The 72089-nt window shown below is 46.0% G+C and overlaps 2 protein-coding genes and 1 long non-coding RNA gene across 4 annotated transcripts in view; 1 reads left to right on the top strand and 2 right to left on the bottom strand.

Moving 5' to 3' along the window:
- Positions 1–1517, top strand: part of LOC149346447 (uncharacterized) — a 16152-nt gene extending 14635 nt beyond the window's left edge. Inside the window, exon 5 of the mRNA XM_089541335.1 lies at positions 1369–1517. Within this exon, the coding sequence (XP_089397461.1) occupies positions 1369–1517 (149 nt within the window). The remainder of the gene's footprint in view (positions 1–1368) is intronic.
- Positions 1518–34874: 33357 nt separating this feature from the next.
- On the bottom strand, positions 34875–45047 carry LOC149346446 (uncharacterized). 2 transcript variants are annotated; one of them, XR_016292078.1, is made up of 3 exons: positions 44727–45047; positions 43358–43465; positions 34875–34892 (listed from the first exon to the last, which is right to left on the bottom strand). It is a non-coding gene; the product is annotated as an uncharacterized LOC149346446 (long non-coding RNA). The 2 variants fall into 2 exon arrangements; XR_016292079.1 differs by lacking the exon at positions 34875–34892 and adding an exon at positions 39968–40043.
- A 25262-nt stretch (positions 45048–70309) lies between these two features.
- The window catches only part of LOC149346445 (uncharacterized), a 7312-nt gene continuing 5532 nt past the window's right edge, over positions 70310–72089 (bottom strand). Inside the window, exons 7-8 of the mRNA XM_089541334.1 lie at positions 71785–72007; positions 70310–70449 (exon numbers count right to left, since the gene is read on the bottom strand). Of these exons, the coding sequence (XP_089397460.1) occupies positions 70340–70449; positions 71785–72007 (333 nt within the window). The 3' untranslated portion in view covers positions 70310–70339. The remainder of the gene's footprint in view (positions 70450–71784; positions 72008–72089) is intronic.

Here is a 72089-nt window from a genome sequence, read left to right as displayed (position 1 = left end):
AACTATCGAATGTGAACCTTTCTTACTGGAACAGGGTAACCAAGAATCGATTTTTACATATATTCTTTTTTTAGTAGCAGATTCGTTTCTGCGTCAAGATTACAGGAGGCATTCACTTGTAAGCATGCATCAGCACCTAAATTAGGTCACTCGGGAAATAAAATAAATTGGATTGATTATTTGATGCGGCTCGGTTTAACAAGCTGAACAGAGGTTACTAGACAAAAAAGACCCAGATCATGAGTGGTTGCAGCGAAAATACAATATTATATGTCTGCTTTTTTTTTTCCTGCGGCATACGTTAGCCTGTTAAAGAAGACGCTTTGTTTCTTTGCTGTCCTCATACAATAACTCCATAGCTGCGGCCTTTCAGGCCGCAGTGAAAACATGTCGAGGAGCTCAGCACAATAAAAAGGGCATGAAACTGAGGTACACAATCTATTGACGGATTTTTTTTGGGGAGCCGGCAAGCCACCATACAAGAAAAAAAAAACAGAATACACAAGCCTGTTGCTACTCCAGGCATGAAACACATCCTCTTATTTTTTTTTAGTGTTGGGATGCCCTCGACAATTACAAAACTTACGTCTCACTAAGATAGTGTACACTAAGGCTGGTTTGCATAAATCAAACAAATTTCCATAAATTCATAAAGAGTAAGAGATCCACCATGAAACAAAAGGATGATGTGTTTCTTTGCAATCAGTCCGTAAATTGTCAGCACTAATCGAATAATCAAAGCAGTGCGATCATTAAAAAAGGGAAGGATATTGCCGAGCTCCAAATTGCCTAACTCAGTTCGAGCTCCTTGTTTGGCTGGACGTGCTCACCTTCGTTTTTATTGCATTGTCCAATCAGGAGCAGACAGCAGCCTTTGTACCACAAAACACATCTGCTCATCAAACTGAGATAGTTGAAGGGGGGACGCTGCACCGCTACATTCTTTAGATGGCGTCCGTTGGTAAAGAATTTTCAATGTTTTCGTTATCAGCGTAGTAGTAAAGCAACAATGTTAGCATGTTCCAGCTCTTATTTCACGTCTAGAAGTACTGACGTGGGAATATATGATGGTAATGACCTACTAAACTGACTGGCATTCGTTACTTTGCGCGTGATACCTTCAAGAGCTATTTTCATGCTCTCCTTGGCAGGTGGGCAGACGTGCCCACAAGAAGACAGCTGCATTTTCAAGTACTGTGAACTATTAAAAGAAGTAAGAAGGGCTTATCGTTCCGTTTACTTTTCTGTTCGGAACAGCTATATACCTTTTATTTACTAATACTATGAATAAGGTGGGTTATTCTCAGTGTCTGTTTTCTTTTTTTCGAGGATAACACTCAATATTAACGATTTCTATTTTATTTTTAGAGTACTTTGGCTGGTACGAGATCCGAGTGCGGAATTCTTCTTTAGAACAAGGGCCAAGCGAGGACTGTGTGGAGCATTTCACCAATCGTACCCAACGAAGAAATCAAACAGTTTTTACAGGGTGCGCTCAAATGCTTTTCCCCTGCTAAGAATTTCTTTTACCTGACCATGGAATCTGACATGCAACAACAATACCACATTGTTTGGGATCGCCTTGTAGCTGGAGTCTTCTAAATAAGTGAAATAAAATATTTAAATTCTCTGATAATGCTACAGTTTGACCGCGATTTAAAATCTCAAGCCGAACATATGTACGATTTTTAGCTAGAACTCAGTATTGGCTGCTTATCGCTGGCGGTTCTTCTGGAAACATGTAGTGTTATTCACCTGACCAGCACGACAATTTGCAGCCTGGCTATCAAGTGAGCAAGCTGGGTAAGATGGGATTGGGGCTGAAAGCAACAGGCGCTGTTAATATCTGATTAGGTGAATATGTGACTGGGCAGGAGAGAAAGCAGTTGAGTGGGCTGACGGGACAATAGAACATCAGGATGGGAGAGCGTCGCAAAAGAGTCAGGGGCGGTGAAGCTGCTTATGCTTAGCAACCAGCCTTTGAGGATAATTACCGACATGCTAGCTAATCGACCACTACATTATTAAAACGCTGTGCCAAGTTAGGGAACGCGTGATGCAAAGCATGTTGCGGCGTTTTGCATAGAGCGCACAAGAACAATTGGCTGCCATGTGGCGATAATCACCATGACCAGATTAACGAATGTAGTCATTTTCACGCGATAAAACAAAACGACTTACAGGTTTCTGCTGCACTCAAGCTTTCAGACAGCCATGGAGAGGCCCAGGAATCCTTTTTTTGAATCAGTGCTCATAATAAGCAGGCCTCATTACCTTTTTATGTTATGTCATTGTGATCAATACCACAGTTAACTGCTCGTATTCGCAAAGAAGGAGCACCAATGAGACATCATTCTATTTCTCGGGTCATGTATTCCTTCAATGCAGTTTCTTCACATCCTCTTGAAAACCAAGGAATATCTGATGCTTATACTGCTCTCGGTGTATCGGATACTTGAATTACAAGTATAGGTTTCGCACAATGATAAGCGTTGGAATAACTTGTCGAGTTTCGACGAAACTACATTTTCACGGTGGCTATGCCAGCGCCAAAAGGCGACAGACAGGAAGACATTTTAAGGGCCAGACGCTAATCCCATTAGGCGTTTCTTATGGTGCTGCCCCAATTGCGCTGCTGTAAAGGGAATTTCGGATGCATGCTAGGATGCAACGAATTTTTCTTAAAGCACGAACACGAAATAAAATTTTGCGTCCAGTAAATGACTTCAGAGCCTGCATTTCAAAAATAAACACAAAGATAAGAAGCAGAGATATACTTGTAAAACGACTATATTACCTATATCATGCCTTGTCAAAAATATGTTATGAAGTATATACTAATATACTTTGAGTTTAATATATGATGTACAGGTGCGTCTCGAAGCGCAGGTCGGAGGCCGTTGATCAAAGACGCGTCATGGCAGGCACACTCCCAGGAGTCAATCAGGAACCAGCACAGCCATTCGTCCACCTCGTCGTCCCACCGCGTGAGCGGGTGCCGGTCGTTCCCATTGCAGTTACCTCCCCGCCGAAAAGCAGCCATCCTGGCGACTTACGGGGACGAAAGAATGGTCGGGTCATAGTAGGGCTTAAGACACTCTACGTGTACAGTTTCACGCCGCTGGCAACGATGATCCGGAGAGGGATCAAGGGGCTCAGCTATGTAATTCACGGGATAAGTTTGTTGCAGAACGCGGTAAAGGCCGCGAATAGCGGGAAAGCAGTTTCGTGGCGAGGCCGGGAGTGGAGGAAGGCACCTAGAGCCAAACGTGTGCCCCGGAGGGATATGACGCGGGGGTGTCCGAGGAGTCCCGACGGTGCTTCTGTTGCCGCTGGAGCTGTGTGGCGAAAGAGCTCTGAAGTTGTCGACATTCTTCTGCATAAATGTGAGCTTCGGAAAGGGATGCGGTCTCGGAAGGCTCAGGGCGAGAGGGAAGGATGGTGTCCATGGTGGATGTAGACTCTCGGCCAGATAAGAGGAAGAAAGGTGAGAATCACGTCGTTGTCTGCGTAGCCGTATTATACGCGTAGGTACTTTGTCCTAGTTAGAGTGAGCGGTATCAACGTACATAGCGAGAATGTTACATAGTGTGCGGTTGAACCGCTCAGCCATGCCGTTGGTTTGGGGGTGATAGGCGCTGGTACAGAGCTGAACGATTTCGGATTCATTTAGCAGCGCCGCGACGTCTTCCGATAGAAAAACACTGCCAGGGTCACTGAGCAGTTGTTTTGGAGCTCCGTGACGAAGAAAAAGACGTTGCAGGATGAAAGAAGCAACATCCTGTGCGGTAGCAGATTGGAGAGTGGGTTAGATGGTCAACCGCCACGTTGACCCAGCGGTTGTTAGCCGAACTGGTTGAAAGTCGACCGCAAAGATCAATGCCGACACGGTCAAAGCGATGGGCAGGGCAGGGTAACGGCTGCAATGGAGCGGGGTCGTAGCGGGGAGGGTTCTTGCGACGTTGGCAGGCTGTACATGACCGAATGTACTGACGTATGAAGCGGTACATACCGCGCAAATAATATCGCAGACGCAGGCGAGCATACCTTTTCAATACACCGGCATGGCCACATTGTGCGTCTGCATGGAAACAGGCGCAAATCGCAGTACGGAGGTGGCTAGGAATCACCAACAGCCACTTCCGCCCGTCGGAGAGGTAGTTACGCCGGTTAAGAGGCCATCACGAACGTTAAAATGGTGGGCTCGGCGACGAAGGGTCCGGGATGAAGGAGGTGGCGAGGAATTAGAGAGGAAGGTGAGGAGCGAGTTTATGCAAGGATCCTGCAGATGATGGGAGAGCATATCAGGGACACCCAACGACGAGATATCATAGGCACACACGAGGGCAGGGGTGGAATCGCAAGAGAGTGGGGAACGGGAAAGTGCGTCGGCGTCACAGTGCTTGCACCCAGTGCGATAAATGACGTGAATACGCTCTGTCCCACGGGCCTGGGAGAAATTACTACCAGACGTTTGTCGTCGTTAAAAGCAAAGATGCGGCGAGAGCTTGTGACAGCAGCAGCAACGGCGGAAGCAGAGATGCACAGGAAGCACGGCGGAAGTAGCGGTATACGTTGGCCCAGTCGGTCTTCGGGTCACCGGACGGCGTCATGCTACGCAAGGTCACGCTGAGCTGAGGCTGCTAATTGAAAGACGGCGGTGTCCTCGACAGAGATCTCGTGCTTCGGCCATCCGGCGGGGGAGTTCGAGGACTGCGGCGTGACTGCGGGATACTGCTTTCTCGCGGAGGCAACGCACAGAAAACTTGCGGCAGTGGTCAAGGTGACGCATCTGTGTTTGATGATTCTGTCTTCCCTTCTCATCTCCGGAGCTGTGAGAGAGCGAGAGAGCATCAGCACCGCCCCTGCCGTGGGTGGTACCGCCAGCGTCAATTGCCCATCCGACTGGACAACGTTCTTCAAACTAAATTCCCCAGTCAGGGATCTGGGGAATACGAACCGCATTTAACGGGATGTTGTTTTGTGATCGGAGCACTCACTTCTCGACTGTAAATATGTAAAATAAACCCTTCTGTATAGTTTCCTCGATAACGCAGTGCGACACTGTCATTCGGAGCCGGGACCTACGGGGCTGAACGAGTCAGTCATCTCCAGCACCCGTCCGTCTCCAACACCAACTAGTTTACCAATACGTACGTCTCTACTACCGTTAGCCCTTTTACTTGTCACCCACATAAACTAGAACCACAACACCTGTGCCAGTGCATCGTCTTCCTCACTTGCCGGGCTCGTCTGCTCTCATGCTGCCTTCGGAAAACTTCCTGGCTGACGGATTGAGAGAAATCTTCGGGATAATCTCGCCCACACAAGGCAATGGAAAAAAAGCAGCACCGACGTCGTCTGTTTGTTTCATCAACGTCCTTGTTCACTTTCTGTTGCTCAATTATAAAAAATGCGGTCATCTGAAACATTATGCTCCGACTCAGTTCTCCCTCAAAGCACATTTGTTTATTTCGAGAAAATCAACTAGCTCATAAAATGGAAACTTTGCGTTTATTATTCCCTGTAGGGGCTTTGTATTACCTCTTGGAAAGGAAGCCTCCCTAGTTTCCTCAGCTTTTCTGAAAATATTAAAGAGAGATGTTGGTTTAGCGATCGTTAAAAGTCACATATAGCTTCTGCCGAAACCTAGAAGTTGGGTACACTAAACAGCTCTCAGCCAGTTATTAAAACAGAGGAACCGAAAAGAAAATTATTAAAAAAACCTACCTGCTACTTCTCATGGATTCTAAGGCATTGTGAATCCGCTGAAAGGAAAAAAGAAATTTGAATTGTAATTATATTTTCACGAAAATGAACATTACCTTAAGAAAATTATAAATTTTTATGAAAAAGGGACACATTTAGGTACAAATATGTACAACAAAATAGCGGTAGTATTGCTCTGGTTAAACCTGGAGGATTGCGAAATCAACGAGGAGAGAGAGCCGATGGAGAGCGGGCGGCGGCCCTGGCACGCTAGCTATGCGGCGCTACTGGGCATGCGCAACTAAAGACTTTATGCGCAACTGGCGAGTGTGGCGGCGCTACCTCTGAGTCACCTTCGCAGCGATGGCGGATGCGCGCCAGCTGTGCGCCTGTGCCGTCACTGCTTCTCGCGCATGCGCAGTATGGCCTTTCCTCAGCTCCGCGAAATGGCTCGGAGACTCGCGTAGTGTTGCTTTCTAAACTAAAATTCAGAACCTAAACCGCAGAAGAAATGCTTTTCGTTTTGGTACTGTTCGCACTAGGCATTCAATAGAAGGGCCGGCTGAGCAGCTCCCTGTGAGGCCGGCAATGTCATTCTGTCAACGTCACAGAGCCCGTTGAGACAAGAAAGAAATTACAATATGGCTTTTGCACACCACACTTTCGTTGGTTGGCGCCTGCATGGCAGACACTGATAACATGTAATTCACTTTAAGCTACAAGAGGATTTTTGTTTAACTTTTGCCTCCTTAGCTATGTCTACTACTTTCGCTTACAGAATTACGCATATTGAAAGCTTGGAAAGCCTCTGTTTTCAAATCGAAGAGAGCATACTTTTCTGCCGGTGCACAACTCTGTGCGCGGTGTCGCGGAATATTGTGGGCGGCTGTTCCCGACACCAGCAGCGCAACGTCTGCGAACGACGCTAACGAAATACATTAGGAATATTAAAATCATCCTCGGAAATGAGCCTTATGCTTTTTTACATGCTTATTGCAGTTGCGAACTAGCCAGAAGTCCCAGAACAGGAAGTACACAGAATGGGGGAAGCAAAATAACTATGCTTATACATGCATTAAGTATATGGCGATGATGGGAATTATATTCAGTGGGTTGTGCCCCCGTGCCGTCCCAGTATGTATTAGAAAGCTATCACAAAGGGGTAATCTGGAGTAAAAGCACAACGCTCTTAATAAAATAAAAATCAGTGTCCTTCCGATTGGATGATACAATTGATGACACAATCGAGAGACACCAATCGAGTCCTTGAGATCACGACTTTCTCGCTTCTGCTCGTAAGATTAAACCCACTGCTTTCTTTTCAAGGCGAAAGCCTTTAATGCCTCATACTGTCGTTAGCAGTCGTGTCGGCAGATATGTCGGCATATGTGTCCGCTTTTCGGTTACGTGTCTTATATGGGCACGTGCCAATCATTACTTAATCGATAATTAATCGATGGCATTCGAATGATATCGGAACACGATTTAAGGCATTCTATGGTAATTGCATAATAATTAATGACTAATTGAGTAATAATAGTTAAGCAAATAGCCTAATTAATTTTTCTGGTCAGACCAGATATATAAATAAAGCCGAGTTGGAAATTGGTCGAGTTGGGGAATCGAACCAGGGTCTCCACAGTTCGAGACGAGCATGCTAACCACTCCGCCATGCCAGCTCGATGGTTTTGAATGAACAAAGGCGCGCCTAGTGAATACGGTGTCTTCGTTCACTGCCATCTTCTTCCCTTCCCTTACGACAAGGTTCAGGTGTCCACAGAGATATGCGAGGCAGATACATTTCCCTTCCTCAAAAACGAATTTACCGACGAGCAAGGCGTAGAGCCGAACGGGCGATGGCGTTCTGTGGACTCCCTGCCAGCGCTGCAAGACGCTGTCGCGTTCCACTCTTAAAGGCGAAGCTTAACATCTTAACTACACATCAGTGACACAACCAGCAACACCCCGTTAAAGGCTCTCGCCTCACCGCACTGTAGGTCAACAAAGTGCCCCCTGAATTTTTATTGCAGATAAGCTCTACTTAATTCAGTATAAGCTGTATATTCACTTAGTAATTTGTAGTTCTTTAATTAGTACTGCCAGGTTAAACCAGTTAATGGGGTTATTTCTTTTGTTAAAAAAAGTTGACCCGCCGCTGTGGCTTGGCCTTGCGCTACTGAACCTGAGACATAGGGTGCAAGTCCGGCCGCCGCTGCACTTCTGCAAAAAATTAAAAATACACGAATGCTGTGAATTTTCAGCACGAGTAAAATATCGCTAGTGGACAAATAAGACCAGAAACCTCCATTACGATGTCCCTCAGAGCGCATGTGTAGATTTGGCACTTCAAGCTCCTGAACTTACAATGCGTGGGCCTGGGCCTTTGTTACATGAAAAAAGCCTTCTAAAAGTGGCATTATTACTTTTATAGGTCCGACTTTTAAAGCGGGACCCGCAAATCTTCCACTTTTGAAGTGCGCTGCCACCAGTCAACCTAGATAAATGCTCTAAAGCATTATCCTCCCCCTTTCCTTAATACTAGACTCTCTTCTTGGTCCCGCCGGTGTTACATGGCCTTTCTTCTGAAAATGTTTGCGTCTGCCGTTGTATTCAAGAGCTCGTGTCCTTAAATTTGCTCTCCTAGTGGCCCGCCAGTCGATAAACTCAAGATAGAGCGAGTCCGATAGCGGGCGGCAGGGTTTGTAACTGCGAACTACAATTATAATGTCAGAAGCCTTGAGCTACGAGAAGCACTTCGAAAGAAACTGGCATGGCACAGGAGAAACGTTGTCAGAATAGTAATCGTGCATGACATTGGCAATCATGGTTTTGTTTGGTTTATTAGGGTTTAACGTCCCAAAGCAACTCATGCTTTGAGAGACGCTGTAGTGAAGGGCTCCGGAAGTTTCGACCATCTAGGGTTCTTTTACGCGCACTAACATCACACAGTACACAGACCCCTAGAATTTCGCCTTCACCGAAATTCATCCGCCGCGGACCGGATCGAACCCGCGTCTTTCGGGCCAGCAGCCGAGCGCCATAACCACTGAGCCACCGCGGCGGGGCACATTGCCAATAATGCTAGGAATTATTACAAACGTCTAGTTAAAGAATCATCTGTACATTTCAAGTGGAAGGAAGAATGACAAGTAACTTATAGTGTACTACATTCGCATAATTATACTCAAATACTCAATTTTCCCTATGATATATGATCGCAATCTCTTGCCTAATGAAATATTCGATATTAGGATTTTCGCGTTTACTTTAAATATGTAGTGATTTCATATTTAAAATTGCCGATGTTGGTGCAATTTCTTCTGTGTATAAAAAGGTGCAGTATTTATTAAAGGGTTATTAACACCTCTCTTCATGCTTATTACGTTCTTACGTTCATTGCTTTATGTTAGCACGCTGATAGCTGCACCTCATCTACATATGCCACTAGTGCTGTTAAAACCTCATATCTTTATTGTGTTTTGCTTTGCTGTGTTGACTGATTTCTGGTGTTATAATTACATGAGCAGTAATGCCCTTCGTGGCCCTGTCGCTAGCTTAAGTAAATAAGTAAATAGATTATAAGTTTCCTCGCATAATTCCGCGTTGCATTCTGTCCTCTTGTTTTCACTTCGACAAGGACAATATTGCTTTCTTTGTTTCGCGAGCGTGCTCTTACGTAATGTGTTTGTTTGTATCGCTCACTGTGTGTATGAATGATTTATTCCTGATCAGTGCTTGGTAATACTTCATTATTGTTCTTTCATGCTTTAATTACGTGATGCTTACATATTCGCAAACATCTGAACTGAATCAAATGTCATTCTCCTTTTATGTCAAATTTAAAAAAAATTACGCAACACAAGATCGTGAGAAATTTTAACATGCCCTTGAATGACGTCACCTGCACACAGACAAACATTTCAAACTGGTGACGAGAGAACCGTGATTGTTCCATCGAAAGTTTTAGGATTATAAGCTAGTGACTTCTATCCCAGATCACCCTGTTCATCCCAAAATATAATACGAAGTAAAAGGACCTTAGTGCTTAAGTTGAGAACCAATGACCAGACATCTTTTAGAAGCATCTAGTGGGGTACTGCTTCAGTAGTCCAGCTGTTTAAGCATTTGCCTTATACCTAAAAGCTGCGCTGTTATATCAAGAGTGCAACTGTATAGATACATGTATTTCAACATCATATTTTTCAACGGGCCTCGTGCCCTGCTTCATTAGCGTGTAATGCTTAAATGTATTGGCCGTTGGCCTCCTGTCGTTGTTAGAAAAAAACTCGTTTGCTATGGGACTCTTTGGTAAAGTGACATCCTGCCAGTAAAATAAATTCGATACCAGCATCTCCAATCCTGAACGTTTTTTTGACTGTTAGCATTTGTATGCAGGCGCACACAGGTACTTTACTATTATAACACCAAATCTTACATTGCGTGAGATTCGTGAAGCCTCAAATTACAATGGCTCTTCATTTACCGATTTCCTACTTGTTTTATGCACATGAATACCTCGGGTCGAAAGTTTTGAAACCACACGAACTGGAGTGGGAAGGTTACATCACCCTTGATGCTTTAAACTGTGCCCGGTAAGAACACCTTTTTTCTCATTTTGTAGCTTTCGATATTCAGAATCATAAACGTTTCATGCATGTGAGAAACAAACCAGAAGAGCCGAAGACTTTAACTCTTCCTCTACAACAAACTGATCGGCGATTCGGTGCTGTGTGATTCGGCATATAGCAGGAGGGGTCTTTAAATTCAGCCGAGAGGTTCGTACACACTGTCAATGTTTCTGAGCATTGCCTTCTCCTGTGAATCTTCGTAACTGGTCCCGTTAAAATGGGAGTGCGGAATAAGTCGAGGGAATCCCGACGTTATCTGGCCTCAGAACAACAAATGCATTCTCTAAGCAACTGGAAGTTCGCAGATAATACGAAGGGGTGGGGAGTTGAAAAGGAAGAAAAGCGAATGACTGCCTCCGGAAACCGCCGGCCCTCGCACAGCCCGCTGTGGATCATTTTAATTTGTGAATCACTGAGATCTTTGCATCGACCGCGCTGACTGGGAATTTTGTTGTATTAACGTTTATCAAACTGTGAAGTGATGCCTGCCGGCGTTGTGGAAGGTAGGTATACCCAGCCATCTCCTCTGACGTCTGCTGCAGCAGGGCAAGAAAATTTCAGGCAAATGAAAAAAAATTATGTAGTGAGCTCGCAAGATTCAGAGTTTTCAAACATTGGGGGAAGCCTACGGCTATGAAATAAGAAATATTGAGAAAAGGCCTGCAATGTCCCACACCCTGTCTCTATACGAGTTCCACCGTATCTAGTGACGGAGCCGTCTGGAAGCAGATTGCAGGTGGAAATACCTTTATTATTCTGCAGCCACGCGGTGGGATGACTGTAAGCTCACGTCCACATTTTGAACATGTTGAATAATTATAGCAAATGCGTGGACTATGTCGCAACTTCTAGATGATTTTGCAGATTATAGTTGTAGACGACCTGCCAGATGTATGCCACAGAAGAAGGAGGCCGGTCAATTATTGATTGCTGGTGAGACATTGCTCGGGAAGAGCACCGTCAGTTTCATAAGACGCCCAGATGGTAGCAGCTGACACCGTCGGAGAGTCGCGCATCGCTTAATTACTGCATCACTGCGCCAGGTGTGGTGTGAGGACTTACATTTAACTGTGTATGTGGACAAATAACCTTTTACGGCAATGTTGCGAAAGCAACGCTACGCTAGTCGCTGAGCCATTTCGCGGAGCTCTGGAAAGGCTAAGCGGCGCATGCGCGAGGAGCGGGTGACGTCACACGGCGCACCGCTGGCGCTCTGGGGCCGCCGCCGGAGCCGCCACCGCCCCCATGCGGTCTTCATCGCCTCGCCGACAGACCCTGTCTCCCTCTCTCCCTCCCTCTTCCTTTCCTCAAATACAATTTTCATTTTCTTCATTACGGCCCTCTTTCCCTTTCTTCTTTCACTCCCACTACTTCCCTTCCTGTACGATGCAGTTCGGGTGCCCACCGAGATGACAGAAAATTACGGCGCCATTTCCTTTCCTCAAAAAGCGTCGGGTTCAAAGGGCAAGGCATCGCGCCCGGGTGGTGGTGTTCGTGGACTCCCTGGACGCACTGCAACACGCTGTCGCGTTCGCTACTAAAGGCGAAGCTTAAGCGTCATTTATTAGCAGTTAATTATTAGTTAGTCATTAATCAGTAATTTGTCATTACTCAGTAATTCATAATTAATTTTGTGTGACGTCATCAAGTGCTGGCGTCACGAGTGCCACAGAAGCAGTAAAGTGATGCGGAATACGCTTTCGCCTCTGCGCGCTTTAGATAGTCTAAGTGCAACTGAATTTTTTTACAATTACACGCGCCGTGCAGCGAGGCGGGCCGCTCACCTTCGCGATGCGCTATTACCTCAGTTTGCTGTAAGCCCGCTACCACACGCTACTAAGGCAGTCCTCGCGTGCAGCGAGCCAGGCGCTCGTACATGGCAGGCCAGTTTCTGATCCGTCCGTGATAGGACAGGTGCGAGCAGGCAGACCGGACGAGGCGTGGCAGGTTCGCGTCAAAGAGGTGATTCTGCCTGACGGTTCCAGGAGCAGCACTTCGACTGTCATCTCTGACGCCTTTACGCGTCACTTTTCGTAACTGTTTGTTTCTGGCGCCGGACGGCGGGGCTCAGCCTCCTTCGCTGACGCCATCCGTAATTTTTTCGGACAGCTGCCACAGGTGCCGAGTGACCACGGCACACAGCTTAGCGCCCCTCTTACCTCCGAGGAGCTTTTCGAGACAGTCAGAGGAATGAAGACCGCCTGAGCTCCAGGCCCTGACGGCATTCCCACCGGCTTCTATGCCAGGTTCTACACCGTCCTGGAGGAACACCTCCTCCGGATGGTGAAGCCTTTGTCAGGGTCGGCGAGAGGTTGGAGCCTTTTAGAGACAGTCGTGTAGTGCTCATCTTGAAGCCAGGCAGGTGTCCATCTTACCCGTAGGCGTGGCGCCCGATCACTCTGCTTAATGCAGATTACAAGATCACGGCGTCGCTGCTGGCCAAAAGGTTGAGGAAGGTTTTAGCGGTGCTCGTAAGCCTTGCGCAGACCTGCTGCGTGCCCGGACGCTCTGTTTTATCGTCTCTCGCACTAACGCGTGACTTGTCCACGTTCACTACGAGAACGGGAATACCGGGTTGTTTCGTCTCACTCGATCAGCCTAAAGCCTTTTATCGTGTTGAGCACCCTTACCTTTCCGGCGTCCTCGGGACTTTCGGCTTTCCGCCGGCGTTCGTGGAGCGTCTATAACATCTGCACTCTGGCCTTACAGCTCGTTTGTTGTTTAACGGCTCGTTGAACGACCCCTTTAGCATAGAACTCGGCAGTAGACAGGCCTGTCCCCGGTCGCCAATGTCATTCGTTTTATGTTTAGACCCGCTCCTGCGTCGCATAGCAGCTAGTCCATCGGTGCTCGGTTTCCCTTTGCCGGGCCAAGGACAGTTACGCAGCGTTCTTAAGGCTTTTTTCGAATTACAGCCAGCTGTCCGGTGCCCTACTTAACAGGGGCAAGAGCCAAGCCCTGCGCTTCAGGGCTTTTTCGTCAGGCCTGGTTGGCGATGTAGAGTGGGTCTCGGCGGTTCATGTCCTAGGAGTAGTGTTCCTCTCCTCAGGGGAGGTAGCCCGCGAAACGTGGACAGAGTTGAGATCGACCGCAGAGCAGCGTCTGGCAGTTGCAGCGCGTTTTCGCCTGTCGCTGTCGGAACGGGCATTTATCATCAGATGTTCCGTATGCGCGAAGCTCTATGACATCGCTCGCATCGCATGCCCACCGCGCACTTTAACGCGTCGCTTGGCCACACTTTGTGGCAGTTTTTTCTGGGCGGGAAAGACGAAGACCGTCGTTTGCGCGCTCCTCGGGACGTAGCTTCGCCTCTTTTTTGATCACCTTGTAGGCCCTTCAGCCGAACAGCAGCCGGGGTTCTTCCGGTATGTCTGCCGGACGGCCGAGTCTCTCACCGCTACCATGCCCGAAGTCGACGTCTCTCAGACGCATGCTTTCCGCGTTTGCGAGCTCCATGCCATCCAGGAGGCTACACCTGAACAGCTAGAGCGGAGCAGGCGGATGCGGTGGCGAGACTTGATGTGTCCCACGCTTCCACCAGACGTCCGCGACTTTGGCTGGCAGCGAGGCTGGAGGGACTCCGCGTCGCAGCGTGGGGCATCGCACCCTCTTCGCGATGTCGCGACTTACGTCGCGTATGTTTTTTGTTTCTCTCGACGCTCGCACCAGGGCGCGCGATACGCTTGTGCGGCTATTAGTGTGTGTAGGCGCCTTTGTTTTGAGGCGCCAGAGAGGCGCCGCTTCCTTACAGGGCCGACCCCAGCGGGTCATGTTCCCGATGTTGCAGCGAGTGCGAGCACGCCTATTCCAGAAGGCGTGCTTAGAAAGGGTCACGCTGCCGGAAGAAGAGTTCCTGCGACGGTGGAGCACTCGCTTTATCGTCGCAAGCAGGGACCGTGTGACGGTGCGGCTCCTGCCATATTGAGTCTCGCGCGTCAATGTAGCGCGCGATGTTTGTGCGCGGAATTGGTGCGTGGTCTTCCTCCCGCGTGCTTCCCCCACGCGTATGGGCGCTCTTGAACTGTTGTACTTTGGACACTTTAGTTTTGGACACTTACGTTACTTGTGATTGTATGTGTGCGCATCGGGCGACTACTGTAGCCATAATGTGTTTTTCTGTTTTGTAGAGAGCCGGCTGTCCCTTTTATGCTCCTGGGTACAAATAAACTTCTCTTCAGTTGACTCATCATGACCAACATGACTCTCATGGCTCATGGTTTGAAAACCAGGGCTAACCATGCTGGCGCACGATATTTCATGATTACCCCAAGCTGAACTGTCCGTGAATTTTTTTTTTGCATGTCGAAGAAAAGTGATCGCATGGCATAAGGCTAGAAAGTCAGAATTAGCCCCAGAATAGCAATTGGAGTGCAGCGTTTATCACGCGGCTCCGAATATTAACTTTCAGCATAGGGTGGCAGGATATTATTGGCGAATTAAATATAGCATTCGAAAAAAATTGTGAGATGAAAAATTTCTTGCTCCGGTGATAAGATTCCGGTGATGTTGATTGCCTGAGGGCACAAAACGGTACTTGAATATAGATGACAAGTATGCCTAAATAAATGAGAACAGGTAAGCTGATGTAATGAAATCGAGGAGTGTCATAACTTAGAAGTGTCAATGAACTTACCTGCAGTGCATCTTGCAAAATACCAGCGAATGAAAGGAATTAGCTGACAACTCCGGTCCCATATTTTGGCACATGTCGTACTTCTGGCATGTCTTGGATGTGGGGTTGTAGAAATATCTTGACCTTGCTTGATCCCTGTTTTCGTTTGGTCTACAAGGTCCAGGGTGATCTGATAGGCAAACGCCTCCCTCTCCATCTAAGACCGCAAAAAAATATGCTTCATTACAGTCATAGGCATAACCTCTTTACCACTTCAACCATTTGACACCTAGAGTATATTTCTCTGCTTCGTTAACATTACGCGGTATAATGGCCCCAGTTTTTTTTTTATTTTTCTCGTGAACATCACGGAAATTATTAGAGCTAGGGATGTTTTGTACGCTAATTTTACTCATGTATTTATATATGGCGCTACATGAATTATGCTGCTAATGAACTCTCTCGCATGCAGGAGTACTTGACGGGACAAGTAGCTTGTGACCTTATCAAATCATTATCAGTTATTATGGCAAGGCTGATGTCCGTCATTATCATATAATGACCATAAGAAGAAGCTGAGTTAAGTGTGAAGGAGTGTTTGTTTCTGAATTCCGTCATTAGATACGCTTTATGGATGAAGAGGCTACCGAAATTCCATATCATTTACCCTCCACCTGCATTTCAGCCGCTGCAAAAGCACAGACGCCTCTTCCTCATCGACCACCCGTTGCAACTGGCGTGCACTGCGTTTGTACGATGTTCTTCTGGGGTGTGATTGCTCAGAGTTTCAACTGCCGGTTGTAGTGTTATACAAGCATTATACAGATGTAAAGGGTGTCAAGCAGGGAGACATTATTTCGCCAAGTCTATTCACCGCCTGTTTGCAGGACGTGTTCCAAGGCCTATTTTGGAACAGTTGGGGATAAGGTACAGTCTTTGTCAAAAGTAACCAGGCTGCATGGTTTGTTCCTCATTCGTATAGTAAAGCCCTCACGGCTTCCCTAAAGATCAAAGAGTTTTTTGAAGGTGAGAACAGGGGTTCTTCTTACCATACAGAGATTTAGAACTCGAGGGCTGGCATAATAGCTTTAATATACGACTGAGAAGAAAAACGTGCAGCCTGGTTACTTTTGACAAAGACTGTACCTATGCTATTTGCTGATGATATTGCCTTGCTAAGTCACTCGTAAGATGAAATGAAAAGCATGGTGAATGAGTTAGACAGGCAGAGCAGAATGGTAGGTCTTAAAATTAAAATGCAGAAAACGAAAGTAACGTTCAAAAGTCTCGCAAGGGAACAGGAGTTCGCAATTGGTAGCGAGGTGCTGGAAGTGGTAAGGGAGTACCTCTACTCAGGGCAGGTAGTGGCCTCTGATCCGGATCATGAGAGAGAAATAAATAGAAGAATAAGTATGAGGTGGGGCGCAAATGGCATGGTTTCTCAGATTATGAATAGGAGTTTACCAATATCCCTGAAGAGAAATGTATATAACGGGCCAGAAACGTGGAGGCTAACAAATACGGTTCAGCTTAAGTTGAGGACAACGCAGGGAGCTATGGAAAGAAAATCCTTGAGGTAACATTAAGAGACCGAAAGCGGGCAGAGCGTCTGAGAGAATACGGATTAATGATATCCTTGTCGAAATCAAGAGAAAAAAATGGGCTTCGGCAAGGTATGAAATGCGAAGGCGAGATAACCGCTCGTCCTTAAGGGTGACGGAGCGGTTTCCAAGTGAAGGCAAGCGTATCAGGAGGGGGGGGGGGGGAGCAAAAGAGCAAAACGTTAGGCGGAGGGATGAGATTAAGAAGTTTGCGTAGATACGGTGGCCGTTGCTAGCAAAGGAGAGTGTTAATTGAAGACAAATGAGAAAGACCTTTGCCCTGCGTAGTCGGGCTGATGATGGTTAATATTATACAAATTTCCCCTGGGCAATTGCCCGGTTACAGAGATACCTAGGCGCCGGGTGTATTGTTTGAGCTGAACGACAAAGGAAGGATTTTCGTCGCACACAAAGAAGCTATAATTTTAGTCGATAAATCTGTCAATGTTGTTCGGTTTCTTTTAACTCACGATCCAATTTATTTTTCTGGCTACTAGCATAAAACCTAAATTGCGAGCGGTTTTGCTGCAGTGTGTTTTATCTATCGGCCTTGGGGTTTTTTACAATTCCTGCAGAGTGATTGTAGTTTGCGATTGTTATTTTCAACCACTCTATATGTCTGCCAACTGACAGGAGTTCGAGGGCTCAGGTAGTCTTTACTATGCGTGTTCTAGCTGTTAAGCTGAAAGGGAAAACATGAAGGAGCGTGTCGGTGCACCATACCCATTCTCTCAAGGCATACTTGTAGCTTCCATGAGCCTGAAAAGAGTGACATGGTGAAATGCCCTCTGAAGTGCCAGAGAAGCTGCACATGTCAGATTTGAGGTTTTTTCCAGCACTCAGCCAATAACAACTACTATCGATTATGAAACTACTGTCTCGGTACCACCCTTATATTACAATCATGTACACGGGGCGAGGAGCGATCACTTTGGTTCGCCTCCAAATTAATCACGTTGACCCTACACCCACCTAGGAATTCCCGCTGAGTTCAGAATTCACTTTCTGAGGGTAATATAGTCAAGCTCAGGTGAATTACAAGCTTGAGCAAGACAGTGTTATCCCTTGGACAAAAGTATCCTCTTCTCATATACGGTTAGTGACCAAAAAGGACCACATATTTAATTTTTACGTTGACTTCACGAAACCGAACAGTGTCTGGCAGCGCGTGATTTATTGTTTTCCAAGGATAGACAACATCTTGGAAGTACTTGAGGTACCACAGCTCGGTACTAAGTAGGACTTGATATCGCCGCAGTGTAAACTTTTGTCAGACGATGCCCACATAAAAAACCTAACTTCGCAACCATGCCAATAAATTCTGGACAAAACATTTTTGAGTGGGAAAGTTAATGTGAACGCAATTTTCCCATATATTTGAAGAGATTACTATAACAACTAATATATCTGCAGTTTTCTCGTCAGCAGGCTTGCATTTTTCGCTATTAAGCTAAACGCTGACGTGAAAAACGTTCCCCATTGGTTTTATATAGTAGTCTTAGTTGTTCTATGCCAGTGCCGAAAAAAGTTTTAACAAAGACTTTGATACACATCGGAAGAATGGTCGATGACATGCACATATTTCTATAACAGTAGCTTACCATTTTAAAATGCATAAAATGTTTGTCGAAGATTGTTGGACATTACCAGACGGCATTTTCGAGTTTGCCCGTTTCTCATTTAGTGTGTGCAAGGCAGAAACATTTGTTCGAACACCTCTTGGATAATGTATGTGGGCATATCAAATGGTCTATGGTTTTCGTTTGCCTTGATGGCTTTGTTCTCTACAAAAACGACATGAACAACCCATCCTACACATTCACACAGTTTTGCGTTCCCTATTGGACGGTAACTAAAAGTTGAAATGTAGCAAAGGTTGCCGCTTCAACGATATACAGCGCCTAGGACACACCGTCATCACTGATTGCTTGAGATCCGCTTCTCAAAGAGGCCCTCTGAAAGACAGCCGTTCCATAGGATATATTGGCATGCTCTAGTGGTTTCATTGTAGAAATATCTCGGCACTCTTGCCATGCATCGCCCATCGAAATCGTTTGTTGGCATGACGCATTTATTCCTCTTGATCTTAGGAGGAATCTCTGGTCCTGAAAGGAAGCAAGCAACAAAGTCAGTGTCAGTTACGAAGACAACGAAAAAGTGTTTTTCAGTAATAGGTGTGCTGTGTGCCATTGCAGTGCAAGCAAAAGGAAATGACAGCATTACATTTACCCGAGGTACTTGGTCCCAAAAATAAGAGGCTGCCAAGTCGTTACTTATTCAATTCGAGTAACGTTCCACAGAAAGCTCGGCGCTTATGAGACCTTAATGCAATCGCTATGCCATAGGAAGCGTTTGTGACAACAGAAATAAAAATCAAGCTACCTGTTACGCAACAATGAAAAGCAAAAGTGGTACATTGGTACAATAACTACAGGGGTCTTAGAGGAGCTAAGAGCATCGGTAGCATCTGTCTTTCGAAAAAAAAATAGGTATCAGAATATGAAAAACGCAGTAACTGACTCCCTCGACAATACTCGAAAATACTCGAGGATACTCGACAATAGACCACATTCACACTATCAATCAGGTGATAGAGAAATGTGCAGAATATAACCAACCCCTATATATAGCCTTCATTGATTACGAGAAAGCATTTGACTCAGTAGAAACCTTAGCTGTCATGCAGGCATTGCGGAATCAGGGTGTGGAAGAGTGTTATGTGAAAATATTGGATGATATTCATAACGATTGCACAGCTACTATAGTTCTCCATAAAGTCAGCAATAAAATTCCAATACGGAAAGGTGTCAGGCAGGGAGACACGATCTCGCCAATGCTCTTCACTGCCTGCTTACAGGAGGTATTCCGGGGACTGGAATGGGAACAGTTGGGGATAAGAGTTAATGGAGAATACCTGAGTAATTTGCGATTCGCTGATGACATTGCCTTGCTAAGCCACTCAGGACAAGAACTGCAAAGCATGAGCAATCAGTTAGACAGGCAGAGCAGAACGGTGGGGCTAATAATTAACATGCAGAAAACCAAAGCCTAGCAAGGGCCTAGCTAGGCCCTAGCAAGGGAACAGCCATTGAACAGCCTAGCAAGGGAACAGCAGTTCGCATTTGGTAGCGAGGTGCTGGAAGTAGTAAGAGAATATGGCTACTTGGGGCAGGTAGTGACCGCAAATCCGGATCATGAGAGGGAATTAACTAGAAGAATAAGAATGGGGTGGAGCGCATATGGCAGGTTCTCTCAGATCATGAATTGTAGCTTACGAATATCCCTGAAGAGAAAAGTATACAACAGCTGTATCCTACCGGTACTCACCTATGGGGCAGAAACGTGGAGGCTAACAAAGAGGGTTCAGCTTAAGTTAAGAACAACGCAGCGAGCTATGGAAAGGAAAATGATAAGTGTAACTTTAAGAGATCGGAAGAGGGGGAGTTGGTGAGGGAACAAACGCGGGTTACTGACATCTCAGTTGAAATCAAGAGGAAGAAATCGGCTTGGGCAGGGCATGTAATGCGAAGGCAGGATAACCGCTGGTCCTTAAGGGTAACGGAGTGGATTCCAAGAGAAAGCAAACGTAGCAGGGGACGGCAGAAAGTTAGGTGGGCGGATGAGATTAAGAAGTTTGCGAGGATACAGTGGCGGCGACTTACAAAGGACAGGGTAATTGGAGAGACATGGGAGAAGCCTTTGCCCTGCAGTGGGTGTAGTCACGCTGATGATGACTCACTCTTGCTGGACCCCTCAACTACGGCATAGGGTTAAGGAAGAAAGGGGCCGTGAACGAAGAAATAGAAGAGGTGTCGCAGTGGACGGCTGCGGAATACTACAGCCCCCCTGGACATTTTAGCGCGCACTGGTGTTGCACCACCCACGGCCGTCTTTTCCGTAACGCCACCATCGTAGCGCTGCCGCACTTTCTGGGTTAGAACTTGGGTAGTCTGGCTCAGAAGCCTGGCGCTCTATTCACTGAAACGTCATGACGGGTTTCTTGATTAGTGTTACTGAAGGCCGCCTACATCTATTTCGACGAGAACACTAAAAGGACAGCGGGAAAAAACAGGCGCCCCTTGAACAACTTAAACCTTTGATGAAGGAACGCTTGTATTCGTTCTGTACAGAATAAAACACAGAAGATAAGGTCTAAAATGTCACTTGCTTCAGCGCACATCTATAAGGCAAAGTCAAAGGCAGAGTAACGATTTTCAGTGGCTTGAACTAACAACGAATGTTTGGCCATCGATGTTTTCTTCATTTGCCCCATCATGAGAGCTTACACTAACTCGTGAGACACTTAATCATGATGCTTCAAGACGATTACCGTTCGGTGAAGCATAGCAGAACAATATTTGTTAGTTTAATTTCTGCGGGGAAGCGCGAGAGTAAAGGATAGCAAATGCGTCAAAGACATGAAATCTATTTTCGGACGCAAGTTCAGACGTTTTCCTGTCTGGCATACGCAGTGTTTGCCACATAAAAGAGGTGTTTTACCAGAATTACAAGCCTTGTTGATCAAAGGCCAACTGTCGCTATGCTAAGGGACTGCAACCTCGAGGCACAGTGCGAGATGGTGACCACTGCTCGGGACTTTGCAGCTGCTTGTTGTTTGCAGGCGGACTCCAAAAGTGATCAACTTACTTACATACGTTTCGCAAAGACAGACCAAGGAATAAGAAATAACTGGATTTGTTAAAAAGCGGTTAATATTATCGTTTCCACTTTTGGGGCACCCAGTAATACCCGCGTTGTCACGTGTAGACAGTAACACATCCCTGAAAGGCACGCTACGCGGAGCACCCATGTTGAGATGTACAAGTATTCGCTCAATACAGTTACCTGAAGATGTCCATCAGGAAGTTCATGACTAAGGACAACCATGAACTTTCACTGAGCAATTACTGAGAGATTTCGGTCGAAATCTTCCTGAAGCTCCACTCCTTCTATACTGACATGGAACCACTGTTTTTAAAGCAAAGTTATTTCCAGGGGTAAGGTGGGTGCATTGGATCCAGAAGCGCTGCTGTGCTTGCCAGTTATATGTAGGAAAGTTTTAAAGGACAACTCAGCCTCACCTGCTGGATGGCAGCGTTACCATTTTTCCGTACAGTGACAATTTCTGGGTGGTCGGGCAAGAATCCGCTAGCGTGATAGTAGCGGTGTACCTATTCAAAGCGCTCCGAGAGCTGAGCAGGGCGTAGAGCTTTGCTTAGTTTCAACAAAAAACAGCTGTGTGCAGTTTTTAGAGCGTTCGCTTTTTTGTCACATAGCATGCATTCTTGGAATATGCTCCAAAGATGGTGAAGCCACTTTTCCCCTCCACTTTTAGCTTACAGAATCTCAACTCAACTCTGTATGCTTCAAACGGTGCCTGTCTAGACTACAAAATACGGCTTAATATTAGGGTGCTTGGGTACGGCGCACAAAACGACGTTTGTAAGCCTTCTATGGGAAGCATTGCTATGGCAAGGTTAGCAATAGTCTCGTTGTTTATTGCAGCTAGGGAACCCACGTCCTAGGGAGCCGTCAATAGGTGCCTAATATCAGAGGGGAAGAGAACGTATGCGAACGGCTTATGAGAACGTATGCGAAAGGTTAGTTCAAGAATGTTCCAGAAATAAAGTACACATTTATTATTATTCCCGTCTGCTCTTTTCGCAGCTCTGTTTCTCGCCTTTTACTATAGTATCTCTTCGACAAAACTCAAAATTCTACCACCTACTCGATGAACAGCAGTATTGTTTAATTCATAACAATATACGAAGAAGTACATTGGCAACGATCTTACACCAGCCTCTGCTCACCAAACGCTAGATATATTTACTCCGACTTAAAACATACTTATGTGAAATGCACCCGTACATTCACTAGTCGGTACAAGCTCGAAAATGCCATTCCATTTCGGATCCGTAACAAGTTTATATAATAATAAAAATCAAGGCTTTAGAAATATTGCTAGTGTTGTAGTATTGCTGTGCACGGAATAATGTGACAAACCAAGTTTTTGCAGGTCTACACTAACGACACGTACCTGAATGTTCGATTGAAATCACGTTTTCTTTGCATTGTTGGCTTGCGCTCAAATGGAATTTGATGAAGACGGCGGCGTGCCGTGTAGAGCGTTCGGGCGTGTTGCAGTTTAACATGAGACCTTACTGCCTGCGGCGACTGCCTAGTGCTCTCGTGGGAAGCCCAGCGAAGCTGATCTATTCGTGCCGCCACGCGTTTGAAACCCAGTTGCGGCATTATTTAATATATTTATCTAGGCTCATAAATTTGCTCAAGGTCAGGATTCAGCAGTGAAACGGTTTTTGCAGCTTTGGTGGTGAAATAGATTTTTCGCTCTAATGTCTATGCCAGATGATTAATATCACTTAAACGTTTCAAAAACACTACCGTTAGAGGCTTAAATAACGAAAGCTTATTTAGGCAACTTAGCCCAAAAGCAGATGTAATGCGTGGCTATAAGGCTGTCCTAAATATATGAATATACCTATATACGTGAAAGGTGGTCGGCGCTATCAAGAAGAAACGCTGGGAACAATTTTTATTATATTTGACTACACTAATTTTGTAGAAAGGTACGAGCCAAATTCTATAGTTGACTATAAACATCCAGCCGATCTCAGTCGGAATACACGTTCTCTCAGAGGTTATCTAAACTAATGGTTTAAGGTCGGTATCATGCAAGAAATCCTGATCACACACTTCATTATGAACGTGTTGTGTTGTATCTATTTATTTCAATATAAACAAAGCCCACAAGTGCAGCAGAAGCGATGCGGATGTGGAAGGGAGGCATGTATTCATAGGAAAGCATATGAGTATTCTTGACAAATAACGTTCAGTAATCCCCGTCTTTCACGTTTCATGAACTTCGATGAATATCGGTGCATATCGATGAATATCGTGACCGGTGCATTAATTCTACGTGCCGCTTCCGCACATTTACACCCGTGACATCACGCCTAGCAAATCAGCAACAAAGACACCATCGTTTCAATTTAAACAAAACGTACCACGCTTACTAGAAATTTCAACTCTATACAGTTATGTCTGTACGTTGACAAAGGCACTTTAACGCAACATTTGACTTGGACTCTGCTGTTGAAACCTTAGCCGCAAGAGAAAGAAGTAAACGTCTCCGTCATCAGACAGTTGTTGGAGATTTTCTTTTTTAGGCGGTGTATAGCCATTTTTTTTCTTATATGCGTCAACCCATAAACTCCATGAAAAGCATGACATAAAAAGCTGCAATATTAGACACGACATGACGTAATTTGAGGTTTAACGCTAGAAATCGTCAAAAAGATAATAATTATCTTACTCGAAATCACCGCAGCCACTAGAGCCCACCAGCAGGCGTAGACGAAGAGGCCTTGCATCATGTCTGTCTTTTAGGTTCACGTATTGCGGAATGATGTTGCGCTGCCTTCAAACTTGTCCCGCGGAATTCTAGATTTTTAACTGCTTCGACAGCATTATGAAGTATAGGCCAGAAGAAGATCTTTCATAATGTTGGCTTTTGGCCAGAAACAAGAAATAAATTGCATGCAAACAACTGTACGCATGTCTGTTATATGATTCCTCATTGTAAACAGGCTTTTTCTATGCGGTGCTTCACTGAACGTAAATATAAAGCAATAGAAGGGCAAACTACGACCCTTTTCTGACATTATGCTGGCAAAAGCCCCAAGCGTAAACTTTAAAGTTGAATTTTTAAAATTCTGTCCAGGCCTTGTCAGCTTCACTATGGAAATCAGAATGGAATCTTTCGGACTTTTTAACTTTTGACACTTTTCGGATTCCTATACGGGAAGAATGGCACACTTGTTTTTTTTTCGTTCGAAGTTAAATTGTACTATTTGGACACCTACGTGTGTGACACAAGCGTCAATGAAGTCAGTTGTAGTGTATTCAGGCCACATAGAAAACAGAACAGTGGTTATGCGATGACTTTAAAACGAAGAAAATTAAGTTTAACATCTATCTGCAAAACGTTAACTAAATTTATTATGCTTCGGATGATGCGTGTTCTCAATATACGAGGAAATGACCTTCTTGAGCGTCTTGGCCTAAAAAAACCTTTAAATGTGTTTGTGCCATTAAATTTTATTGGAACCTCAATTGCCGAAGTGCCAGCGAAAGCACCGGTGAAAATATGAGGTGATACGAAAACAACACCTTGAACTCAGAGGCCATATTCAGGTCAAATAATGACCGGTCATCCGCTATTTAGATGTGTAGAGAAGCATACTAACCCTTCCGTAGGCTTTGGTTGCTAGAAGAAATTCTTGAAATTTAGCCGAATATAAATGTAAGCAAAATGTGTGTAAGCTAAGAGTAAACAATCAACAGTACATGTTGGACCTTTGCCCTTCACAGCCACATAACGATTTCAGAGGTCGAAACAAGAATTATTAAGTCAAGCGATCATTTTATATGCGCATGTTAGAAGCGCCCACTTGGAACACCGCGGAGGCCGTCACATGACCACTTCCTGCTGGTGCCAGACGCACTGCAGTGAAGAATTAGCACACGGTGGTGCCCAAAAATGGCGCAGATGCTCAACTTGAACAATGATTTTCGCGCGTAAATAAAACTTGTTCCGACCTAACATTTTTAAATAGCTCTCGTAAAATACTGTAAAGCTCTCTACAGTATTTAATGATGGTTTGATTTGGTTTATGGGGTTTAACGATGATTTTTCCAAGGAGACCTCAATATAAACCGCAAGTATATGCGTCAAAAAGCAATTTTTTCTTGTTAATAACTCACATCTTGCATGATTTATACCCTACGTGGTTCACAAAATTTTTTTATTTTAGGCGCTTCCGAAACATCACTGAAAATAGGTATAGTGACAACAATGAAAATAAACATACTTCTAAATATGTCGTTCAGAAATTTCTAGAAATTACCCTCTCTTTAATATACCAATTGTAATTATTGTTTAACGTTCATTTATAGGTAGTTGCAACGCCATGCAATTATGAACGACAGTTCGTGGCAATAGGTAAAAGGTAGGATTTTTCCCGATTAATTTTCGTTTGACTACCAACTGCGCACTTGCCATGGTGGCCACCACGCGACAAAGCTCTTATGACAAGAAAAGCTAAGAGAGGGTTTAGTAGATTGACACGATATTTCATCGTTTTTAACAAGAAATTTGAGTTAAAGGCCTTATCATGTTGCTTAGTGGCTCAACACTGGGAAAGCCGATTACCTCTCGAATGGTTATTTTCACATCAGAGTTTATTTTTGAATTATTTCCAGTAGGCGAGCAAACAGGCACTCAACCAATCCTCCTCGAGGAACAGGAGAGCCAGTTGATTTTCTAAGCAGTCGTACATGAGCCTGCCCGCCAAGCCCAGGGAATATCGAGCACCTTCATTAGGGCTTCGTCAAAATGCACTCCCACGTCAGTGCTCAGCGGCATTGCGTTGAACCACATGGGACTGGTGTTACAGGATGATATGTGGTGCAGCTAAACGTTTGCTCTTTTTTTTGGAATATCAGTTAAAATTTTAGCTAAATGTATTGTATGGGGCATGGGGCCTAGCTCTCCGAATCTGCAGATGGGTTTATATACGCGATGCTAGAGCCAACTGAAATAATTTAAATTCTGTCCACTTGCGATTGACTGCATACACTTACATCGCATAAAAATTGTCGCAAGTCGACATAATTCAGATCTGGTCCCGGAGGCTCAGATTCAATCCTACAAGCTGCAGCAAAACTGCCGAAGGCTTCACACTCAGCCACTCGGGCGGGGAAGACTGGAGAGATTCCAAGAGAGCGTCACAAAAAACTGCAGGAAGCCCTTTAGCTCTGTTTTAAGCGTATGGCGCGATACTTTCATGGCATAATGCCCCTACATGCTAAATTGGTCATTCTCAACTTTACACTCAGAGAGCCCTAGGAGTCCTCACACCACCCCTGGCGCCATGGTGGAGCGATCAATCAATTAGCTACTGCTACGCGATGGCAGATGCAGCACGGCCTATAGGAACCAGGTTTTATTGTGAAAGCAATACTACTCGCCCTTTCAAGCCTTCGCGTGACCCGGCCGCAGTTACGTTTGAACATTAGCGGAGGGAATATGGGCGACCAACTCGCTCCTTCAGATAGCCCGGCTGCAGTTACGGCGTGTGTTTGCCGCGCTGCGCACCTGTGGCGCTGCTGCCGCTGTGCCGTCATACCAGCTGCAGATTATGTTTTCTTTCTCTCAGTCGCAACAACATCAAAAACAAAATATAAAAAAAATTACCGAACACGCTTTGAGTCGTCGCGCAGCGGCGGCCCGTAGCCACTCTTGACCTGTAGACGCGGCGTACTGCGTTCCTTCAGTTGCAGGCACTGCGCTTTTGCATTCGCAACCTACCAGGCTTAACCAAAGCTAAGCCCCCGCCAATTTTTTCTTCTGGAGCAACCTCTCGCTGATCATTAATTTAGCTACCCCCCACCACCCCACCCCCCCACCCCCCCACCTGCCCACCACTAGTTTGGGTCGGAGTAGTTTTGGCTCCTAGAGTTTGTTCTGGTGCATTACCAGCGGTGGGGACGGTAGTGTCCCGACCGTCGGGACCCATTCTCGGAGGATGCGAACTATTTGGGAATGGTAGCTACTCCCACAAGAAAGTGAGGGAAAATTGCGCCCGTCTGGTCGGATGCCTGAGCAGAGGAAGGCCTGGGTTTATACTCAGGTTGGACCCATCGAATACATTCACGGAATTCAAATACAGAATTCAAATACATGCTACCTTTCTCAGCACGCGGGTACGTGCGCGTCTGGCTACCGACACGCTGGTCTCTGGTTCGGAAGAAACCAAGCTCGCGGGGTGGTTTATAGTAGCAGGCTCGCTACCAACGCCTCAGGTAAGCGGTCTAAGGCTGTAAAGGTTGTTGCGAGAGGCCGAGCAAGGGGGTCGGAATACGACCGAACAGAAACACTGTCGGTGTTGTGGAGTACCGGCGGAGTAGATTCTGTTCATCTCACCTTAAAGACACTTCTTGGTATGTGGGCCGGTCAGCCCTGCCTTGAACATTCCCTCCTTCGTAGGTGCGGAGCAACCTTTGGCAGGAAATAAGTGCGCGGTTTGTTGCTCGGAAGCACGGGTGGGTCCCCCCGCAGGCGTTAGGTCATGGTGCCGAGGGCTGGTGGGCCGACGGGCTAATGATACTGGTAAGATCGCATCATAGATGCTTCTGGTGTCCGCCAAACCACTAGCTATTTGCTAGTAGGTTGGAGACACTCCTGTGAGCCTGAATAACCGACAACCTGGTCTGCGGTTGCGACGGGCTGCGAAGCCAGGTGTCATAGAGGGACTCCAGGTAGCTAGCCCCGTGTTAGGCTCTCCTCTGCCCAGCGGTCGGGGCCTGTTGCCTTTCGTGGGTGGTCGTGGTATCCCACACCCCTTTGTCCTGGCCTGGCAGGCCAGTAATAGAGTCAATACAAATTGAAGCATTAGAGCAAAAAACTCGCTGTCCGAATTCCCGTCCAAAGCCTCATAACCCGTTTCGTTTCCTGACAATCATACATACATATTGTTACGCCGCGCTGCGGCGCTGCCGCACTGAAGTGCATTGGAAAGAAGAAGATAAACACGGTGTGCGCGAGACTGTGGTGGAGCCCGCCTGACGCTGACCGTCCAGTGACGTCCCCGATCCCGAGTTGTAAATAAACCCGTTCCCGTCCTCACATCTTCGTGACACTTGGTGGAGGTGGGGTTTTGGCGTCCTGGACTCTATCTCCGTTCGCAGCAGCCGACGCTTGGCCGGGCTACCACCCGCATTTCCCATTATGGCTACCCGCAACGGCAACAATCCACCACCTGCCAGCACGTCTGAGCCGGGTCCACCATCCAACCGGGACAGCTCCGAACAGGTCAGGTTCTGGCCGCCTCAGCGCGAGCCCCGCATGTTTTCTGGTGCTGCGGACGAGGACGTCGAGGACTGGCTCAAGCACTACCAGCGTGTTAGCAAATATATCCGCTGGGACAAGTCGATGCAGCTCATGAACGTTGTTTTCTTTCTTGCGGGAACGGCACTTTTATGGTTCGAGAACCATGAGGACGCACTAGCTACATGGGACAGCTTTGTCCACGAGCTCAAGGAGTATTTCGGTGACACGTTGTCGAAAAAAGAAGAAAGCCGAACAAACACTTGCCCAACGAGCTCAACGACCTAATGATACTTGTACAACGTACAGTGAGGAAGTCCTAAAGCTGTGCTCCTCTCTAAACCACACCATGACCGAAGGCGACAAAGTCGGCCACCTCTTGAAGGGTATCGCTGAAGACGTCTATCATTTCCTGATAACGAATGACGACATCGCCACTTCGTCGGACGTCATTCGTCATTGCCGAACGTTTGAGGCCCTAAAGACCCGCCGCATTTCCCCCATGTTTGGCCACCTTTCCAACGTGCTCATCGTCGCCAGCGTGGACTTTGCTAGCAGTGACGACCTTGCTTCAATCGTCCGACGCATCGTCCATGAAGAGCTGAGCGAGCAATTTCAACGCCCCGCCGCTGATCCCGTATACAACGCATGCTCGCTCCAGCCTCCACTCCCTGAACCACAAGTCTCCTGGGCCAGAGAGGCCTACCCTGGTCCACGCACTAATACCGGCCAAGGTCGCGTCTCTGAACCTCCAACGCACCGGTCCTACCCCCGCTCCGAGGAAGAGCACTATTCTGCGCCTTGGAACTCCTACCCCCCTCCGAGTGACTTCCCCGTTTCCTACGCTCCACGTGCGGCCCCAATTTGCTACCGTTGTGGTCGCCATGGGCACATTTCCCGTTACTGTCGGGGTCGCGACCAACCACCCCGCTTCTTCACAAAATCGTGTGCCCGGCCGTCCCTGGCTTTCCGTCGCCCCCAATCCTGGAACCCTCCTTGTGTCTGGCGGCCACGCCAAGACCGACTCTTCCGCCCCGATTCTCCCGTTTCCGACCGCAGCCTCACATCACCGCCTCCGCGACGTGGCCGTTCACCATCGCTTCGTCGTCGTTCTTCCCCACCACCGCCGGAAAACTAGCTCCTGCGGCCGATAGAGGAGAGGTCGCGGAACGATCGCCATGAACAATTCCTCTGCCGGTCGTTATGCTGAAGAACAAAGTGTCTGTGTGTTGGTGGCTTAAACACTCTTGCATTAGTGGACACCGGTGCCGCTGTGTCGGTGATGAGCCTTTCTTTCAAAAAGTGCCTTGGACGCAAAGTGATGTTTGCATGGGACCAGAGTGCCAGCTTTCGTGGTGTTGGGGGTGAAACTTTGCGCCCAGTTGGCATCTGCATCGTATCAGTTACCATTGCTGGCGAGAAGTTTCGAGCAAAATTTGTAGTATTACTCCATGCCACGCATGATGTCAAATTAGGTTTTGCTTTTTTACGGGAATGCGGGGCCACTTTGGATTGCAGAGCTGGAGAAATTTCTCCCCAGCTCAATATGCTCTACTTTTGTGCAATATTCATCCGGCTGCAGTGATGGTGCCTTTAGTGTCTCGCAAGATGTGCTTTTACCAGCCATGGCAGCAATGTTCGTCTCTGTTCGCTTTTCGGACAACCGCACGGGACCCTTCCGCTTGCTTGTTGAGCCAGATGTGCACAACGCAGCGAAACAGAATGTTCTGGTGCCCCGGGCCACCGTTGAAGTAGTCGACAGTTGCGCACAACTATGGACAGTGAATGCTTCGTCACAACCTGTTTTGATCCCATCGGGGCTTAAACTGGCTCGGTTTCATGCGTATGACATTTTTACTATCTAATCCGTGTCTGAGTGCGAGCCTTCCAGTCGAGCAGAAGACTTTCCCGTCAATATCATGCGAATGATCAGCAAGTCGCTTCCGTCGTCCGAACGGCTTGCTTTACAGACTATTCTTACCCAGTATGCGTCGGTATTTGATTTCGCTCAGCGAGCCATTCCACCTTCACTGCCAGTTTCCCGCACGCAGCATCACATCAATACCGGTACCGCTCATCCGATCGTGTGTCCCAGGCTGAACGAGAGCTAATCAACAAGCAAGTGCAGGATATGCTACAGAAAGGCGTCATCCGGGAGTCGTCAAGTCCATGGGCTGCTCCTGTTATACTGGTACGCAAGAAGGATAATTCCTGGCGCTTTTGCGTAGACTATCGTCGGTCAAATGCTGTGACAAAGAAGGACGTCTACCCGCTCCCGCGTATTGGTGATGCCATCGACTGTCTTCAATCTGCGTCGTACTTCTCGTCGATTGACCTGCGCTCTGTGTATTGGCAGATCCCCATGCATCCATCGGACAAGGAGAAGACAGCTTTTACCACGCCCGATGGACTGTATTAATTTAACGTCATGCCCTTTGGGTTATAAAATGCCCCCGCTACTTTTGAGCGATTTATGGACACAATATTGCGTGGGCTTAAGTGGGAGGTGTGTATGTGTTACCTCGACGACGTGGTCATTTATGGAAAGGCCTTTCGCGAGCATAACGAAAGACTAGGTATGGTGCTGCCTTGCTTCGCAAGAGCTGGACTGGTCTTAAACTCCAAGAAATGCCAATTTGGTGAACGGCAAACCCTTGTCCTCGGGTTTCTTGTCGACAAGAATGGTATCCGGCCAGACCCACAGAAGATCGCTGCCATGCGGGAGTTCCCACAGCCATGCTCTTTGAAACACCTTAGAAGCTTTATGGGCCTCTGCTGATATTTCCGCCGCTTCATCCAAGGTTTCGCCCAACTCACTCGTCCTTTGACTTCCCTCCTTCATAAAGACGCCCCGTTTGTGTGGTCGTCTGCCTGTAAGTCTGCCTTCCAGCAGCTGAAGTTTTTGCTGACTTCTGCACCTGTTTTGCGCCACTTCGACCCTGCGGCGACGACAGAGCTCCATAGCCACTCCAGCGGTGTGGGCGTCGACGCAGTGCTTATCCAACTCCACAACGGCGCCCAGCACGTGGTCGCATACGCAAGTCGCACTTTGACGGAATCGGAAGGCAACTACACCGTGACGGAAGTCGAGTGTATCGCTGTAGTCATTGCTGTGCAAAAGTTGCGATCATATCTACACTTCAAGATTGTTACCGACCATCACTAGTTGTGTTGGCGTGTTTGCCTCCGCGATCCTTCAGGTCGAATCGCTCGCTGGGCCTTACGCCTCCAAGAATATGACTTTAGAGTGGCGTATAAGAGCGGTCGCCACCATGCTGATGCCGACTGTTTGTCTCGTTTCCCTCTGCCAGACACGGCAAGTTGCGAAGAGGACTTCGATGACTGTTTATCTTCTGTCTCTACCGAGTTCCCTAGCCTTGCGACTTTTAGGCAAGGACAACTCAAGGATGGTAGTCTCCAGCCGCTGTTTGATCAAGCCCGTACGTCTGCTGCTGTAACGCCGTTGGCATATCGGAGGGCGTGCTCTATAAGAAGAACTATTCCGTGGAGGGTGCACGTCTGCTTTTGGTTGTCCCTGCCAGTATTCGTGGCGTTGTCCTGCATGCCATGCATGATGATATTTCTGTCGGACATCAAGGGTTTTCTCGCACGTTACACCGGACGCGGCAACGCTTTTACTGGCCTGGACTGTACAAGACAACTCAGCAGTACGTTGCAGGCTGTCTGCAGTGTCAACGCTTTAAGCATCGCACTGCCTAGCCCGCCGGCTTGTTGAAACCGATCAGGCCACCTTACTCCCCTTTTGAGAAGATCGGGGTCGACTTGCTTGGACCGCTTCCCGAGTCTACCACGGGCCAACGCGGGATTATAGTTTGCGTCGACTACTTGACTCGCTACGTGGAGACAGCTGCTGTTGTGTCCGCCAAAGCAACAGACGTCTCGTCCTTTTTGCTGCACTCGGTGATCCTTCGCCATGGAGCTCCTCGTGTCGTAATCAGCGACCGTGTGCGCCAGTTCATTGCCGATGCAGTGGAAGAACTCCTACGGCTCTGCAGTTGTGACTATCATCATTCGACACCCTATCATCCGCAAACGAATGGCCTGACGGAGCGCATCAACGGTACCCTTCACTGTGTTCTGCTGCATTGCCAGCGGTGGGGACGGTACGGTCGGGACCCATCCTCTGGGGATGCGAACCATTTGGGAATGGTAGCTACTCCCACGCCAAAGTGAGGGCCAGTTGCGCCTGTGAGGTCGGATGAGTGAGCGGAGGCAGGCCTGGGTTTATACTCAGGTTGGACCCACGGAATACATTCACGGAATTCAAATACAGATTTCAAATACATGCTGCCTTCCTCCGCACGAGGGTACGTGCAGGTCTGGCTAACAACACGCTTGTCTCTGGTTCCGAAGAAACCAGGCTCGAGGGGTGGTTTATAGCAGCAGGCTCGCTACCAACGCCTCAGGGAAGCGGTATAAGGCTGTAAAGGTTGTTGCGAGAGGCCGAGGAAGGGGGTCGGAATACGACCGAACGGAAACACTGTCGGTGGTGTGGTCTACCGGCGGATTAGGCTTGGCTCATCTCACCCTAAAGCCACTTCTTGGTATGTGGGCCGGTCAGCCCTGCCTTGGACATTCCCTCCCTTGTAGGTGCGGAGCAATCTTTGGCAGGAAATAATTGCGCGGTTTTTTGCTTGGAAGCACGGGTGGGTCCCCCCGCAGGCGTTAGGTCATGGTGCCGAGGGCTGGTGGGCCGACGGGCTAATGATACTGGTAAGATCGCATCATAGATGCTTCTGGTGTCCGCCAAACCACTAGCTCTTTGCTAGTAGGTTGGAAACACTCCTGTGAGCCTGAATAACCGACGACCTGGTCTGTGGTTGCGACGGGCTGCGAAACCAGGTGTCATAGAGGGAATCCAGATAGCTATCCCCGTGTTAGGCTCTGCTCTGCCCAGCGGTCGGGGCCATTTGGCTTTGGTGGGTGGTCGGGTATCCCACACCCCTTTTTCCTGGCTTGGCAGGCCAGGAATAGCGTGAATACAAATTGAAGCATTAGAGCAAAAAACTCGCTGTCCGAATTCCCATCCATTCCCGTCTGAATTCCCGATAACCCGTTTTGTTTCCTGACAATCACACATACATCCAACCAACCAAGCGACCAACCAACCCGCTTCTTCACAAAATCGTGTGCCCGGCCGTCCCTGGCTTTACGCAGCCCCCAATCCTGGAACCATCCTCGCGTCTGGCAGCCACGCCAAGACCGACTCTTCCGCTCCGATTCTCCTGTTTCCGACCGCAGCCTCACATCACCGCCTCCGCGACGTGGCCGTTCACCATCGCCTCGTCGCCGTTCTTCCCCACCACCGCCGGAAAACTAGCTCTTGCGGCCGATAGAGGAGAGGTCGCGGAACGATCGTCATGAACAATTCCTCTGCCGGTCGTTATGCTGAAGAACAAAGTGTCTGTGTGCGTTGGTGGCTTAAACGTTCTTCCATTAGTGGACACCGGTGCTCTGTGTCGGTGATGAGCCTTTCTTTCAAAAAATGCCTTGGACGCAAAGTGATGTTTGCATGGGACCAGAGTGCCAGTTTTCGTGGTGTTGGGGGTGAAACTTTGCGCCCAGTTGGCATCTGCTTCGTATCAGTTACCTTTGCTGGCGAGAAGTTTCGAGCAAAATTTGTCGTATTACTCCATGCCACGCATGATGTCATATTAGGTATTGATTTTTTACGTGAATGCGGGGCCAATTTGGATTGGGGAGCTGGAGAAATTTCTCTCCAGCGCAATATGCTATCTACTTTTGTGCAGGATTCATTCGACTGCAGTGATGGGGTCTTTAGTGTCACGCAAGATGGGCTTACCCTATTGAAAATATTGAGCGTGAATTCTGCGTGCCTATCTTTGCGTGTTTATTGCCACGCAAAATGCGACGATTGAGCGAGGTCGCAGAACGCGAGACATATTTCACATAAAGTGCGCAAGCCGCGTAAGGCTCGTACAGCAGGAGACATCCTCGCGTAATATGCGCAAGCCGGGTGAGGCTTCCAGAATGTCCGAGAGCCAAGGGCGAGTCTCAGAATGCTCAAGAGCCGAGTCTGGCTCACAGAGCACTAGACAGTGTCAAATGGAGTTACCATCATGATAGCGATAATACCTTGCATGGCTGCAAGGCTCCTACATCACTGCTCAACACGTTACGCCAATGCCCTACCTTAAGGCCTCCTCATCTGTCTGTCACTGCCTCAATCAGCATGCATGCTGTGAGATAACAAGCTTTGCAGAAACGGTGCTTCGTGGGATGGCTCTCATGTGTGTAGCATGCTTGCAAAAGGACATAGATAAGGTCACCTTAACTGGCTTTATTAATGCCGCATCCCTCATGATGGGTGCCACACAGTGGCTAAACAATTTCTTCAGTTTCTCCAAATCCAGCAGGTTGGCGTCTTGATACAGGTTCTCACTATGCAGCACCTGCAAAAAGGTAGCAGTATATGCAAAAAATTCAGTTCATCTGTTTTCTGGAAATTCCAGAAAAGGGCACAAGTAGTTCTTCCATTAATGAACTAATGATGATTTCGAAAAGTTTCAGGTTTGAAATACAAACAGTGAAAAATCCGACTCAAGCACGCAGGCTGCTCAGCATCAAACCTGCACAAAATCTAATAACCGTGTCACACAGGCATTTTGAAGGCTTTCAAATGGCTATCAGCTCAGTGGCACTTGAATGCAGCTAAATGGGCATTTCCAATAGCCACAGAGTCCCTAGAACAGTGTGGACATCTATCAAGATTTTGAAGGCTTTTCAGTGGTAGAAATTTGCACTCAGACATGGAGCACTCGCAACTTACACTAAGGAATAAAATCAAAGCAATTTAATCGCTGAAAGAATACTCAACATGAAATGTACAACTTATTTCACTGAAAAAAAAAGAAGGCTGGCCACAGAACACTGTAGCAAGCGTATTATCACTGTTGCCAATAGCACAAAAACAATGATTACCACCTTTTCAAAACTGCGTGAGTGCTACAACAGCTTCCCAGCAAAATTATCAACTGTGACAGTGGCGCCACAGCAGTTTGGTGCGAGATGATGAAATATCTCTACGGCGATCAAGTATTCTGTGTAGCAGCGGTATAACTCCCGAGTTGAAGTGCAAATCTCAGGAGCAATGCAAAGGGGTAAAGCAGCTGGTGAGGATCAGGTAACTGTTATCTTTAAATACATATTTAAATTCATTGCAGCGTGCTGCAGAAGTAGGCGGTCAGATCATTCGAGAGGATACCTGCAAGCTATCTCAGGAGACGAAAGATCTGATGAAGAAACGCCAAAGCATGAGGACGTCTAACTTCAGAGATAGAATAGGACTAGGAGAGCTATCGAAGTTATTTATAAGTGCAAGGTAGCCAACATAAGAAAGTTTAACAAGGAGAAAACCTAGCATGCTCTAAAGCATGGAGGTAGCCTAAAATCAGTGAAGAGAAAACTAATCACTGGTAAAAACCAGATGTATGCGCTAAAAGACAAAGAGGGCAATGTCATAAGCAATATGAATAAGATAGTTAAAGTAGCCGAAGAGTTCTACACAAATCTCTACAGTAGTGAATGTAATCAGAACGTTACAGAGAGAGGCAGTAGAGCACAGCAATGGCACAACCCGCCAGTAACGAGGGAGGAAGTAAAGAAAGCCTCAGGAGCAATGCAAAGGGGTAAAGCAGCTGGTGAGGATCAGGTAACAGCAGATTTGTTGAAGGATGGAGTAGAGATTATGCTAGAGAAACTAGCCACCCTGCATACGCTTGCCTCGTGGCCACGAGCGTATCAGGAGCTTGAAAGAATGCGAACATTATTTTAATTCATAAGAGAGAAGATGTCAAGGACTTGAAGATTTACAGACCGATCAGCTTACTATCCATTGTGTACAAGGTATTTACTATGATAATCACTAATAGACTCAGGACAACCTTCGAATTCAATCAATCAAATGATCAGGCAGGCTTTCATAAAGGATACTAAACAAGAGACCACATTCATGCAATCAATCAGGTGATAGAGAAATGGGCAGAATACAACCAACCCTAATATATAGCCTTCATTGACTACCAGACAGCAATTGACTCTGTGGAAACACAGCTGTCATGCAGGCATTGTGGAATCAGGGTGTAGAAGAGTGTTATGTGAAAATATTGGAAGATATTTATAACGACTGCACCGCTACCATAAATCTCCATAAGGTCAGCAATAAAATTCTAATAAGGCAAGGTGTCAGGCAGGGAGACACGATTTCACCAATGCTATTCACCGCCTGTTTACACGAGGTGTTCCGGGGCCTGAAATGGGAACAGTTGGGGAGACGAGTTACTGGAGAATACCTAAGTAATTTGAGATTCCCTGATGGCATTGCCTGGCTAAGCCACTCAGGATATGAACCGCAAAGAATGATGAATGAGTTAGACAGGCAGAGCAGAATTGTGGGGCTACAAATGAACATGCAGAAAACCAAAGTAATGCTCAACAGTCTAGCAAGGAAACAGCAGTTCACAATTGGTAGCGAGGTGCTAGAAGTAGTAAGAGGATATGTATACTTAGGGCAGGTAGTGACCGCTGATCCGGATCATGAGAGGGAAATAACTAGAAAAATAAGAACGGGGTGGAGCGCATATGGTAGGTTCTCTCAGATCGTGAAAGCCAGTTTGCCAATATCCCCCAAGAGAAAAGTCTAACACAGCTATATCTTACTGGTACTCACCTATGGGGCAGAAATGTGGAGGCTAACAATGAGGGTTCAGCTTAATTCAAGGACAACGCAGCGAGCTATGGAAAGAAAAATGATAGGTGTAACGTTAAGAGACCGGAAGCGGGCGGAGTGGGTGAGGGAAAAAACGCGGGTTAATGAAATCCGATTTGAAATCAAGAGGAAGAAATAGGCTCGGGCAGGGAATGTAAGGCGAAGGCAAGACAACCACTGGTCCTTGAGGGTAACAGAGTGGATTCCATGAGAAGGTAAATGTAGCAGGGGGCGGCAGAAAATTAGGTGGGCGGATGAGATTAAGAAGTTTGCGGGGATACGGTGGCCACAATTGGCAGAGGACAGGGTTAATTGGAGAGACATGGGAGAGGCCTTTGCCGTGCTGTGGGTGTAGTCAGGCTGATGACGATGAATTTTAACTAATGTATATAGCACTCTATGCATTACAGTCATATGTGTCTGGCCTGCTACAGCCTAGAAATCTTCCATTACAAAATAGGGAAGTGGATAGCAAAACTACAGCACAACAGTGGCTATGAAAACAGATATGGCACATCTGCAGGTAGTAGTCCTGGAAAGTGCATGTTTTTCAGTCAGAGCCAATAACACTCTAAATTCATAGATGCCATCTCTCGTGTATGTCAACAGGCTATCACAGAAGCTCAAACCAGGAAGACTATCAAGAAGGAATAGGACCCAGAGATGAGGGGCAAAGGAAGTACACAGCATGAGCAATGACTCACAACTGAATTTACTGCCAGAAACCTCATTGCAATCGTAATTGCAATTGTAATCATGTAGGAAGGTTGATGCTTGCATTGCGCATGACACTGTTTTTAGCTGAGTGGTGGGGAGCTTGGCAGTTCCTTGCATCTGCTAGACATGGTGCCGAAAAACATAGGCAGCATTGGAAACATTCCCCTGTCCAAATGGACAAGTTACAATGACCCACAAGATTGTGCAGATGAGGCAGCTAGGTATGCAAGTTCTACTCCCTTAATATTGGGTTGATGCAACAGCCGGCCTGGACAAAGTACACCTGCCTTCAAACCGTAATGTGCGAAATTTATTGGTGCACTATATAATTTGCACAATCTAAATTAGGCTATGAAATCAAAAATTTTCACTAATACTGCCTTCCATTTACTTTCATTTACTTTGATAGCACCTTTATCTTCAATCATGTAGCAAAGAAATCAGAAAAAACACAACCGAGCACAGTTTACATTTGTTAAGCTGTGCTTGACATTGTGCTTTTTTCACTTACTAATGCCTGTCTTCCATTAGTCAATGAGTGGGCATATGTGCTCAAGCTTATTAGGGGCCAAAAGGCCCTCACAACCTTGCACCTGGCTCCAGCATTCTTCAAAGAATGAGATAACTGGTGTATGTACGGAATGATCGCAATCCTATGTCACTTTTCTTCCAACGGACGCATTTCCTGATAGCTATTTTTGGCAAGGCTTTTGCATACAGAGGTTAAAACAGATGCCAAAACACCAGTACCTTGAAGGCCGCCTACAAGTCACAAAAACCTTTCATTTACAAAATATATGCATGAAGGCAACAGAGCTGCAGAGGCAAGACATGTTATCCTAGCAGTAGCTGCAGTACAAGCAACACTACTGTCAAAAATCTAAAAAAGTTGTACTGCTGTTTTTTGCCCACCTGTCTCACTGTTGCATTCGTGAGTATATTTGGAATGTCAAAATTTCTGGCGGCTATCAGCCAGGCTTCATTTTTTTTCGTATGTTCTAACATTTGCAAGCACGAGCTTTGTAAAAAAATGTAAAGGACAAAGAAATGTGATCACGATTAAAGAATGCAGTGCGAAAAGACAAAAACAAACGAAGAGATGGACACCCGCCAGTCCTGTCCACTTTTTCATTTGTCCTTGTTTTTTCACACTGCATTCTTTAACTATGATCACTGACCAACAAGTCCAAACAGTCACTTTAGTTGAAAAGAAATGTGGCCTTTCAATTGTGGTCATTCCATACTTACACAGGTTATATTATTCTGTAAGAACTCTACTGCTATATACGAGGTCGAAGTGCCTTTCTGATGCCTAATCAGCTTATTGAGCACTTTTGGCCACATTTTAACAAATGAAAGATGGGAGCATGTAAGCGAAACGAGTGCAATGTCGAGCACGCTGCGACTTGTATAGATAGTGCTATTGGTGCTCTGTATCTAACTTCTACTTGAAGTTGTATAACCAGAACAGCTGCTGCATCAGCCAGACATGAAAGGTGTACGAACTTAGTTCGAGGAACACTGGCCTCACGTCTCGCTGCTGATTGTAAGACATTCCTCTATATTCCGAGTTTTCTAACACCACCATCATTGTTTGGCACCGTGACCATATCATACAAGAATGTGAGACCTACTGCATACCTAAAGAAAATATGTGTGTAAGCCAAGCATCAGCCGTTCTATGCAATAAGAAGTCTAAGTGAAAAAGATTCGATGTAAATTAGAGAAAGCCTTGCCATTTTTGCACTTCTGCTTCTATGACTGCTTGCTGGAATTTTTTTCTTTAGTTGGAAGCATTCTTCCATCCCTTATCTCTATACACTATTCCTCTGCCAAATGACTGAGTAATCCAAATAGCAAATCCTAAGTAGGGAGGGGGCCTTCCACAGTGACCACACAGGGGCATTCAAGTTCTTGCAGCAATCAAATCATCCCTTTGTAACACTGGCCTTGAATGCACCACTATACTTTTGTGGCAGGCCAAATGCTTATACAATTTATGTTTTAAAACCACACAGAAATCCAGAACTGCCATTATGAAAACAACCTAGTAATGTAACCATAAGCGTACCTGGCCAGCATGATCAGCATGGAAAGGCGCACAGCTTGTGTGCAGCTCCTAAAATGAAAGCAAATTCACATGATTAATTGCAATTTCCACAAAGACATTCTTGAAAAATCATGTTTTTGCACCACTCAGCCTCAAGCCTGCCTTATTCCTCCTGCAGCAATGAGGCAAATCTGAGCACAGCTTGGGGTGAGCTTGTGGTATCACATTACGCACCTGACACTACGTGCATCAATCCATTTGTATGATTGAATTTCAGAATGGCGAAAAAGACATACACACAGGAAAAAATGGTGGGTGGATGAGATTAAGAAGTTTGTGGGGATACAGTGGCCGCAACTGGCAAAGGACAGGGTTTATTGGAGAGACATGGGAGAGGCTTTGCCCTGCAGTGGGTGTAGTCAGGCTGCTGCTGCTGCTGCTGCTGATGATGATGATGACAACCTGAGCACACCTACAAAGTAAAACTGTGAACTCGACCCAGCAGCACTTTACTGTGTTGAAAGAGAACAGGTACAATTGAATTACTGCATTACCTTGTTATTATCATTAAAAAGTACAGGGCTCTAAGGACTTCCTAATTTACATCAAAACGAATGGGCTACAGTGAACTTTCACGGATTACACTAACAGGCACTGAAAATCCAACACAGCTGCCCAAGAGAATATTAGGCAGCCGCGCTAGCCTTCTTTTGCGCTATGCTACCTGATACCAGATTAAAATTCCAGAGCAATTTACTCATACTCTAGCACAGGGATACGTTATGGCCCAGACTGATGCAGCTGTCTTACTAAAGGCAGAGAAGCTTTCAGTGTGGGTCATGTGTGCTGTGGCGTGAACACATGCACAGGATCACCTGCTACCATTCAAGTCCTCTGTGTACACAAATGCAGGTGCAATAGAAAACCCACATCACAAATTTGGCTAGTCTGGTCGGCCAAGCATGGGCCAGCTGATAGCACGAAGCAGCGCGTGCGACACATACCATCATTATCAGCCTGACTAGGCCCACTGCAGGGCAAAGGACTCACCCATGTCTCCCCATTAACCCTGTCCTTTGCTAGGTGTGGCCAACATATCCCCGCAAACTTCTTAATCTCATCCGCCCATCTAACTTTCTGCCGCCCCCTGCTAAGCTTGCATTCTCTTGGAATCCCCTCCGTTGCCAATAAGGACCAGCGGTTATGTTGTCTTCCCATTACAAGCCCCGCCCAGGCCCATTTCTTCCTCTTAATTTCAAGTAGCATGTGATTAACCCGCGTTTGTTCCCTCACCCACTCCGCTCCCTTCTGGTCTCTTAATGTTAGACTTGTCATTTTTCTTTCCATAGCTCACTTTGCTGTCCTTATCGTTTGGCACGTGTTTTTTCTTTGTAATAAGGCATAAAGTATTATACACGGATTACCACATGGCATCCTCCTATGACCGCTAAATAATTTATAATCAAATTTCTTTCTCCTGCTGTATTTGTTTCGGTTTCGAAAGCTGAATGATGGCTGTGACGTCAAAGCGAGGTTATTGGTCACGTGAGGCGTGAAAAACTGCAAAACAATTGGTACTTCTGGCTCTTAAGGAATGCTGGCGTCAGCGCTGTAGCGAATTAAAATGATGAAGCAGCGATTATAAGTGCAGTTTTTCCACGCCTCACGTGACCTATAACCTCTCTTTGATGTCATAGCCATAGTCAAATTGTTCACCGAAACAGGATGGCAGAAAAAGTTGATTATAAATTATTTAGTGGACTCACGCGAATACCAGATGGTGATTCATGCATAGTAGTGTCTTCCGCATCATTATAGAGAAGAAAACATGCCACCAAGATTAGGTGTCTATACTCTTTTAAGCTGCACTCTTTTAATTAGCCTCCACGTTTCTGTCCCAAAAGTGATAAACATGCAGGCTAAAGAAAAGCTTTCAGCTTAAGTACCAAAGTGGCTCTAATCACACGATGAAGCGGAAAAACTCTCGACACTTGAACCGAGAACAAATAGGAATTCCAACACAATTTTAGATTCTTGTAAGGCTATCAAGCATTTCTGAATATTGTAAACTGCACTTTCACACATACAGTACGCATGTATGCCAAGCTCACATTCAGTAGCCCTGTTTTCCGGCTGTAATTATCACGGTCTGAGCTCAGTTACAGATTTAAAACCAGCCAAAAGATGCAACACAGGAAAAGAGAAGAAAACAGGTTGGACTATCAATTGAATTTTTTGTGAAGGAAAAGAAGGCTCGCATGAAGATGCGCCACACATGACCCACACCAGCGAAAGGCAGGACAACAAATAACTGTCACTGATTACAAGCACGTCATCTAAAAGAGAAAATTCTTTCCGTTGAAGATAGACTAAAGGCTTCGCTACTCATACAGCCGTTGTCTTGGAGATATGCATCAAATACCTTACAGATTTGTTTACCACTTCTATACACCACTGAAGTGTCACAGAAATCAGGCGTACACACTGATGGGTCATCTTATGATTTACACTCACGACATTGGTGATGTAGTGCCAGACTAGAAGCTGCCTTCCCCTTAACGAGTTAGTGCTCACTCAGGAACACATTAAAGACACCTGCACATACCCCTGAAGTAGTTTCTTGCACAAGCTAGCGGAATGTGATAAACCACTTCCTGCAAGTCCTGAACCTAGTTTTATGGGATACCATACTGCTATCCCGGTTTTTAACAGCAGCGCAAAGGCCATCAACACAATGATTGGCGCAAAAATTACATTTATTAATTTTCCCGCCACTCGATTTGAACTCATGAAGTCTTTACAAAGGACTCCATGATAACCGTTCTGAGGTGAATGGCAGTTCAGCCTAGCCTCTGGAATCTGTGCCAAAAAAAAACGGAGTCAGCGCATCGCAATTTACTTCCGAAATCAGCCGGTGCTGATGACAATTGTATGTTTTGCTTTCTCTGGCTTATAAAGCTCCACTTTCAGAAAAAGTGTCGTCTTTGTGGTTAGGATGCGGAACTTCATCATCACAGGTCAACTTCAGCTTGCCATCAGTGTCCCTTTAATGCCTCAAAGTTGAACAATAGCTCCATTCATAGAGGAGGGCTGTGCATAAATTTCGACCACCAAAGATTCTTTAACATGCACTGACATTGCATAACACACGAGCAAATATGCATTTCGCCTTGTCGAAACGAAGCCACCACAATTCAATCCCGCGTCTTTGGGCTCAGTAGCCGAACACCAATGCAGTAGGCCACAACAGCAGGTGAAAAACAAAAGAGAGCCCTTAATAGGCAACCTAACTTGCCAAAATCAACATAACAAGGGGTCACACAAGTAGCAGTGGACTAGGAAAATAAAAGCTACTTGTGTCGGAAGATGTCTTCAGTGCTTACCTCAAAAGCCTGCTTGCTTGCTGGGCATCCTAGCACCAAGTGAAAGGCTGGCACAGCTATACTGGAGAGCTTGGAAGAGGCATTGCTGGTAAAGCTATGTGGAGCTTGCTGCAAGGTAAAAAGACACATTTAACAGCAGCACAGTGCAAAAAAATGGACTAGAATCAAGCATGTAAGGCAAAATGCAAGGCATAAAAAGGAGCCGGTCGCAGAATGGAACACGACTGTTTAACCACATTTCGAAGTGGGCCAGGCAACAAGAAATTCATAACCACGGCAGTCATTCACAAGCTAGCCTCAGACGAGACATCACTTGCATATCGATATCCAGCATCGTTTCTACAATACATGCCACCATTCAAAAGAACAGACCACAGCAGAACGATATTTTCAGTAGAAGGCTTGTTTGCTTCAAATTCTGCATGCGTCCCTCAATTTGAAATCTGGCATGATTAGCACTGATTTCACATTCTCACAGGTATGATGAATTAATAGTGCCAATTGCAGAAAACCCACACTCTTTCCTTTAACATCAAATAAGGTATTGGAGAGGTACCTCAGCATATTTAAGTCAAAGTCAGATTTATTTGCGCCATTGGTTATAATCATGAAACAATCAAGTTTATTCTTCGTACATGTTAGAGGCTCAATTACCCTTAAATTTCACTGCAACTTCGGGAGTTAGGGCAAATGGAGCTAGGGCACCTGTGTGCATTTTGCAGTTGTTTGTACCATTTCAGCTCCGAGCCAAAGTATGAAAAAGCGAATGCCAAAATAGAGGCGAAAAACTTCAGAGCAATTTGTTTTTATCTCACCGTTCTGGTATTCAAGGCTCGACTACACTTGCTCGGCTATAAGTACGAACGCAGCTGGATCATACGGAGCTTCGTACCTTAAATGCACAATTTCTAAAAGTATAAGTGAAACACAAGTGAAAGAGGAGGAAGCTCAATCCTAACGCATACAGCTGAATCGCAGTCTACGTAGTTAAACTGCTCGAGCGCTGTTACTTCAATTACAGCGTAACATGCGGCGAGAATGTAAAGCCCGGGCCGAAGATCTATTGGCGGGCACATATTCCATTCTCGGCGAGAGATGAATGGCAGTACGGCGGCAGTACGGCGCCGATATCGTGCACCCCGCGATCGGATCAGCTGTGCATATTTGCATGGCATACTGACCATGACTGTGTGACCACTGACACTACACGCGCATTCATGCCCGTGCGCCGCCAGCAAACAACCTTTCAGCGCTGCGTGCTGCCGCGATAGGCACTGCGTCTTCGCGTCTCTGTACTAGCTGTGTTGACGCGGCCAGTTGTGCGCAAAGGCTTTGAAATAATGAACAGGTTCGAAGAAAATTAACTTACCCCCAAGATGCGAGATGTCACCCGGGTAGTGGTCTCCCACCAGCTGCTCCGCCATGGAGGAAATGAGCCCCGCCGTCAGCATAGCGTTTCCAGTGAAGGCGCGCAAAGGACGACGCGCTATCCGTCGAGCCCGCTGACGCACGCTATAAACACAGGTTTACTCAGCACCTTACCACGTTTTCGTACATCGCAGCAGCGAATTTCACTGCTGTCGGCACATCACATATCGGAAGAGTGACAAATGCTCATGCCAGCGATGGTTCATGCCCTCGGCACCACAAAGGAGGACCACGACAAACGTAGTAACGCTGACCGCCATGCTGTCCCTCCCCAGACGCTGCGTTCGTTGGCTAGCGCTTCGGCCAGTTCCGGCTTCCTTCGGCCCGTTTAGAAAGGCATCGCCTCCAGGCATTCCTCCAGGGGCCCGATTCCCGATATTCACATTCGCCTGTCGGCGCCATATTGCCTCTCTGATTGGCTGTCAGAAGTGTCAATCGCCGTCAATGGGCGTGTCAATCAGGGTCGGTTACACGAGCACTTTTCGCGGTGACGTCGATTTGACGTGGCATTGAAAATGCATTTTCGTAGCGCTATTCTTGGTGCCCGGCTGGTACATATATGTGATTGTGAAAAGAAAAGAAGCTACAAGTGGTCCGCGCGAGAGCACTTGCGCTCGACTTGCCAATTTGGAGAAAATAGCTGCACACCGGAAATGGCAACTTCCTAAAATCTGATTGGTTGGAACAATATCACGTAAATCACGTGATAGGCACACATGTTGGAGTGATGTCAGAATGACGTTTCATCACGTTTACGTTGTGCCGCCATTGCAAAAATGGCTGAAATTCGCCGCCATCATTTCGCCCGGCGAAAGGTACCCGAATCATGCAAATGAGTTAGTGAAATGTTGATTTATACGGCGTTAGGTAGCCGCACTTTAACGGGTATTTATTTCAAGACAAAACTAAGCTCACAAAAGTCTTGTTTTGATTGTACAATGTAATGGTATGGCGTTATAAGAGCACATCTGAAATAAGCAACCCTTGAGAGCGTTAATAGTGAAGGCTTAAGCGTACAGCCGCATGGGGGCGCTAATTGCTCTCCCGTTGCAAACCCTTCGCTCGCAGTGAGGAATCGTCGCTCCGTGCGGTTAGTGAAGCGCGAAAATTTCTCGAATGGCGGTGCCGGCGCTGCGATTTGCTGCTCCTTGCATTCATTCGTCGTTTGTTAAACCCTAGAAGTGGGAAAGGTGAGCGACTTTCGAGGTCACCGCGATGCTTTCGAGTTGTCTCTGACTAGACAGCTCGTCTGTGCAATCACCTGACGAGGCATATGGTGTGGTGGCTATGCAAGGATGCGCTGTGGCGAGAAGCAGTGCCGACCTGTCGAGCTCTGAGGGGCGATCGCCAGCTGTGAAACGTGGCAGAACGGATGGGCTTTGCGCGCGTGATGAGCGGATGACACGACAGGTGTTCGCGCGACCGAGCAACAAACTCCAGGAATGTGTCGGGCTTCTCGACGAGACATCCGTGTGTGTGTGTAGCGTCATTCTCATTCCTTTTGCATGCATGCTGCGAATCCGAAATTTTTATTCGGCATTTCGCGTTGCTTTTTTCATCATACTGTTTTCAGTTTTTGCACACGGCTCAAGTTGAGAAAACAAAGTCTAGCATGCTAGTACGTCGGCCGATTGCTTTGTTTTTGGTGTTGTTGAATGTGATAGGCAGCATAGGTGAAATCAGGTGGAAGGCGTCGTTTTCTTAAGTGTGGAAAAAAAATTGCGTGAAACTCTAAAAGAATACTATACCCTGGCTTAAGCATTATTAGTGAAGCACACAAAAGTAATTTTGCTATTCAAGGTAATATTTTCATAACAGTGTTACATCATCAGTTACACAGCAGTCAGGTGTAAATGACCGTAGGAGGGTGAAAAAATCATCTCTTAGGGCGCACGAAAAACAAACATGTATGACTCTTGTACATTTTATTTACAGGTGTGTTGTTCCTGCCGGTGAAGGTTCCAGCTCACTCGAAGTCTGTGCGGGATCCACCCATGACCCGTTTGTGTGCAATCTCTGTTCATGTGCTGCCCGCATGGAAATCGTCAAACTGGTGAGCACGCGCTTAGTGTGTTGGGGCAAGCATTAAGGGATAACATGTTTGCCTTTAGTAAGATTGAGTACGGCTAATGATATCTGATTGCATTTATATATAGTTTATTCAGCAAGCAAGAACAGTGTAAATAGAACCACATATGAAAATAATGTAAATTAATCATGTCTGTACTTTTCAGGTGACAGCGGAGATAGGTGTGCATGACACGCAGTGTTGTTCTGTGGTTTTGAATTTCAGTGACCGCAATGCCAAGGTAGCCCCATTTCGATTGGTGCAAAATGCGAAAGCATGCGTATACTAAAAAACTCAAGGTAGTCATAAACATTTAAACATGTGCCCTTCCTTGCAGTGCATTCTGTAGCAGTTTTCTTGAGTATAAAAAGACTGTAGTAATTATTTCTGAGCATCAGTTTGGGAAATCTGCCATCAAGTACCTCTAGCTATATAGAAACAATTTGTTTTGATACTAATGATTGGTTTTGCAGTGAGCGTATTTCACATTTGTACGTAAAACTAGACTATTTTTGAACACAATGTCTAGCTCGTTGGGAGATTTCAGTGCACAGCATTGATTAGTGTGCAGGTGATGGTGTGCATCTTATGCAGATGTGGCAGACCACCCTCACCATGGGGTCTCATGTGCTCTGGAGCCAGGATACCAGATTCATGTTTGGTCACTTCCCAGCTGGTCTGGTTACCAGCTGAGTGGCCATACCGGGCTCCTGAGGTGTCTCCAAAGGCCATGGTACAGCATGATCAAGAGTTCTCTGCGAAGGTCACCACAGCTTGCATTGTGCAACCCAACATATTCATCCACACTCAGCTGCAGGACCATGACACCTCTGGCAAGTGGTGATAATAGCAGGAGCACCAACATCTACAACAAGGAGGAGGACACAGCACCATTTGGATTCTGCCTGACAGACCGGAAGTGCATGATCAGCAGCTGCGTGCAGGAATTGCACTCACTGTCACGGTTTTGACGTGTAGCTATGCCACAAGTAATCAGTGTACATTTGCTTTGCTTAAAGTTTGATGGCATACCGCTAGGAAGCCGGTGAAGTCTTCATCATTTTGGTGTTCTTCATTAAACTGGACCATATTGGTGGTATCCATGACAGTAGAAATCAGTTCTGTCTGGTGCTGCAGTTTTTTGTGAGTCAGGAAGTGTCCCAAGTGTTTTCAGCCTACCGTCTGCCAACGTGCTGAGTGCGTGCTTCAACACATGCTTAGGTGATTGTGAAGAAGTGCTTTTCTTCGTGTGGTGCCTCCCTATGTTTTCTGCTTGTACACAACGCACATTTTATTTGGTGCTTAAGTTCAGTGAAAGACAGGAAGCCACCAAAATGTTTTCCTTCTAGCACCAGGGTGTTCACTGCACATGCGTTCACCAGTGCTTTTCTGTTTGCTTTGGTGTTTGTTGAGAGCCAGCAGTCCACAACATCCTCAACATACAGCATGGTCGCTGTGTCTCTAGTCATTTACAACATCTGTTCTTCAGGGTGCAGCATGCTTTGTGTGGCACTGTTTGTGTGATAATATCGCAACATGCTTTGTCTCATGGCATCTGGTTGCCTCCGTGTGCTTGCTTTCAACTGCCTCTTTCACATGCTGCTTGTAGTTATACAGCAGTGAACTATTTTTCCTGAAGGGGAAGTGACGTAATTGTTTCATGGTCATTTTCCCAGATGAAAATGCAAGGCCTGGCCAGCGTCTTCACACGTCTACCCATTCCCATCTTCTAGCTCAAATTTGTACCTGTGACGACAACCTAGAAATTGTGCATTAATTCAGTTGAAGGTAAATGGAGGTATAAATTATGCAGCTGGGCGTAATTTGTGTTTCAATAATAGAGCTCCAAATGGCATTTTGTAGCTGGAAGGGCATGATCCGGTTCAATAACTGTACTGGAAATGGATAATAATAGTCGTAGTAGTAGTTGTAAACTTTGTTGATCTTTCTGGGTTACTCAGGCGGTCTTCCCAGGCTTGGGATCTTTTTCTCTTTCCAGGATTTGTGGTCTGTGTTCTTTTTCTGTGCTGGGCCATCAACCTTGAATGGATGCATTAGAAGATCACTGCCCACCTGTCCTCCCAGTGAAACTCTGTTAGATCCCATTTTCATTGACATGTTCCCTTGCGTTTTGCTTCATGCAAATTGGGGATGCTGTTTGGTCATTTTATGAAAAATCCGAGACAACCTGCTCACCCCCTGAACCCTTAGTGTGACTGGACCATATCAGTGTACGTGCTGCCATTTTTCTGTTTAGCAAAGGCGACTGCTAGCTACTTAAGTTTGCGAACTAGGCAACACTAATGTGCATGTAATACCACTGTCAAACGGTTATGAAAGACGGGCCTGTCCCAAAAAAATTCTTATCTGCGTAGACGAGACACATTCGTCAATGTGTATTGTTGCACTAGGTAATGATTCGTAGTTAGGCTGCATAATGAATTCTAGGATGCATGAAGTTCAGTGATGGAAATAAATTATTTTGCCAATAATGGCTTCCACAAAGTTTTCACTCTGCATGTAAAAGACACCTCACTTTTTTGAGCAAATTGCAACACCTAAGAGGCAATGCAACTTGTCTCGCTCCCCAAAAATGTAGGGGCACACTTAAGCTCAGCATTCATGGGTATCACACAACAGTGTTTATGGCTCCCTGCAGCGGTTTCTCTTCACACACACAGTCACTGTTCTTCATTCGTGTTCACACATTTATCAGAGTTGCCTCAACACAGGTTCCCAATTCTTGTCTTTGAACTCTTCCACACTGCAGTTCACCTACGTAGTGTTATTGTAATTAGTTTCTCACTAATTGGCACATCTCTAGTTCACTGCAGTAATTACAATGCTAGACTTCAAATTAAGCCAACAGCACCCGCGCATCACTCCCCCCGCCCCTTTGTACCTCAGCAAAGTCAATGTGTCTACACGGTCTAGTTCGTAGCGTGCCTGGCTGGCGATCCAGGGGTCATGGGCTTCAAGGCAGACAGAAATTTATTAATTTTCTGTACGTAAAATCTATTATTTTATAAAGTGAAGTAGTTTCAGACATGTGCTGACGTTTGAGTCAGATTACAAATCCTCTTTTCAGTGACTTTCACTGCGGACATCCATGCGTGAAGCTTGTTTTTTGACACAATGCCGGCTGGATAACACTAGGTCTTCTGCAGAATCGCAGCCTCTCTCCTTGACAATGGTGTGTGCAAGCTTTCCGTACCTTTCATTTCTGGTTGCACATGGCACCCAGTAACTTCTTAGCACTAATTGCGATGCCATCACATACCATACAGCACTAATAATATTACTTGGTGGTAGTCAGAAAAAAAATTATTCTTATAGTGTGAAAAAAGAATAGCAGCCTGTTTCCACCTGACTTGGTTTGGTTTCATACTTCTGCTAGAACTTAAAGAGAAATTAGCCAGCAAAGCTGTACAAGACGGTAATTTTTCAGGGGGCTTAAATTTTATGCACAGGCACTTGCAATGACTGATTTCATCAACATTTTGCAACCTGTTATATCATTATATTGGTGATGAATAGTTCCGGTTCATTAATTTAACACTCTCCTCGTGGAAACTCTGAGTCAAACTTGCTTACCATTTTTCAAGCTGCCTTAATCATGCTCAAAAAAACAATTTACCCTCCATGCGCACACACCACTAGGCATTTTAAGTGTTCTATTTTTTTTTCATACAGTGGAGTGTAATACATACATAGAAGGGAGAAATCTCCAACCTGTCACTTATGCTCAAGCACCAGAGCGGATTTTAAATGCACATATCAGGCTTGCCCAAACAAACCGAAACCTCCTTTCCAAGGGATGGAATCACAGGAGCGATGGGAGCGTGCTCTGCGCATTGCATCATGGTCTGGGCCTTGAAGGTCGCCGCAGCCAAACAGTGCCTGGTCACCTAGAGTGGCCTGAGGGCCGTCGCCAACCTGTTCAACACCCCTTCAGCCACCCTCACTTGATCCACTGAAGTGGGACTAATAAAGTTATTACCAACCAAGGGCTCCTTCCTGCCAACGCGCTTCATCACAGTAATTTTGAACTGCTTCATTGAACAAATAATCTCTGAGCTGTACACAAGCTTTGTTCTCAGTATAGGTAGGCCCTTTGTTATTGGAATGTGGTAATCTACTTTTGCAGAGCAACTTCGATTGGTCCTCAGTGTCCTTTCAGACATTTGCCGACATTTCAGCACCTACATCTGGTATGGTGCCCTTCACTGAACTGTAGATGTCATATTTTGAGTGTACATAGAGGGTTGTCTATTTTAGTTCACAGTAAAGGAAAGTACTTTGAGAGTGAATGCATTTCATTGAGCATTACTCTCCTGTAGTGCACAATAGTGGCATCACAGGGTATTTATTGCATCAGTGTATGGTGTAAATGTTGCCTAACGGCATTGTGATTCACCACTCAAAGAGAACCAACAATGGCCCTGATATGTGTGTGGTCAGGAGTGTGCACAGAGGGAAAGTCATGCACTTGCACATCAGGCTAGAAACATGACTGAGGCCTCTTGTAGATTGCTCGTGGAGTGCACATGGCTTGCCAAACCCAATCCACATCATCCAGTGTTATCATGCTGCATTAATGGACCTTCTGCCAGAATACCACTGCTTGTCTGTGATGCTGCCTCCCTCAAATACTGTGGGCCATGTTAGCCTTGCATTTCTTGCCCCCTTTGTGTGTTATCTTGCTGCTGTGCATGCTTGTGCTTTTCTTGTTGTGTTGCTGTTCTTCCTTCTTAACTCGCCATCGTTTTTATTCTCCTTCAGCTCCTTGACCTGACCCCGAGCCATGTTCAGGCTTAATATGACATGTGCACTAGATAATACGCGTGTATGTGCATCCTATGATAATAACTTGCATTCACGTTAAAGAACCCCAGGTGGTCGAAATTTCCGGAGCCCTTCACAACGGCGTCCCTCATAGCCTGAGTTGCTTTGGGACATTAAACCACAATAAACCGAACCAATAACTTGCATGAAGCAAATAAAGCAAATGTCTTGCACACTGCATTAGCTGTTTGTAATGTGGCATCACCCTCCACTTTCACTATCCTCTTCTATATTCGTCCCACTCCCCAATGTTGAGTAGCATATGTGAAGATATCTTTTTCCAGCCGACTTCACCTCTCTTGACATCACACGTTGCCCTCTTACAAGTAATCTTGCTGCATTGCAAGGAGCTGCCTGGTGCTGCTGTAGATGCATTACTGTTATCCTACAGCAAAGGAATTGTAGGGATGGGCAAATTTTGTTTCATCTCTCACATTTTGGTGCGTACTTGCATCACACGAGTGGTGTAGCTGCCTATATGCCCTTGGCAAGGGCTCTGTGCTCATTGTTAGACAGAATTAAAGGGATTGAGGGCCTTTTCAAACATTCAAATTAAATAGCATTATTGAGAACCTTTTTTTATTTGAATGAAATAATGTACCTGCCACTCTACGCCTTGCATTCGTGAGGTGCTTTTACATAAAGTCCGTGAAGTCTGCTTGCAGGCAGACTTAGAGTTAATGTTCACAAAGCAAAAGATGAGTTCCATGTCCTATTCAGATTAAGTGAAACGCCAACACTGTGAAGTACATGCTTCTGTTGACAGTGGACTTTTAGCTGTGTCTGTTTTTCTTTAAATACTGGCGGGAAACAATATCTCCCTATTTTGCTTTCGCATTTGACGCTTTTGATAATAAGAAGTACGCGCTCATAGCGTTGCACTTGACGCGATTCGCAGTCGCGTTTCGTGCGCGGCCGCTTGCAAACGTAACCAGGTAGCGTTAAGTTCTATGCACCTGAAGAAGTGACACGGTGAGGTAAAGCTTTCCAACGCCACTGACGCGTTCAGGTTACGATCGAGAGCCAGCCGTTTCTCCGCCAATTCCTCTCCCCGTGACGCTGATCGCATCTCACAAGTACGGAGACGCGACACGCTACGCGATGGCTTCGGGCAATAAGCGGTCGCTCTTATTTCCGTGACGACCGGCCACAGGGTCTTTAGCGTCGCATTCAGCACCATCACTCAGCTAATGTGTGCGGCGAGTACACCGAGACCGCCGCTGCCGCCGCCGCAACGCATTTCACCGTCCATCACTACGGCGCTACTGGCTACTGTGCTAACTCACCTTCGCGCCGCAACTCGGCGGTGTTTTTTGTACCTGCCGCCAAGTAGCAGACGGCACTTATTTTTTTGTCATACTTTTTTCTTTATTCTTCAATGTCGTCATTCTATTCTGCTGTTACGCATTTTCGCACCGCTTCCGATTCACACGTCACGGGTACGCCCCGCTCATGGCGGATTGGCGAATGTCGATAATCGGGCCCCAGGTCGTCTCTTTCGGGCTCTATGCTTTTGGGCAGTGCGATAGCAAAGGACTAAAACCAAACAAACTTTCGTTACAAAAATAATTAAGTTCTTGTGCACATATTAGCATTAAAAACTTGAGAAATTTGTGACGCGTGGACGCATGAATATGCGTGTCGGTACATGCGTGCGTGCGTGCGTGCGTGCGTGCGTGAGTGGGCATGGTCTAGCGCGTCAAATCCAAAGCCTATCCGACATTCTGCATGGTTTCTGAGATCACCGCCGTGAGCTTCGCTTGTTTTCTCGTGCAGCTGCTGGGCGATCTTGCGCGCCGCTGTTACTGTGCTGGAATCGCAAAAGAAGAAGGATTACCGGTGTGTGCTGCCGGTGGGCGCGCTCTCATCCAAGAGTAGTAGCAGCTCCCAATTAAGCGATCCGTCGGGGCATATGTGTTATGGATGTCTGGTCGACAACGATAATGAGGTCAGCAGTGCGGTGCCGTCGTTTGATGAGTCGAACCTTTCGGCCTATTGCACTGCTAACTTCGTTGCAAAAATGCCTGGCTCATAAGCAGCGACAGTGGCCATTGTTTCTGTGGTGTGTTTCGATTACAAGACGGCGCCCTTCTACAGTGTGGCTTCCTTGGAAACTCAGTCGGCGGTGTGCCTGCAACGCCTGTCGCTGTCAGCTCAAACTGACCGCCTGTGAGCGCTGCCTTCTTTTGCGATGTGAACGGTGAGGGGACACTTACTGCCTGTGGCCGGAGCTTATAGCAAAAGCGAAGAGTGTTTTGTGTGAAGGTTTGACGAAGTGCGTGTGTCAGTTTGGACCCTTAGCAAGTCATACGAGATGCGACATGCAAAAGTGGTCCACCAGTCGCTTCAGCAGAAAGGAGTGCGGATGTTTTTTACGTTACTTCAATCGAGAACTGTCCATGCAAATATTTCAACTCGTCACTTGCCTAAACAGCATAGTAAAGAAGCTAAAGCAACAAAACTGCTGTTTCTATTCTGCATATTGATTCCGCACTCGTGCTAGAGGTGGGAAATATGTAGCAGTTATTGGCGGAGTTACAGCCTATGAAGCACGTGCAGCTTCATGCAATTGCAGGTTGGGATATGCGCCTTACTTGGTATTGACTTTGTGACCAGACATCGCCATCTGTCAACTAAAAGAAATTTTCTTGCTATAGGATTCTGCAGCATTATGTATGCTTCTGGACACTGAATACCGGGTGTGTCACCTCTCTTGAAAGCACTCAGATTTGTGTACTTATCAGTACGTTTGAGATGAGAAAATTTTATCAGCTTTTCTTTATTTTATAATTAGCTACACAACATGTTGCAAAAAAAATGTTTTAAGGAAAAGTATTTCAATTTAGAGTAGAACAGTTCAACAAAGTTGTTTTGGGCATTCTGGTAACTTCAAGATGGTATCTGATGGTTGCATACAGACGCGCAAGTCAAACCTCAAAGGGCATCAAACTTAACAGTACCGCTGAGCTTATCCTTTCGTGCTTTTTATGTGTGTGTAGATCACCTGGGGAAGTTCAGTATTGGATGTTAGATTTCATAGTTCTGCTAAAGCTTTTATCTTCCTTTCTACACATGAAACATGACTGAACTCGGTTACATTCCCCAAGCAAATACCTGCCGCCTTACAAGCGTTCCTTACTGTGCACAGTTGTCCCAGTGCATTATATCCACTCATGTGCAGCACACTGTTGTGTTGCTCTTGGTCTCCGAATGTGACTCTCAGCAATATGATGGAATCATAGTCCATCCAGATGGTCTTTGTGGTGGTGCAAATTTCAAAACAGATTGAAGAAGAATGAAGAGTGTGATACTTCGTCATGCATCATGCAATGCTGGTGGTAATCAGGCAACATGTGTGGTATATATACTTCGCACATTTGAGATTCATTGGATTTGTTCTGGAGCCATACTGGGAATTAATTAATCGATCTGTGATTTGTCACTGAAATTGAGAGAGGGCACTAATTTCTGAACTGTTGACACCAACTGTGAATTCAAAACTGTCTTTTCATGTAGGCTTACATGGCCTTTTTACGTGTATGTAAATTTATGCTAATGACTTTGGAAATTGCTTTGGAAATGGTTTTGGAAAGTGCCTCGTAACATTCCTGTCACAGCTCACAATTCGCTTTCTGCACGTCATGTTTGATTGAACCTGATTATATCCCCAAGCTTGTTTGTTGCACCTAACAAACACTGTTGCCCTTTCAGAGTTATTCCATTGATTGACTACTTTCGAGTGCAAGCAACAAATGGTTGTGTTGCTTCTGATTTCGAAATATGGCTGCCTGCATGACGGGCAACAACATAAGTGCTCTGGATGGCTTTCATCATGCGTCTATAAGATATCTGGAACTTTCAGAATTGGTTAAATGAAGAACTGAAGGATGCTGTAAGAGTCATTAGCAGCTTGTTTTTTACATTATTTTACAATGAACTTGCAATGTTGACAAGTTCTTGCTCAGTGTGCATGTTGTCATGTACAGGTCCCTGCAGTATCGAAGGGAACCATTTTGCACTAAAAGATAATTTTTTGGTTATTTGTTTGCTGAAGTTGAAAATGATTAATGGGTACTGACGCCAAGACGAAAATTATAAAACAGCAAAACGTGAGCTTATTGCTCATTATTGAGAAGTAATCATTAACTGAATGCTCGAACTTTGTTTGTTTTCACCATAAATGGGCCTTTACAGTCTCGACAAGTTACTACTAAGCAAGAAAACGCACACATGGCCACACGCAGCCTCACTGAGCTTGCTCAGTATGCACATAAGCACGCACAGCTTCGGCAAGCCCCCTCTCAGCACGCAGATGTCCACGTACAGAGAGTTTTCCACGAGAGTCCACGATTTTTTACACGCAAAGAGTGTGCGTGGACGTCTATCAGCTCACAGTACGCGCATATGTACACACAGGACGCACAGAATGCGTACAGGTAACGCACAATTTCTGCGCATTCGTGTGCAAAATGAACGTGATCGTACAAAAATCACTGTTCTCGTGCAAACTCACGCAGAGTTTTTTCAATAGGGTATACCAGCCATGACAGAAATTTTCGTCTCTGTTCGCTCTTCGGACAACCGCTCAGGCACCTTCCACTTGCTTGTTGAGCCAGATGTGCACAACGCCGCGAAACAATGTTCTGGTGCCCCGGGCCATTGTTGCCGTAGTCGACGGTTGCGCACAACTATGGACAGTGAATGCTTCGTCACAACCTGTTTTGATCCCATCAGGGCTTAAACTCGCTCGGTTTCATGCTTACGACATTCTTACTATCCAATCCCTGTCTGAGTGCGAGCCTTCCAGTCGAGCAGCAGACTTTTCCGTCAATATCATGCGCATGATCAGCAAGTCGCTTCTGTCGTCCGAACGCTCGCTTTACGGGCTATTCTTACCCAGTATGCGTCGGTATTTGATTTCGCTCAGCCAGCCATTCCACCTTCGCTGCCAGTTAGTTGCTCGCACGCAGCATTACATCAACACCGATACCGCTCATCCGATCAGAAAGAAGCCTTATCGTGTGTCCCAGGCTGAACGAAAGCTAATCAACGAGCAAGTGCAGGATATGCTACAGAAAGGCGTCATCCGGGAGTCCTCAAGTCCATGGGCTGCTCCAGTTATACTCGTACTCAAGAAGGATAATTCCTGGCGCTTTTGCGTTGACTATTGTCGGTTAAATACTGTGACGAAGAAGGACGTCTACCCGCTCCCGCGCATTACATCACATCACATCACTTTAATACCTTAAAGACCCTCGTTAGAGGGTATTACATAAGGGGTGGGGCACACAGAAATGAAAAACAGAATGACTAACAGATAAGTTGACAGTTATACAAATATAAGATTATCACTGAGCAAATACACGCGTGATTTCTTCGATGAACAATGATTGGCATGTGATAGCATCAAGTTCTCGGGGAAGGCCGTTCCAGTCGTTCGCGGTCCGGGGGAAGAATGATGAAGAAAATGTGGTGGTGCGGGCGCGAGGTCGTGACACTTGCTGCTGATGGCCGGTGCGGAGGGAGATGCGTGGTGGTGGTGCGCAGATGTAGGGTTCCTGTCGTAGCTCAGAGTAAAAAAACTTGTGAAACAAACATAAACTAGCAATGTAGCGGTGATGAGCAAGGGTACGTAGGCTGGACTGTGATTTGAGGGATGATATGCTGATATCAAAAGAATACGATGAATGAATGAATCTAGTTGCTCGGTTTTGAACTGCTTCAATTGAATTACAGAGATATGCTTGCTTTGGAGACCAGATGGGAGATGCGTATTCTAATTTTGATCTGACTAATGATTTGCATGCGAGGAGCTTGACATGCTGAGGTGCAGAGCGTAGGTGACGCGTAAAGAATCCTAGTGTTCTGTTGGCGGATGATATGATGTTTTAACTTGCGTATTCCATGTAAGATCATGACAAATATGGACACCAAGGTATTTGTATGATTGGACAAGATCGAGAGGAACGTTAGATATACTGTATTGGAACAGAAGAGGGTAACGGCGATGATGGGACGACATATATTTGCATTTACTTGTGTTAAGTGTTATTAGCCATTCACTGCACCAATCTTGCACATTAGTTAAATTATTTTGAAGGGATTGTTGGTCGAAGGTGTTAGTGACTGTTCTGTAAATAACACAATCATCAGCAAACATCCGAATATGGCAATCTAATTTCTCAGGTAGGTCGTTAATATAAATTAGAAACAAGAGTGATTATGCCATGGACTGTCTTCAATGTGCGTCGTACTTCTCGTCGGTTGACCTGCTCTCTGGGTATTGCAGATCCCCATGCATCCATCGGACAGGGAGAAGACAGCTTTTACCACGTCCGATGGACTGTATGAATTTAATGTCATGCCCTTTGGGTTATGCAATGCGCCCGCTACTTGAGCGATTTATGGACACAATATTGCGTGGGCGTAAGTGGGAGAGCTGTATGTGTTACGTCGACGACGTGATCATTTATGGAAAGACCTTTCGCGAGCATAACGAAAGACTAGGTATGGTGCTGGCTTGCTTCGCAAGAGCTGGACTGGTTTTAAACTGCAAGAAATGCCACTTTTGTGAACGGCAAACCCTTGTCCTCGGACTTCTTGTCGACAAGGATGGTATCCGGCCAGACCCACAGAAGATCGCTGCCGTGCGGGAGTTCCCACAGCCATGCTCTTTGAAACACCTTAGAAGCTTTATGGTCCTATGCTCATATTCCCGCCGCTTCATTCAAGGTTTCGACCAACTCACTCGCCCTTTGACTTCCCTCCTTCATAAAGACGCCCCGTTTGTGTGGTCGTCTGCCTTCCAGCAGCTGAAGTTTTTGCTCACTTCTGCACCTCTTTTGCGCCGCTTCGACACGGCGGCGCCGACAGAGCTCCATAGCGACGCCAGCGGTGTGGGCGTCGGCGCAGTGCTCATCCAACTCCACAACGGCGCCCAGCTCGTGGTCGCATACGCAAGTCGCACTTTGGCGGAATCGGAAGGCAACTACATCGTGACGGAAGTAGAGTGCCTCGCTGTAGTCATTGCTGTGCAAAAGTTGCGATCATATCTACATGGACGTCACTTCAAGATTGTTAGCGACCATCACTCGTTGTGTTGGCGTGTTTGCCTCCGCAATCCTTCCGGTCGAGTCGCTCGCTGGGCCTTCGCCTCCAAGAACATGACTTTACAGTGGCGTATAAGAGCGGTCGCCACCATGCTGATGCCGACTGTTTGTCTCGTTTCCCTCTGCCAGACACGACAAGTTGCGAAGAGGACTTCGTAGACTGTTTATCTTCTGTCTCTACCGAGTTTCCTAGCCTTGCGACTTTTAAGCAAGAACAACTCAAGGATCGTAGTCTCCAGCCGCTGTTTGATCAAGCCCGTAAGTCTGCTGCTGTAACGCCGTTCGTCATATCGGAGGGCGTGCTCTATAAGAAGAACTATTCCGTGGAGGTTGCACGTCTGCTTTTGGCTGTCTCTGCCAGTCTTCGTGACATTGTCCTGTATGCCATGCATGATGATATTTCTTCCGGACATCAAGGGTTTTCTCGCACGTTACACGGGACGCGGCAACGCTTTTACTGCCCTGGACTTTACAAGACTACTCAGCAGTACGTTGCAGGCTGTCTGCAGTGTCAATGCTTTAAGCATCGCAATGCCTCGCCCGCCGGCTTGTTGAAACCGATCAGACCGCCTTACTCCACTTTTGAGAAGATCGGGGTCGACTTGCTTGGACCGTTTCCCGTCTCTACCACGGGCCAACGCGGGGTTATAGTTTGCGTCGACTACTTGACTCGCTACGTGGAGACAGCTGCTCTTGTGTCCGCCAAAGCAACAGACGTCTAGTCCTTTTTGCTGCACTCGGTGATCCTTCGCCATGGAGCTCCTCGTGTCGTAATCAGCGATCGTCGGCGCCAGTTGACTCCCGATGTTGTGGAAGAACTCCTACGGCTCTGCAGTTGTGACTATCATCATTCGACACCCTATCATCCGCAAACGCCTGGCGGAGCGCATCAACCGTACCCTCTCGAACATGTTGTCCATGTATGTAGCGGCCGACCATAAGAACTGGGACACCGTGCTACCGTTTGTAACATACGCTTACAACACCGGGACACACGAAATCACTGGATACTCCCAGTTCTTTCTGCACTACGCGCCTATACCACGCACCTTTCTGAACACGATTCTTCCCTTTTCTGACCATCGTGATCCGTCCATTTCGCCGACTGATTGCTGTGCGGAGGAAGCGCGACGACTAACTCGCCTCCGAACACTCAGTGCACAAGTTCGCACCAAGAGCCGTTACGACAGTGGACACATTGCCGTGACGTATGAGCCCGGTGACTATGTTTGGCTGTGGACGCCACTGCGTCGACGGGGCCTCTCCCAGAAATTCCTCGCAAAGTACTGCGGCCTTTTTGTTGTTCTGGATCGCCTCAGTGACGTTAACTACACAGTCGCCAAAGTAACCCCAGGCAATCGCCGCTCTCGCAAGGTCCAGGTCGTTCACGTCGCCCGTCTTAAATGCTGCAATCACAACGCTGACTAATTCGCTCGAGGACGAGCTTCGACTGCCCCGGGTGAAGTGTCACGCCGCGTTGCGGCGCTGCCGCTCTGCAGTGGAGTGGAAAGAAGAAGATGAATACGGTGTGCGCGAGACTGTGACGAAGCCCGCCTGACGCTGACCGTCCAGTGACGTCCCTGATCCCGACTTGTAAATAATCCCGGTCCCTTCCTCACAACTTCGTGACAATATTATACATGCATGCATGCATGCATACGTAGTCGAGGGTTTGACGGAATCCCGTCTCGAGGAGGGAACATAGCAGGAGAAAATATGAACACTCGCCAAAAAAGAAAAAAGTAAAAAACAAATTGATGTTTCGGGGCCCATACGGGTCCCTTGTTCACAATGTAGCGGATGGACGAAAGTTGTGACTTATGCACGGTGCAGGTGGCATAATCAGCATGCTTATATCTCAGGAAGATTACCTCGCGTTCGTTTTAAAACATGTGGTGTCGTTTGGATGTGTTGTGATTTTAAAAGTAGGCAGGAAGATAAATACTTCCCCTTCGCGATGACTGAGGAGTTGTCCCAATAGATTGTATGTGATGCAGTTTGGCAGTGTGCAGCCAAGGCATTTTCTTTCGTGTGGCCTTTGGCGACGTCATTTTGATGTTGTTTCAAGCGCCTAATGAAATTGCCTGATTAGCCGATGTATGAAGCGTCGCAGTCCTTGCAGGGAATCTTGTATACCACTCCGGGAAATCTGCTTTGTTCAACCGGGTCTTTCGCTCTGACAAGTTTTTGCTTCAGCTTACTTGGTGGCACGTGGGCGATATGGACATTCTGGCCCTTGAAGACCCATACTCATTAAATGTCCTTCGGACACTGCAAGATATAAAATGTAGACAATTTCTTCCGACATAAAATACATCAGCTGTCAATAAATCCCGACCAAGTTTTTTTTTTCATTCCGAGTATGCTTATCATGTCTCCTTTGAGCTGGTCGTTATCCTTCTGCATTGCTTTGCAAGTACCAAAACACGCATCACTTGTGCTGGCATAATTTGCACGAGCACTGCATCCATTTCTCGATTAAAAAGAGCTTTTTTTTTTCGGTGCATGGTACATAAAAATACTGCTTTCAGCAGGCTTCGCAATACATGCAGTGCTTCTGTACTGTACGAGTATTTTCAAGCGATTATTATCACTATGAAAATGCAGTAACTCTGGGCTGACTGTACGAATCTGTCAACACACTTCAGTGTCTACGTCTTCTTCATTGCTGCTTGAAACGTTGCAGAATAGGAAGCAACACATCATCCTGCGCTCTCAAATTATAGTTAACAGAGGCTCCTAATGCAAAATATAGAATTAATAAACAGTGAAGATACACCTTCCGTTTTAGGACAATATCTTGTTTCAATTGTTAGAGTATCTTGTGCGCCAGCGCCTGCGGTAAGATGTTCTCGCTTTTAGTCCAGATTATTTGCTTGGTATTTCAAGAGATGCCGCAAATGTTCGGCCTGCCTCTTTTTGAAATGCCACGGTTCTAAAGTTTTCGGTCCGAAAATCGGCTGCGGGGTAACCTATAAAAGAGTGCGTTCTTGGAATGAAAGATATTTGGCGAAGAAACATCTGCTAAATATGTGTTAAGGTGAGCTTCAGCGTCAAGCTTAAAAATTCCGTTTGAAAATATGTCCAAAAAGTAATTGCACAGCGTGAAATCTGCGCTGCAGGCGGAAATATTTGCGCTTCCTTAATGGCAGGTGCTTTCTGACACAGTGTAAAAATACTAGCGTCGATGATAGAATTTGAAGCGGATTTTAAAAGAAATATTACCGCATCTTCCATACTATAGTCCGCTTACTGTACGTGGTGAAAAGTTGAAATTTCGCGTGGTGAGGACTATCTATAGGTGCGGAGCGTAAAAAGATGGTAACCACCGAAGAATCCTAGCGTTGCAGTTAAAGTAAAAAAAAAAAGGTGGCCGGAATCCGCATGCGAGGTTTTACCTTGCCAAATCGCATAGCGAAACTACCTGCCATGCATGTAATCATCGATATGCAAGCGAATGCTGTTCGTGGTGGATGCTTTTCAGTACTTGAATTTTTGAGCCTATGCGGAAAACCTCGTCTAGAAACGCCAAGGGCAGCGAAGTAACGCCTTGTACTATGGCTGCTGTAAGAAAGTACCCAAGATGCTGTCGTCAACGGCACGCAAGCCGGACTAAAAACTGCTGCAACAAATGCGTCGGATTCTGAAGGCAGTGAAGACACTCACGAGCTGTTCGTCGCCCATGACATCCGACAGCCCGGGGGAAAGTGATTTTGACGGATGTTAGAACAGATTTTTAATCTTTCTATGAAAGGCCCATAGATTTACTGCTTTAAAATAGTGAAAATTTTCTTACCAACAGTATACTGCTCTGACAGTCTGAAAGCTTTTGAGTCGGAATTCGTCTCTGCGACCTGTACACCGGATGCGGACTAACTAAGCAAAAACTTATTTTAAGCTTAAATTTCCCCTTGCGGACTTTACACCGCTTGGTGGACTGTAGTGCGGAGAAGTCGGTAAAAGAAAAGCAAAATTCTGTCCAAAACAATCTTTTTGCACATAACCGGATAATTAAATCCGAAAAGGAGGAAATGCCTCTAATTAAGTACTAGGTGAACTGCAGGGTGTAATAAAATATCTTGAGCGCCGATGTCGAAACTGAAGGCCAACATGGCGCCAAACCCGAAGACAACACTTTTCAGAACTTTCAAAGAATGTTCATAGGAATGCGAGCCGCCTCTAAAAGCTTTCCCAACATTTGCGCCCGAGCAATGTTCAAAAGAGCACCGGCATGAGTAGAGCAGCTTTGTTTTGCGATGCCAGAGGTAACTCAACCGTCGCGGCAGTGTCACTGGTACAAAAGAATGCGTACCTCTGTTTATATCTGGTACTTAGTATTAGGTTGATACTGGGTGCATGGTCGTCGCCATCTTTGAACCTTTCTTTGTTGGCTTGAAATGCCGGACGGCAGCAGTACTGCGGATGTGGCCATGCAATGGATCGAACTGACTAATAAGACAAAAGTTATGGAGAGTGGAATGCGGAACCTTAAGCGTGGAAATTGATGGCATTAGATTTCACATTTGTCGTAGCGTTTGTTGCAGCTTCTGTGTGTGTTTGCTTCAGTGTTTTTTTTGCAAATGTCGGTCCATCAGCCTCAATATTCGAACAGCTAGCTGCGCTAACAAATATCCACTGTGCCCTGACGATACAGACACTTACATATATCTGATTAAAACCATTTTATTTCGTTTGTTTTTCTCCATTATTTCTTGGCCTCAGGCAACAAATTCATGTTCATCAATTTCCTCCAAGTCGTCTTCTGTTTTATCTTCATCCATGTCCGATGTCGAGATTTCATCCATTGCAATCGCTCTGCGCACCATTTCTTCTTGTAGGGCTAGGAGCACAGCTTTACGGACACTGAAATGTTACGTCATATATTTTACTTCTGCAAGTACCTGCACGTTATACCTCTGTCGATGAATCTGCGATGTTCTTAACACCGCACGGCCCCAGTTTGCTCCTTACAGGAACACTAATGCTGTGGCGCTTCTAGTTTTCTATCTAGAAACTATGTTGCTCACAACAGAGTCGGCAATTTATGGTGACGTCACAACATGACGTCACCTCTCTTGACCAGTCATTACTTGTCGCCTGCGGCAGTGGGCACGGTGTGATGACGTCACATAGCCTTGTTACCTTTTCGAGCAATAACAGTCGTCTAGCAGGGCAGGTTTATGCTTACGGCAGGTTGCGATGACGTCACAAGGTACTGTGACGTCTCGACCAACCAGTAAAATCACTGACATCGGACTGTGGATTTTGCTCCTTATCTGAGGGCTAATCTTCTAGCATTAAGAAGGCTTCAAGCTGTCGCCAGCAGAAAATTTATGTAACACCGTGTGAAGGCGAGAAGGCAGGCAACGTGCTAACCACGTTGTCCAACAACAGAATGCACCAAAGACTGGTCATGATGTGAAAACGGCGAAACAAGCTGAGCGGTGTTTCCTGCGCGTCAAAATGAAATGTGGATGGTCACAGTGCGATATAAAACACAAACACCGGCGAGGCGTGTTGGACGCGTTCGCCGCCTGCAGGAAAAGCGGCTGATTGCGGTGGCTCCTGAGGCCACTGAGGTATCCAGAGAGAACAACCGTGCTGCCCATATCAAGAAGAGACAGGGCAGAAGGAACATCCAGCAACGAAAGGCTTTGAGGACGACTACTTCTCAATGCCCAAGCACTGTTCTGAAACGCATGATATGCTTGCGCCTACTCTGGACGAGGAGGCCTTTTTATTTCCTAGTAAAGAACGATGAGAGCTTTTTTCCTTCACAGTTTACTGTAATCTATGATGCAGTGTAGCGGTTTCCTGAAGAAGGATGGATATTGATTACAGACACGTTGTTTTGCCGAATGCTGGACTAGAAACCGAGAGGACTGAGGCGAATGAGATGAGCTGAACTTTCAGACTGTACGCGACGCAAACGCACGACTTACAGTGATATGCCGTGCCGCTCATGTCTTAGTTTTGTTTTCGTTCCTATAAAACACCTGATTTTACAGTAGCGTTTAACTACAGTGACACTACATTTAATTCATGCACTTGAAGCTGTTCCTCACTCGCGAATCTCCTAAAGTAGCCTGTATGTTTAAAAGACGCTGTGGTCTATTTCTCCCAATTTTTGTTAATAAAAATGCATTGTAGAGGTCTGTCTGGATCTACTAATGTCTGGAAAGAAATTCCATTGAAAAATGATCTAATATTAACTCGCACAGTAGTTGAACGACATATGCTTAGGGATAGTATTGGAATATAAAAAAAACTTGTCCCTTCTTTCACATACATCATATCACGCTCCGTACTCATCAGCGCATATTTCTTGAATAAACTATGGCGTGACCGGGTACGTGAAACAGCATTTTATGCGAAGCATACTACTTCAGCTACCACTTCAGCCCTTCACCGTGGTTAGGCGCCTCCAAATCACGTGATACATGACGTCACACCACGTGACACGATGACGTCGCGACAGTGGAGAAACGGGGGCCCGCCTCGCGCCGTCGCTGTGGTTGTGCGCCTCCAAATTACGCGACACGATGATGCCACACCACGTGACACGATGACGTCATGACAGTGGAGAAACGGGGGCCCACCTCGCGCCGTCGCTGTGGTTGTGCGCCTCCAAATTACGCGACACGATGATGCCACACCACGTGACACGATGACGTCACGACAGATCGCCGTCACGCGCTGGGAGAGGGAGAACGATGCCATTGCACAGACGCCGGAATGTCCTCGAGCGGCATTCCCGCGCATTTCGAACGCGCGTTCACACTCGGTGTAGGTGAAACGCTCGCTCCACCGGGCAGGCGGACGCGGCTTCCGTGGCAATCCAGGCGCTTACCCAACGCGCGTCTCGGGGTTAGTCAGCGTTCCGCTGTAGCCATGCCGTCGTCTTCCCCCACGACGAAGGCTTCTAGTGGTTGTATTAAAATGACCAAGTATTCAACCAATGAAAGCCATGTATTACCAAGCCTAGCCATCAGTATGCTTCGCATCTGACTAGGCTTAACCTTAGCTAAGCCTCAGCCATTTTTTTTTTCACATTCAATACAAAATGTTATTAAAATGTGTTTCACCAAGGTTAAGTTATAAATGCATCTCATATCAGAGTCATAATGAATTCTTAATTTTTTTACACTCCTTTTTTACGTATTCATGATTTGAGTTATTGACAACTATTTGAAAATTTTCTGAGCTAGCATTATTGTTGCCATTATTACGGTGGTTGAATTAGAGTTTCTTGTTTTATATAACTCTCTTACCATTTTGAACTCCGTTTTTTCGACCTGCGGTGTCAATTCCACACAATATTTCTTTGTTGCTTGCACACAGGATTTAAAAATATTATTTGCTGCGACTCTTTGAGGGCGTGAGTATGCTGCGCTTTTGATGTTAATTCAGAATTACAATATAGGCCTTAGGTTAGGACAAACATGTCTTTGCATTCCTTTTAATCTATCCTTTCATTCTAAGTTACACACAACGCTGCAGTATAGAGAAACAAAGAGCCAAACGTATTTGGTTATTGCCTTTCTTGTTTCTGTTTGGAATCCGTGTTTATATTATTGTCGTGAGTTTTCGCGTCCGAACTTCTATTTGATTTTACTTCCGTAGATTCTCACTTCCTTCCACGAATGCTCTACAAGAGCGAAGTAGGCGAGAGTAAGGAGATTCTTCCTGATTAAGATATTTAAAACGTCATGAGCATTCCATGAGAAATGAATCATGGAAAGATATTAAAGAAAAGACCTATTTTACTCAATACATACACGTAGTCTGCTGAGAGTGCGCCTTTCATTGCTGCAGACAGATGATCTTGGGAAACTTTCAAGTAGGTGCCTTAATTTTGTTTCCTTCTATGCAGCCTGATTCTGAGCTGACATATGCCTTTGAGCTGCTATAATGTGAATGTGAAGGGTAACGGAGTGGATTCCAAGAGAAGGCAAGCGTAGCAGGGGCGGCAGAAAGGGCGGATGATATTAAGACGTTTGCGGGGATACGGTGGCCGCAACTGGCGAAGCATAGGGTTAATTGGAGAGACATGGGAGAGGCCTTTGCCCTGTAGTGGGTGTAGTCAGGCTGATGATGATGACGATGATGAATGTGGATGGCCATCGTTGAAAAGTCCCAGCGGCTCCCATGAAAGTTCAGTCGTGGCTAGGGTGTTTAAAACAGTAAAGAGACGAAATTCGTCGGTGCGATTTGCACTGCTAAACATGTTGCGTTAAGCACAATTGACCCTGGAACATAATCTCTTACTTTACGGAGAAGCCGCGTCGCTCCTACTCAATATGAACAATAAATATGGAAAGCAGACATTTTATCTCTGTACTCACTGAAATTGTATTTACTTACAGCATTCGGCCGATAATCCAACAGCTCATAGACCTTGCAACATTACTAAAGGAGTTCTCCCCTGTCCGCTGTACTGGAACTCCAAAAATTGAAATATTTCTTTCTTTCAGATGTATCGATCTTTTTTTTTTGTTTTTTAATTTGGCTGTATGGTTTACTGTAGCGCATGCTTTCTTTATGTGTGTGGTCGCGTTAGCAAAGCAATAAGTGGCTATTTACTAATTTTTCTGTGCGCCCTTTATTTCTCTCTTTATTTTTTTTATTCCTACAGTGTTTTGTTGCGATGCCTGTGACATTCCTTGCATTTTTGCAGCTTACCATTACAAAAATGGCATGGTTACTATCTATATCACACGCTTAACTCTGCTTTACTGCGCCCATTCATATCCTTCACTTTCAGTGATGGCACAAAACGGCCATTCTTGGTGATGCTGGCAACTTCCTAATAAGTAGTGCCATTCAATATAGTGCTAAACGCCCGTACTTCAGTTTTGAATGCAAGATTTCTTTAAGCATGTGTAGGGGCATTCTTAAACTTCGCAGGAAATCTGTGTATGACGGCCAAAGTGGAGTCCTGGTCTCTCGTCTACGGAACTCAGTAAAGGCGGTGTTATCTCGATTCAGCAGTAACAACGCCTGACTTCTTTAAATCAAGCGAGAGCTTTGAGTGGAAAAGGTGTTGTCGTTTGGTATTATTCGTCCGCAGGCGACTGCTCCCCCAAGCATGTACTATCGACAGGTGCCCGTGTTTTACTTTCGTTTTCGCCAAGGGCTATGAGTTTTCCTATCTTCCGCGGCTCTCTGAATGCATCGGACACGTTCTAGTCGATTCCGTTGCCCAAGTAGTGTACCGGATCAAATGTTTTTTCAAGACAGCCCGAAATCAGCCTCGGCAATGCGCAGCGCAGCGGTATAGCCGGAAATGCTTCACGTCAGAGTCTGGTTTTATTTTTAATTAGCCAGAAAGTTTTTATGAAGACTGCTTCAAATGTGAATACTCCTTGGTGACCCGGTCACGTCCAGAGTGTGCATTCATGATTTTTTAAATGAATATTTTCTAAGTGAATAGATATATTTTAATATTTTGTGGAGTCAAACATTTTTCATTCAAATACTTTCTTTTCGTAAGCAAGAAATATCCAGTTTTTTCCGCCATTGAAGAGGGACCTCAATTAGCAAGACAGTATTTGCAGCAATAACTAAAACATTGAAATCCATAAGTGAATAAAATATTTGCTCACATCACCCTGAAATTGTCTGCTTTCTGCTGGTAAAGAGAGTTAACTGTGTTATCGTTGTTTAATTTCCACCGACCTGTGCACCATATAAAATCAGTGCACTCTATCTCCTTGTTATAGATCGCCTTACATGTTTTCGTACAATCACCTCCATGATCTGTTGCCTTGTAACATGTGTAATCAAGTACAATGCACGGATAATACGCTCCCCCACAATCCTACTTGAGCATTTACCTGACTTCGAAAGCAGGATCCACCGGGACCTAAGTACATGAACTGTGTGTTACTTCTCATACTTCTGTAGTACTAGGAGATTTTTTTTCGCCTCCGAGATTTAGTTTTCTCAATAAAAATTTTCGTCCTACCGCAGACAGCTGTACCTACCGCTTAATATTTTTGAACGGCGATTGAGTAAACGAATATCAGTGCCTCTATGTTATCATTACCATGCGGACTTAGACGCCAGCATTGGCTTGCTTCCTTGGCTATAGTTTTCTTTTAGAAAACCCTGCAGCTCAGTCCCCTCTGCTGCGGTTTTTTAGAGGAATAGAATTGAAGATGATCACCAATATTCTAGGTGTGCTTTTCAAAGGAGGCACTTGTTTATAGTGGTAGAAAAACAGTGACGACAGGAAGTGACTCACCTTGAGAGTCAAAAAGCTTGTCTAAAATATAAGAGAAAAGACTTCACCGGAGAAATTCACATTCCAGAATAACAGTGTCTGGGGCTGTGTTAGGTGCTCAGGTGTTAACATCGTGGAATATACAGCGCTTTGTTGAGAGTTGTTGTTCTCATCATCTATTTCTGTCGTGTGCCAGTGGTGAACATTCCATCATAAAAGAAGTGAAATAAAAGGCAGAAAGCAGTGCAGAAAGTGTTCGAATAAATTATTGGCAACTAATTAAATACTGAAGTCTACGTCTCCTCTAGGCAATAAATGCATTATACAGTATAATTCTGAGCAAGCGCCAATACAAACGTGCGTAAATTACCGGCAAAGTGAGGCAAGGGTTCGCTATTCCGGAAGGGCACCGAAATTCAAGATGGCGACGTCAAAATCTTTCCGCCAGGGAACAAAAAGCGCAGTGCACATGGATTAAAAATTTTCTTTATCTCTGGAAACATATACTTTATCAGGCCAGACATTTGTTACTGCGATGTTAACCACTTCCTAAGCGATCGGGCTCTAAAAATTGAAGTAGTCCATCGTCCACGCATTCGAACACCGGTGAGCCGTTATTTATCTTTCTGCAAAGTTTGGCTTTCCCGTAGTTTTGCTGCAGCAAGCTGTCAAGTCAAAATTCGTGGCCTATTTCGCCGCAGCTTCGTGTACGCCCGCCATATTGCTTTGACAAGAATCCCTGCTATGAGAAATAGGCGCTGTCCCTGAATGCCCTAGGCATCCTTGGTGCCATAGGCGCCGAGTACGGGGATCCTATCAGAAAATCCAACAGGCTGTAGGTCTGTTGGCAATCCGTAAATTGGGACCCTGCTGGTGTCGGGCCTGCTGGTGTTGGGCCTATTGGTGTTGGGCCTATCGGTGTTGGGTGTATTGCTGTCGGGCCTATTGGTGTTGGACCTAATGGTGTCGGCCTACTGGAATCGGCCTACTGGTATTGGCCTGGTGGTGTCGGCCTACTGGTATTGGCCTGCTTTTGTGCATGCCTGAAGGCCTGTTGGCCCGTGAGCATGAAGCTCACGCAGACACATGACCATGGCACCTTCACGTTGTTTCAACACACAATCCTGCTGGTATCTTTGGACAAGCTTAAAACGATTATCTGAATACTTTAAAAGGAGAACTTGGATAAACTGGAAAATTATTTCTGCATGCTGCAAATAAATGGTGCAATAACTTTTTTAGCAAAATGTGTGTCTCTAGATAACAGTTACAAAAAATTTCACAGAACACCTTTATTATGTTGCGCACTATTTGCGCTGTACATCACCCAGTTTCTGAGCAAGATGCTTGCGCACCGCTTTCAGCCGTTTTGCAGACTCCTCTGGGCTTGTGTCCCCCATGTAGAGGCGGAACAAAGCTGCAGAAAGAATAAATATTAAGGGCAATGTATGGATTGAGGGGCAGTACAGAAAGATTTCCACAAGCAACTCTCAAAAGAAGAAGTAAAGCAAAGAAGCCCAATGCAGTCAAGGACTGCAGTTTCAAAAGTTGCATATAGTGCATTATATATAGCCAAATGAAAAATTGCTTTGTGACTAAGGGCCAGCCCAATCTGGAACAGAATAGCCACTGGTGGTTCATACAAGTGCATTGTAGCACTTTGCCTTTGGCAACATACATTTTACACAATAAACTGACAAAATAGTGGCAGCATAAAAGCACCACCATGTTACTCTGCAAGGTAGAAACTTTTTTCTGAGATGATTCGACGCGGTCAAGAGCTTTTAGGTAGTCAGTGCAGACTGCGACATATTCATGAGAAGGACTAGCTGTAGTTGCTTAGTGGTTAGGATTTCAGATACTAAGCCTGAGTATTCAGGCTCGAACCCAGTCGCAGCCACCCAATTTCGATGAAGGCAAAATGCAAAAGGCGTCCATGTGCTGGACGATGTCAGTAAATGTTTAACACTTCTGGTGATGTAAAATTATTCCAGAACACTCTACTACAGCATCTCTCATAGGCTGAGTAGCCTTGGGACGTTAAATTCCACACACCACAACAAATTTATGAGAAGCCTTCTTAAAATATATGAACTCAATCTCAAACTGCTGAGCTACATCCAGCTAGGCCAACTTCAATTTCTCCTCCGTATCTCTGTAAGCTCTGCCACGGACAAACATTTAACGCTTCAATAATAACTATGGGCAGAATACAATGAATTCTTAGTTAAGAGCAGAAGAACAAGTTTAAGTAATACAGCTTGCTGCAGAACCAGCTTCATTAACTGCTGTGGTATAGCGCAGTGTTCTGCATTGAAAAAAATGCACACATGATAACTTTAAAAGTGAGTGAGCTGCCATTAATTACAGGACACAGCTCTGGATCTGTGAACTATAAGCAGTGTTGTCCGGTGGTGAAAATTCCTTGAACAATGGGTCTGTCATGACTTCTTAAATTTGTTTAATTCCAGTTTTATTAACATACTTTGCACGTACACGATGATGCAAATGATGATGCATTTAATGTGACCAGTTCCAGCAAACAGCTTCCTGCTTGTCTACTGTTTGTAAATAACCTGTGGACAAGTTGTATCCTGAAGTGCAGTCATTGAAACATTTTTCCTTCTGTACCAAAACTCACAGCCCACAAGGTATGATGAGAAGTTTAGGTTCCAAATTATTGTTACGTGGCCATTTACTAACTGAGCAACGCTAGACATAAAGCAAAAGAGTCACCAAAGGGTCAACACACCTTTCAGAGAAGTCAGCTTCTGCGGCGTCAATGCAGGCTTTGGCTCTGTCTTGCCCAGAGACAGGCTTCTGTTTGAAAGCGTTCCAGTCACACTCCTGTTTTTTAACTCTTCTGTGCTCCAGTACACCTGAGCCGCCATCCGGCAGAACATCGAGTCGGATGGCGCCTGGAAGAGCCTAGTCCACACCTGTGGCTCCACCCAGGCACCGCTTCCAGCATAGACCTGCAAAATATGTGCACACAGCTGTTAATACTTTCCTGCGGCCTATTTTTTCAGACCTCTTTCTGTGCTCTGAGGCTATAAG

This window comes from Amblyomma mixtum, chromosome 4 (assembly GCF_055824585.1).
Source record: "Amblyomma mixtum isolate Tamu chromosome 4, ASM5582458v1, whole genome shotgun sequence".
Taxonomy (NCBI): domain Eukaryota; kingdom Metazoa; phylum Arthropoda; class Arachnida; order Ixodida; family Ixodidae; genus Amblyomma; species Amblyomma mixtum.
The sequence above is the reverse complement of the archived record's forward strand: the minus strand, read 5'-3'. Positions and strand labels throughout refer to the sequence as shown.